This window comes from Lissotriton helveticus, chromosome 5_1 (assembly GCF_964261635.1).
Source record: "Lissotriton helveticus chromosome 5_1, aLisHel1.1, whole genome shotgun sequence".
NCBI lineage: Eukaryota > Metazoa > Chordata > Amphibia > Caudata > Salamandridae > Lissotriton > Lissotriton helveticus.
Window position 1 is genome coordinate 1,360,339,743 of NC_136065.1, and position 72,089 is coordinate 1,360,411,831.

Genomic DNA, 72,089 nt, shown 5'->3' on the forward strand with positions numbered 1-72,089 from the left:
GGTTTAATCCATCACCATTCTTTAGCCCACTCAGCCACCCCATTTCAGAGCATGTCTTCCATTTCACCATCAATCAATATCTTCACATCCTCTCTTGCTTCAATTTCCTGCTAGGTACGAGGAAATGGGAATCCTATTTCTAAAAATGCCCATACCTCTTTACCCTCATAAAGTCCTCTACAATTACTTTTAGGTCACATTCTCTTCTCATCCCAGTATGAATCTTGAACAGTGCATCTCAAGTCAATCACAAAAGCCAATTTGCTTGCATCCATTTCCTTTCTCCTCATTCATTCCTTGTTCAAACAAGTCCCCACTACCCTGCTGCTTATTAAAATGAAAGAGGACATCCCTGTATTGGCATGGGGAGAGGTTGTGAACCCCCAGATGATGTATCTTTCAGTCTTATTCCATTGTATTGCACTAACCAAACACATTTCTAGTTGATCCTTGATCACATGGTTGAGGAACTCACCAAGACCATGTTTCCAGGGGTGGCATAATGACTAGTCCAGGGCACAATTTAAATTACGCCAGAGTAATTTTCGGAATCCCGGGCGACTCTTTGACAAGGAAATATATGATGACTCCCACTCATGTAATTAAGAGCAATTTGGGGAAAAAATACCTACTGCAAGAGCACATTTAGTGAGCAAGAGTGGGCACTCGTGCTCACTATTCATGTTCTGCTGCATTTAGCATTATTTCTTAGCGCATAATGCATCCTCTCGTCCATTTTGGACAAGAGGGTGTATTGATGCTAAGAAAATAGCAATAAATGATGGCAGCAAGTTTGGGGAAATCTACCCCAAGAGCACATTTAGCGAGCGCAAGCAGCTGCTTGAACTCACTATTCGTGTTCTGTTGCATGTAGCGCTATTTCTTAGTGCAAAATGCATCCCATTTTTGTGCTAAGAAATAGTGCTAAATGCAGAATTACTATTTTTGTGTAATTCAAGCACAATCGTGAGGAATTCTTAGGTAATTCCTTGTGATTATGCTACGCAGATTTACGTGATGTACGCCTACCACAAATTATGATGTCTACACATGCTTGATACAACTAAATTGAGATACCTAACCATCTCCATCAAGTCCAGCTGACAGACATTAGCTTGTACTCGTTGATCAGCATAGACCTCTCAAATAACTACATAATTCATACATTATTTTTTGTAATTCTTTTTATTAACAACTTAGTCAATAAATTCATACGGAGATAGTTACATCGCATCACAGTACATCACATTACAAGCAAATGAATACAGATACATTTACTGTTTGAACCGCAATCCTTACCTATACTGTTTCCCTCCCACCCTGCTTATAGACGTCTGTAGATCTTCCAGGCCCCCCATATCTTTTCCCACTTCTTCGGACACCCCCTGCTTTTATATATTGTCTGTTCCACCTGTCTACACCAGTCTAGATCGGTTTTCCATTCTTTTATTTTTGGCAGCTCTGTCGCTCTCCATTTCCTTGCTACATTCCTCCTAGCTACCCCTAACGCTAGTGTCACCCATTGTCTTGTGTGTCTAGGCCAGTCTTCCTCTCCGGCTATCATAAGTAGCACCCATTTTGGTGATAGGTAAACCTCCACTCCTATAACCGCTGTTAGGTCCTCCCCAATTTTCTTCCAGAATACTTGCAATTTTGGATAAGATGGTAGAGTGCGCCCTCTATTTCACACCCCCTCTGACATTTTGGATCATCAAATCTCTTCATACGGTGTAGCGCTGTTCTGGGGTAATACACTCGGTGTAGCACCTTCAACTGTATTAATCTAAATCTTGCCTTGATCGCCTCCTCCCTGGGGCCTTGTAATGCATCTGTCCATTCTTCGTCCTCAAGCTGGCCCAAGTATGCCTCCCAGGCTGCCCTCAGCGAAGTCAATGTCTCGGAAGCATTAATGATAATATTTATGTATATCAGGGAGGGGGTGTTCTGTAGCGCATATAACAGCCGCGGGAGACTCATCATCTTAAACAGCGCTGCTCACCCCATCAAAGTTAGGTCTAGGGTCAGCCAATGTTTAACCTCCATTATTAATCTATCTAGTTTTGTGCCAAGATTACGTTGATAGAATTCCTGTTTGTTTCGTGTTACGTATATCCCTAGATATTTAAACCCTCCCGTCTGTACCGGGACTACACATCTAGATGTTAACTCTGGGGCAAGCCCTGCCAGGGGGAAGAGCAGTGATTTATGCCTATTAATTTTGTATCCTGAGTATTCCACATATATCCTAAGGATCTGTAATATTCCATTAACCGATTGGCGAGGCCTCCTAATGTGCATTAGGACATCATCAGCGGATAAGGAAATGCATTCCTCCCAGATCGGTATCCCCCATATCAAGGGGTCTTGGCGTATCCATGCTGCCAGGGGTTCCACAGCCAAGGCAAATAACAAGGGAGACATGGGGCACCCCTGTCTCGTGCCTTTCTGAAGAGGAAACACTCTCAACACTGTGGCATTCACTTGAACCCTAGATAGCGGGTGTTGATAAAGTAGTCTCACCCATCCTATAAAAGCCGGTCCCACACCCAGTTTCTGTAACACTGCGAAAAGATAGCTCCACTCCACACTATCAAAGGCCAATCTGATCATCCAATGCTGTCTCTGTAAGATGTAGCACCCCAAACAGCATACGCAAATTGAGTCTGGTCCCTCTTTGCTGCATAAACCCTTATTGGTCCTATTGCACTAGTGAGGTAATCACCTTGCCCAGCCGCATGGCCAAGAGTTTCGCTAGAACTTTAACTTTGAAGTTGAGTAGGGAGTTGGGTCTGTACGAACCACACTCAAACACTCCATGGGCGGTTTCCCCCCCTTGGGATTACGACTATTACTACCGTCCGCTGATCTGCAGGAAATATAAATTCTATTTTGGCCTCCTCTAGCATTGCTACCAGATGATCCGCTGAGCTCTTTACTAGGCATTCATACATTTCAACCGGTAGCCTGTTCAGCCTGGTTGTGTTGCCCGAAAGTGGCAAAAGGGTGGCTGCTTTAATTTAGTCGGTTGTGACATCTTCCTCCAACATATCCCTGTCCTCCCTGACAGTCGCGAGAGCTTAATATCCCGCAGGAAGTCACTGCAATCGTGTTCCGTTTTCGTGGAGGAGGAGGCATATACCTGCTCATAATAGTTGTGAATCCCTCCACTACTTCCATCCCCGTGACCAGGTTCTGTCCCTTTTGGTTTACCAAGCCCGGTACCCATTTACTCTCCGCCCAACGTTTGTCTAACCATGCTAACAGTTTATTTGCTTTGTCTCGCACATCGTATAATCTATGTTGTGTGGCTAATGCTTGAGCTTTGGCGCTCTCCTCCAAAACATCTCCTAATTCTTTTGATGAAGCCTAAGGCGCTGTTGCCCGCCTGTCGGGATCCGCCCTTCCTGTACTACCTGGAATTCTAGTGCCATTATTTCATCCTCCAGGGTTTGGCCCTGAAGACCTTTCTCTTTTTTCTCGGCCCCTGCCCTTGCCTGGATCCTCCCATGGACCACAGTCTAAAAGGCCTCCCATAGAGTCACCCTAGAGTCCACAGAGCCCACGTTCTCGGCAAAAAAGAGATCTGCTCCCTCTATGGTATCTTCCCTGAATTCTTCGTCTTTAAACAGCCATGAGTTTACCCTTGGTGGAAGTGTGAAGTCTCTCCTAGGGCCGATTAGGCCCACTTCCACTGGGGAGTGGTCTAACACTCCTTGCACTTTGTGTACTGCCCCTGTAAATTCTCCCTGACCTGCGAGTTGTGTTACCATGTGGTCTAGCCTTGTCAGGCTCCCACTCACTGCCGCAAGGTGTGTGTATTGTTTCTCCTGGCGATGTTGGTGTTGCCATATGTCCCCCAGTCCCATTGCCTGAAGGAAGCCCCCCAGTTGACCCACTCTTCTGCCTGTTGCCGCCTGTCTGGCCACATCCATATCTACATCCAGATATCGTTCATATTGCCTCCCAGGATCAGACTAGGGCCTAGTTTTCACAGCGTGGTGGCCTGTAACCCCGGGGGAACGTAGAGCGAACAAAGTTTTTGCCTTTTCCCTTCCCATGTACCGCTAATCGCTACGTATCTACCTAGAGTGTCCTCCCAAACCCGTCCTTGGATGAATGGGAGCGATTTTTTAATAAGCACCCCCAATCCCCTGGAGCCTGTGGTGTACCCTGCGTGTGCCACTAGAGTATAGCCAAACCTATTCAGAGAGTTACATTGATTACCCTTTAGGTGTGTTTCCTGTATCAGGACAATGTCCTGCGAGTGTCGCTTGATGTATTGCAGAACTACTGAGCATTTTAATTTACATTTCCTGTGTTATTATCATGTACAAAAAGAACAATTGTTGGACAGATTGCAGAACAATGTCTTTCATTTACCCCATTACAGAGATCTGGGCCTAAATCCATCGTTTTTGATGGACAGAATGCAGAACAATGTCATATATTCACCCCAATACAGCGATGGCTGGGTTCAAACTGGAATGGCATAGTGAGCAAAAAAACAATGGATTTAGGCCCTGATCTCTGTGCTGGGGTGAATGTATAACAGTGTTCTGCATTCTGTCCATCAATTGTTATTTTTGCATTTGTGACCCCGAGTGAAGAAATTCGACAGAAATCTGTCTGGATAGTTTGTTATTTATTTTCTTGCTGATGTATATATGCACACTACTGTCCTTTCTCACAATCCCTCCCATGCACCTATCACTTCACCCTATGTGCACCTGTTTTTCCAATATCCAAATATGAAATGCATTGTACTTTATGTCTTGATTCATCTCAATGTTCTGATGAAATAAAATCACATCCATTGGTGGAAAGACTTTATGGTGGTGGTTGACTTTAATTAGACATAATAGACTAATTCTTGCCTCTTTTTTATGTGTTTTGATTGTCCTCCAATGTGACATTATCTTACTGTACAACTATTTACCCTGGTCCAGTGGGCTTTCGGGTTGCCCCATTGTCACATAACTCTTTACCAAGAACAGGCCAGCAGAAGTCTTAATGTTTCTTCTTTTTATTGCACGCATAGCAATGTGATATACATGTGACAACTCCAGTATTCTCTTACGTAATCTGTGCAGCGCTAATAGGATTCTTACTGCTAGCCATCTTGCAAATCCCTTCTGAAAAGTCAATTCATCAGCTACCTGACTATATTCACCAAACTCATCCCTGAGGTATTTAACAGTGGGAGAAATATTTATAGTATGTCCCCCCGTGACCGGCTTACAGCCTCATCCTCCTTCTATTTCTCTCTCCATTCCTCTTCCATTGACAGAGTGCGAGTGGTGTCCAGAGGCGGAAAGCCGGGACGTGAGAGTGTGTGTGCATTGCAATTACTTATTTTACACTTCACTGCGCCTGTATTTTTTCTACTTCACTTACTGTTTTTTAAATTGTGGTATTGTACTCTTGTGCGGATAAGGAACCACTCACGCCCTTGATTAGCCTCTCTGACCTGTTGCTGCCCCATTGTAGCCGATTAGGCGCTGCTTGGGGTACAGCCTTTAGGCGACGCCATCTTGGGTGAGGAGCAGGCGAGTGGTCTAGTGCTTGGCCCCTCCCGCCCTCGTAGGTACAAAATGGCCCCCCCATTTGGGGAGCGCAGCGGACGAGGCGCAGCGGCGCGCCGAAGGTGGGCCAAAGGCAAGCCTGTCTGCGCCCGTCCGCGCACGAGCCGGGCAGAGGGCCAGAAAAACTGCCGGATTAGCCAAAACTAAGAAATTCAGTAGGGAGGAGCTCCTATCACTAAAGTCTGGCCCCCACATCTGCAGGCACCAACTTAATGTATCATTTAGGAAGGGTCCGGTGAGTTGCCGAGGATGTCAGAAAACCTACCCTGGTCGCAAATTGCCGCTCTTACAGCTAGGAAAAATGTCTTAATGGGGGGGTTAATTAATGCTAGATCCCAGCCCAAACATGCACTATATATATATGATTTACTAATTGAGGAAAACTTAGATTGTCTTTTTGTCACGGAAACGTGGCTTAAATCATGGTGCACCCCTGACATCGTGCAAGCCCTACCACCTGGATATTGTATACAAAGAGCAGACAGAGGGGAAAAACAGGGGGGAGGAGTGGCCATTATTTATAGGGATTCATTCAACTGCACTGTGGTGGAACTACCAGATCTTAAGGAGGCCGAAGGTATGGGCTTTCTCATCAAGATCACTGACACTTTCACGTTTGCGGGTGCCTTGATATATCGCCCCCCAGGCCCATGTAAGGGCTTCCTGGAGAGCATTGGGGAGGCTTTGAGCACCCTGGCACTCCGGATCTCTAATTTCACGATACTCGGGGATGTTAACATCCATCTGGAGTCCCCCACAGATGCGTCAGCAATCTCTTTTAGGGAAACCATGGACGTCCTAGGGCTAGATATTCGTACCACACAGCCCACTCATGAGGCAGGCCACACTATTGACTGCATTTCTACCAATCTAACTGCACTTAAGGCCAAACACCCTATGGCCCAAACATGGACAGATCATGCGCTGATACCCTTCACTCTATCACTAGAAGGATCTAGGAAAGGCAAGCTGTATGGAAAAAACATTCAGGTAAGGCAGGAGGAATGGAACGCCATTATAGGACACCCGGAACTGGCTGAGTTGGCCAGGGATTGTAGGCCTAAGCTGATAGGAGGTCCAGACGCAGATAATAACACTTTTAGGGAATGGATGTTCGAACTTAAAGACAAAGCAGGCCCGGCAAGATATAGAAATAGGACTGGTCAAAAGAGACAATCAGCTCCGTGGTTTGACCGGCCGCTTAAAGCAAAACAAGGGGAGGTACGGAAAGCTGAGCGTAGATGGCGGAAAAGCTACTGCGATCAGGAGCGCGGGAAATATAAAACAGCTAGGAGCACATATCATGCACTGATCAAACAAGCCAAAATGAAGTTTTATACTGCAGCGATAGAGACTGCCAGTAACAAACAAAAAGCTATCTTTAAGATTGTAAATTGCTTTAATAAGCCCAAAATATTAGAGAGTCTCTGTAATACCATTGCAGATTTCTTCAAGGAGAAAGTACAGGGACTTACGAAGGAGTTCGCAGTCCCTGTCCTAGAGTCAGGAGATGGTAGCCGTGAGGGGAACCATGAAGCGGACCAGCTGGCGAACTTTCGGCCAATCAGTTTGGAGGAGACTCATCGGGCAATACTGGCGGCCAAGTCCGGTTCACCATTTGACCCATGCCCCCCTATGCTCCTACACTTGATTGTGGAGGTAGCTAACCCAGTGATCAATGAAATTGTAAACATTTCGTTGGCCACAGCCAACATACCTCCAGAATGGAAACTAGCGGCGGTTAAACCGCTGCAGAAAAAACAACTGCCCGACCCCACCACATTATCCAACCTCCGACCAATCTCATTACTCCCTATAATGTGTAAGATCACAGAGTCTTTTGCTAACAAACAGATTACCAAGTTTCTGGAGGATAGCGAGGCGTGGCACCCCAATCAATCAGGTTTTAGAGCACAGCACTCTACCGAGTCAGCTCTCCTGTTCACCACCGATATCATCCGCATGGCTCTGGACCAGGGTAAGAAGGCCATCCTCATCTTATTGGATCTGTCGGCGGCCTTCAACACGGTCTCACATGCCATCCTGATTGACCGGCTAATAACATCTGGCATTACTGGCACAGTCCTGGAATGGATTAAGAACTTCTTGAGTGGCAGAAGACAAGGGGTCACTTTGGGTGAATTTTGCTCAAAGGAGAAACTCCTAACGACGGGAGTGCCGCAAGGGTCCAGTCTGAGCCCGACATTGTTTAATATCTATACTACCCCTCTGATCAGGCTGATATCATCATTTGGCATCGATGTGGTGGCATATGCTGATGATACCCAACTGATCCTGGTCCTTGATAAAGAGACTCAGGACTGGGAAGAAAATCTCAAATGCTGCCTGACGGCTACATTCGATTGGATGAGGACAAACCACCTGAAATGTAATACGGGCAAGACTGAGATCATGCCAATGGGCCCACAAAATGAGTTTGTGCCCAAACTATGGTGGCCAGAGAAGGCAGAAATACCGCCTCACACCACTGACTCGGCCCGGAACTTGGGAATACATTTTGATACCGCCCTGTCTTTTAAGCAACAGGCACTGAAAGTAGCTGGGACATGTTTCCGCATTATCAAAGGACTAAGGAAGTTTTTCGATCCGCTTCCATTGGAGGCTAGAAAAACGGTCACAGTTGCCCTTGTAACATCAAGGATAGACTACTGTAATAGTCTATATGCAGGGACTAACAAAGTGGTTACCCATAAACTCCAGATGGTGCAAAATGTAGCAGTCAGGTTAGTGCTGAAATGGTGAAGAAATGTAGTCTTCATTCTCAGGGAATACTTACTAATAAAAAAGGAACTTGGCACAGAAGCTGAAAATATGAAAAGACATCTTTATTAAATTTAATAAGTGAGGCCACGTCACACAGAAGCCGTAGCAACTGAATGAGGTAGTCTGAGGAATACAGAAAACAGAGGCCTTTTATATGCTTAGGGTTACAAACTTCAGCATACAAGTAAGGGGCAGTCCTAGCTTTTGCAAGCATGCAAAAAATGCCTAACATGGACATGCAAGTTGAACAAACCCAACATTCTTCTTTAGACAAGCCGGACAAACCCATAATAAAAAGGACCACAACCCATATCATAAACAGACCATAAAAGAAGGAACAGAAAACAGATAAGAAGCAGGATAAGGGGTGTGTGTCTACAATGTCCTGTGCTTTGATCCTCAATCTTGATCAGCTAAAGGGCAGGAACTGGTTTAACAAGGTCAGCTTCAGGCAACAGGGTCAGTTCACTCAGGTCAAACAGGAGTCAGCATGAACTCGAGCTAAGGTGTACATGTCCTTAAAAGACTAGTTCAGCCACAATCATTGGCCTATGTGAGGGCAACCAAAAAATGGCTGCCATACACAAAATGGAACCCACGGGTTCAGAATTCACAGAACCTCAGACCCTCCTTACATATGCAATCACTCAGTCTGTATCTGAATCGATGTCAATATTATCCGTTATTCCCTTCACTAAGGCATTATTACTCGAGTTATCTTTCATGGAACGCAAGGGATAGACTTCGTTGGCATAAATAAAGATCGTCTGATATACCCATACAGACCCATTGTAACCAAATGACAGAACCAAATAGGGAATACCTCTATCTGTAGTATGTGGCATAAGACCACACACCCAACAATTAGTGGTGTTCATTACTAACTGGTGTTGATGCAGAAGCTGTATAAAGGAATTATTAGTAAACTCTGACCTCCTAACCAGTTCATGTTCAGATAAAGTATGGAAAGAATGCGAAGAAGTGGTAGTAGGAAGAGACATAGGTTGGGAGGTGGGTACAGATGTCAATTGGGTAGTAAAAACAATCCAACCCAGAAAAGACAATGTCATTCTTAAAAAATACTAGAAAACATGTTATTAAGAACATATGGACAACAGGAGAAAATAATGACCACTATTACAAATAAAATTATCATTTTTCACAACTCTAAGCAGAAAGCAAATCCTAAAATGATCTAGTAACATGTTTTATGGCTCCTATGCATTTCAGTAACTTATTATATGTTCAGGTGAAACAATGGTGATCATTATTAATGCTCTCAGATGAAAAGGGATACTCTTCCACAGAGAATGGACTTTATTCTGCTTTTACTAAACAGAATACTACTTTAAAACAATGCCAGCAAAACAGCAAAAATTAGTCTCCTAACACCCACTTTATGTAATCGTACGGGAAATAACCAGAGTCCGTCCAAGCCTCTCCGGCAGGCTTCTATTGTTCATCAAGTCCTCTTGTGTTGTTTTCTTCCGCATGGGCCTCTTCATTCAGGTCTTTCATGAAAATGGTCCTTCTCAGTATCCGTTGGAGTGCCCTCCTGGCAAATATTCGCAGCTTATTTGAAAGTCTCAATGTCTCAAGGCAGTGCACCAATATCTCTCCTCTGCGGCAGGCACTACAGATAGTGTGCTCTCCATTGATAATGGGCACAGAACATCTCATGCAGACCCAAGTACTATTAATCAGGAAAGAGCAACAGGCTTTCATACCGAGCAACACTTTCAGACTCCAACACTCGCTTTTCAGTGTCAGAGGATGCTCGGGCTGCTCTTCCATTTAATCATAGGTACCACAATGTAGTGCCTTTTTCCAATCCTGGATCCTCTGGTGCACTGCCTTTCCGTTGGAGCAAAGGAAAGGGGGATGTGTGGCCAAAACTCAGGCCAAGGGGCTCAATGGACTGCCTACTGTCAGAGGTTACCAGCACATGACAGGTGAAAAACTAAAGCCTCGACGCAACAAGGATCCTTCTCTTTTGCTCTTTTGCACTGAAAACTGGTTCTGTGATGTCCAATGCCGTCTGATGGAGCAAGTACGATGCTTTGGAGATATCATGGATGGTGCTCTGGCGATCACTGTCCAGCCTTGCTGCTTTTCTGGGTGCTGAGACTGTCACTGATGGGAATTAGCTTTTCATCAAAGGTCCGCAGGTTATTATGACTTAATCCCGCAGAACCTAGTGACGTAGGAAATGGGACACATTTGTTATTTTCTTTCAATTTAGTACAAAACTGTTTGTTTTTAACAAGAGGATTGCAAGCAGGTGGCCTGCAATCTGCGAGGGAGTGGCCATACGCCATGAGACAATTCTGGTCTAGAACACACTGTCATTCTCATAGAATACAAAGGTAAAGGCAATAAGCAAAACAGTGCCTCTAATTTCTTCAATTGGGTTTCCATGTGAGAGCATATCCTCTACCATCTAAGGGTAGATAACTATATGAGAATTTTATCTAAATGGATGTCCTCACACATAGTGACTTCGTCTAATGGGGTAAACACATTTTTTTCTCTCAATGATTAAGTCTAGGTATTCCTAAATTCCTTATCTAGAACATCTCAAAAGAAAAATCGCATAATACAGATTATCAGGGACATGAAGTAGGCCTAAAGAAAATTCTTTAAAAAACTAGTCTGGTCATACAAAAGGGAATTATACATAATATAGGGGTTTCTGGTACATTACTGTCATCTGGAAGTGTGAACCTAATACAATAATAATAATAAAAGAAGGCTAACTGGTGAAAGGAATATGGAAAAGGGAAAATGGGACTAGGACACAGCTAAAATCCCCAATTACTAGGCATGATGCAACATCAATCAGGGGAGAAGTGACGAAAGAAAAATCAATAGGAAGAACAAGAAATTACTTGGGTGAAAGTCAGGCATGTGACACAACACCAAGAGTGGGGGTGATACCTAAAAATCAAAATAGTTCACGAACGTTAGCTCTACCGCTGGCCGTTAAACCATATACGGTAATCTCAGCTAATGTTCCAGTTCCTTTTTCAGGGAAAAAAAATAAACCTTGTTTCCTTTATGGTACAAGGCCATACACTATTCAGGAAGCAGAACAAAACTGACTAAAGTAATATAAAAATTAGGTCACCATGCACGAAAGTCACAGATCTATAATTTATCCTTACGTCCAATTCAGGATACATAAATTTAGGGCTGCCTGTTCCTTAAGGGGAGGGGCAGTACGTGACTAACAGCATGTGACACACTTTGATTCTGTATATATCTTTTTTATTTTCCTTCAAATACCATTAAAGCCAAATTTGACATACACTGATGAAGTGTTGTCTGTCTTTCTGTGAAATTTAGTGTCAAAGCAAATCTACCCAACTGTTTGCAGGATACACATCGTCATGTATATCCCTTCACAACACAGGTAAACTTGTAATAGTATCATAAGCAGCAACATAAAACAAAAAACATGCAAAAAACCGCACAAAACGGACATGTCAAGCCATCAGATATACTTGCTGTATATCAAGCACAAAAAGCATAGACAAAACAATAGTATATATAAATGAGCGGTGACGCATAGCACTGTGTCAGGTTTAAAATCCTTACCCTCCTTTTTGACAGTAGATCACCAATTAGTGGATATCTGCTGTCAAATACAACTTTCAGACACACAAAACCAGCAAGAACAATTCATGATAGACCCAAATACACAAACATGAAAAACGCATGGACATTTCTTTCCAAAGGAGTTACGCAAATACACATCTCATTTCACCCAACCAAACTCACGTGTCTTGTCAGCCTTAAAATCACCCAGAACAATCCATGGATGATCTGTGGGCAGAAGCAAAAAAAAAAAATACACAACACACAAAAGAGAGACATTTCTCATAACAAACAGACATCAATTATAACTTTTAATCAGAAGACAAAACATAATACACATGAACAGACACAAAAATAAATCTCCATTACTTAACTGTTACCATCTTGTCAGTCAGCTTGCAACATTAAGCCATTTTAACTTTCCAAAAGTAAAATTCTTTCACTGACACTCCATGTTATCTTTGGGCCACAATTTCCACTGTAAAAAATACTTCTTAATTGGAAAATCGTTCTCACTTAGGCACTTAGCCTTCAAAATTTCAATAAAAAGCTTTGTCTTATTTTCTATCTAAGACTTATTGCAATGCTTCATTTTCGGTCAAATAAAAGCAACTAGCAGACATTATTTTTTAGAGGCAGAGATACAAATATATCATTTCTGCAGAGCATTTAGCATGTGTTGGGACTTTCAAAGAAACCTTTTTCAAATTTTCCCTTTGGAATTAAGTTCTTTAATTTTGTGGAGAAACCAGAAACCCTTCCTTTTAGAGGCCTGTTTAGCAAGGTCATTCTGCATTTCACAGAGACAAGGCCCTAATTTAAAGGTCACAAATGTCAACATGACAGCCTCCTTCCATTGTTTACAGGGAAACTAAAGATAACAACTCAGCGCAACTCGAGCCAGCCTCTGCAGCTGTCCTAACCCCCAGCTTCTGCTCACTAAGAAGTTTATCAAAGACAAAAGGCCTTCCGGATTCCTCCTAACCTGCAATAATTCACTCTATTTAAAACACATGTTATATATATTACTCCTGTTAGGGGCTATAATTTATTTCTATACTTATATTATTAAAACATTTACTGTGAATATTTCGCAGAACATAATAACACACATACCAGTTTTTAGAACAAATGTTTGTTTGCAATGGTACTCATTTCATCAACCTTAAATAGATGAAGGTCTCAGTTAGGTCCAGCCAAAGTTAAAAACCTTCAACCCTGATATTAAACTCAAACCTCTGCACCAGGCACATTGGCTCACTGAGCCATTGAAGGCAAACCCCAAATGGGAACAACCTGCAAATTTGTGTTTTATACCTAAATGTATGCATTTACTGAAGCCTAAGGCACTTTAAAGCTATTTTAAATGGCAAAAATACCCAAATTCGGCTTTGATATTTGGGGCACTTAAAAATAAATATCCTATAAGTATGTTACATATTAATCATCCTCAGAATGTTCTTTACACATTACACATATTAGACATTAGACATATCTCATGTAAATCCTTAGAAAAATGAGTTTTTTACGCCTGCGCTAAGTGAGATGTCATATGCTAATGTCCTCATTATGCAGTGCAACACAACTCAAATTAAATTATAATGCTAGGAGGTCACAGTATGAGCATTAAGCTTCATGAATAGTAAAAAACGAATTTTGTAGCACTTATTTTTAAAAATTATTTTTCATAATGTAATAATTATTTTTAATAAACCCAATCATTTTTGATAATACCACACATAAAAGAAAGCTGCATCCCTTATTTCAGACATAAACAGAAAGGGGTGAAACACTCAGGACACACAATACGGTGCGCTTTAGCCATGCATTTCATAAATAGCGCCAACGCTATTCACTTACAGAAATTGCACTAATGGGAAAACCACATAGACATTTAAACACACATTTAACCCACAAACCAATACTCAGAACAAAAACAAAGGACAGCCCACAGACTGTACTTAAACCAAACCATTTGTAAATACTAGTTGTAAGTCATATTTACAAGAAACGCTTCTCAATAGTGTTCCAAAAGACTGCAAAAACAGACTGCTGCATATCCAAGAAGCCAAAACACTCTTAATTCACTAGCTGTGGCTGGCAGAACACCAAAGAATCACTCTGCATAGCTTCATTTATAAAATTGCGCAGAACAAAGGATCCTTTTTTTGTATTATGTCATATTTTAATTCCCTGGGGATACAAAATCACCAAGGAAGAAATATGTTTGTATACTTAAACCTATTTAAGTATTCCTTCTAGGAGAGCCGGCTAATTAATTTCACATCACACTATGGTACCTTCCAAATAAAGCCACACATTCTTCTATGTGAGCTTTTAAACAGGCATGCCAAAAATATTGCAAAATATACAATATTATAATCAATGTAGTGCTTAATGTACTTTTCGTACGTGCACCGTTCAACTAAACCAAATAGAGAAAATTCTCCTCATTACCTGTTCTACACAAATTGCAATTCGCATATACAAACCTATACAAATCCAAAGTTGGCCAACACAAATTCCAAAGTTCCAAAGTTACAGTCCTAAATTTGCTAAGACCGGGCATCTTATAGCTCACTAATCTAGCTTCAAACTTCAAGGGGTTATCAAAAACGATATACTCGCAAATATACGAGCCCCTCGGCTTTGGTAATTGCAATAACCAAATCAAAACCAAGAAACCAAACAAAGTCGTGGGAGCGACCCACTTGTACTTCTTATTTTTACTAATCAAAAGGTTATCCAAATTCTAACCGTCAAGTTCTACATGACCTAACGGTCTTTTTTAGAATACTCACGCCAAAAAAAAGGTTCTCAGTCAGGAGTGACATCATGTGGAGGATCAAAATCAGGAAGAGCAGAAATATACTGGGCTGCAAAGACGAAGAATCTCCAGAATTCCTGTGCACAGAGTAGTAGAGTCCCATCCTGTCCTTCTCAGTAGATTTCAATCTTCTGACAAAATCACTCCCACAGAAAGTCACTTCTCTGATGAAGCCCTACGTTGGGCGCCATTTGAAGAAATGTAGTCTTCATTCTCAGGGAATACTTACTAATAAAAAAAGAACTTGGCACAGAAGCTGAAAATATGAAAAGACATCTTTATTAAATTTAATAAGTGAGGCCACGTCACACAGAAGCCGTAGCAACTGAATGAGGTAGTCTGAGGAATACAGAAAACAGAGGCCTTTTATATGCTTAGGGTTACAAACTTCAGCATACAAGTATGGGGCAGTCCTAGCTTTTGCAAACATGCAAAAAAGGCCTAACATGGACATGCAAGTTGAACAAACCCAACATTCTTCTTTATACAAGCCGGACAAACCCATAATAAAAAGGACCACAACCCATATCATAAACAGACCATAAAAGAAGGAACAGAAAACAGATAAGAAGCAGGATAAGGCGTGTGTGTGTGCATATCAAACTCTACAATGTCCTGTGCTCTGATCCTCAATCTTGATCAGCTAAAGGGCAGGAACTGGTTTAACAAGGTCAGCTTCAGGCAACAGGGTCAGTTCACTCAGGTCAAACAGGAGTCAGCATGAACTCGAGCTAAGGTGTGCATGTCCTTAAAAGACTAGTTCAGCCACAATCATTGGCCTATGTGAGGGCAACCACAAAATGGCTGCCATACACAAAATGGAACCCACGGGTTCAGAATTCACAGAACCTCAATGGCCGAAGAGATCTTCAGCATCTGCCGCATTAAACACCTTGCACTGGTTACCTATAATCAAAAGGGTCATTTTTAAGATATTTATCATCACCTTCAGAGCCATCCACTCCTTAGGGCCAAAGTACCTACGGAAGAAGTTTTCTAGGTATCACTCAACACGTACCCTATGTTCCTCAAATGCTAATCTTCTGTCTGTTCCAGCCTTCAGACTCCGCACGAGAGGGGGTAAATCTTTACCAGTACTAGGATCAAAAGCCTGGATTACCCTTCCCCCACACCTTCGTGCAATAGAGAGGGAAAAGGAATTTAGATAGGAATTGAAAACCTGGATCTTTAAGCTACAGGACACCAGCGCTAGAGCACTAGTGTGATAGTTGGACTAGTTAACTTAAGTAGTCTGACCGTCTCATACATCTTTGGGTCACTCATGGGCGCCTAGATGCTCCTTGGAGCGACAGGAGCGCGGTATAAAAGACGCATTACATTACATTTACATTACATTCCTGAAAAGCACCTTTTTAATGCAGCACTGATCTGACTCACCATTACACCTCCTCATTGTCATTCTCCGCTATGACCTCAACATCAGGTAACAGCACACAGGGCAAAAAAGGGCAAAATTCTTCACCATGGGGGACATATTCTGGATCAAAGTGATGTTCCTGTTATCTATATTATCACTTAGCAAATCGTGTCTAAGCCGCCTTCCACTCTGTGTGTTAAAGGGATCCATCATAGGTTTGTGACCCGGACGTAAACTAAACTTGGTGCCCTAAATATTCTTTTTTAAATGGTGCATGCCCCATCACATATCCAACATCTCCCTTCCTATCACAGAATCTCCTCTTGTCATTTCAGTCATCATACTGTAGTCATTACATATGTCAACCATTTCAATGGTGGAGCACCCTCTATACTGCACTTGACTTGTTCAAAGGCTGCCTCACTTTCTTCATTTCACACACACCTCGCATTTTGCAAGGGTCATTGATGTTTTAATGGCAAATTAGGAAAAATACTCCACTACATCTCACTTTATCTTTGTTGGTTACCTACAGACCATCTTTGATTACAATGAAAAGTGTCTGCTTAGGTACCATACCTTTGCATGATACCTGGTGTCCTAAATAGTCTGTGGTATCTTCAGCTAATTTGCATTTTTTTCTTCAGAGTCACACCACAGCCTTTCAGAAAATCCAAAACGACTGTCAACTTTCTGTCATGCTGTTCCATATTTTCTCTGTACATCAGAGTGTCATCCTGGAAGTACACCACCCCAGGCACGTTCACTCTTTGAAACACTGCAGACACTGTCATGCGTGAAAACCTTGTTAATTCAACGCACGCTGCATAACTAACTCCTAGGTGATTTCTTTGTGGTGATCATTCCAATGTGTCAGAGTTAGGAATCACCCTTTACCACACAGTCGGACCCACACAGTGCCTTTATAACAAGGGCACTACAACGAATGTGTCATTACCACACGTTCCTTTAGTATGCAAGCCATTAAACAACTTCCTTTGGGAAATGCGTTGTTGGACTGGTGTTGGACTTTCAGTCCAACACCGTCCCTACTGTTACACAGACTGGAGTTGGAATAGTAAATTATACGTTTGTTGTATTGCCTGCATTTTAAAGGCATGTGTGGTTCCGTCATACAACCGTCCAAGATAGTCCCGGGTGTGATGTCTGATGGTGTGATATATGATGCATGCTGCGTGATGAACACCAAAATGGCTGTCCAATTCAAACCTACTTGATTGGCACATCAATGTCTGTCCAATCTCCTCCATGCCACAGTCGTGACTGGCAGCAGCAAGAACATACTACCTCTGTGTGCCCACACTAGACACCAGAAAACCACACAACCTCCACAGGCCCCACCAGAAGAGCTTCTAGCGAGTCCAGGAGATAGTTTGGCACCCATGTGGCAACTAAACTAGTTGTTAAAATTCTGTGGATCTGCCAGCAGCATCCTTTTAATGGACCATCCTCATCATCACTGTAGACATGTGGCATACTCAAGAGTTATGGTAGGTAGGTTTTAATAGCAAAATTTCAAGAAACAACCACCGTGCTCCAGCCCAGGCAGAAAGTGTCGGAACAAGGAACCTTAGATTTAAAGATAGCCCACCCAGTGTTCAGCTCTCAAGGCACCAGCTGCAGCCATTATGAGCTTGCAAGCACACATTCCTACAGGGAAGATGGCTCAACTGTGTCACAGTGTCAAGACAGCTAGATAGCAAAGACAGGAAACATGTGAGGTAATGTGTGTTTAACTGCAGGATATGCTTTATAATTTGCATTTCCTTTGCCACATAATTTAGTCAGCCATTCGCGTAATCTGGTCGAGCTTTCCTGTAGAATTTAAGTGGCCCTGAATACCATACTGTATTATTCTAAGCGTTATGCTGTCAGGTTCTATAAAGTAATTGTAGGACTTTGCCTTTTTGGCTAAAGTTCCCTAAACCTTTTTCTTTTCCCCTATACCGTTTTCCTGATATAGAGTTGCCAATTTAGATGCTTTGAGTACTTTGCCACTGTTGATCAGTGTCAAAGTACAAGAGTTCCCTATGTAAAGTGTAATGGTAATTGGTTGGCCATGATTGGTATGTCAGTCAGTCATAAGCTTTTATTCGATACACAGAGATATCTTATAAGCACATACATAATACAATCAATACAGTATACAAAAAAGTTTATGCCATAAGAAGTCAGTAAGAAATATTGGAATATTAAAAGTGATAAAAGGATATAAAGTCCGTTAATAAATTAGCTAAAACAAGGATTAAACAGCTACTGACAATCTCTTACATCGAATATGCCAAAACTGCTTTAAAAATTTTGCTATTCCACAGACTATGGGGGGGGAAGTGTCCGTGCTTAGGATACGCAAGGCTACTAAATGACTACGTGTGCCCATGTTACGGCAGAGTGGTTTCAGCCAAGAGCTCCTAGGCCTTGCATAATCCGGACATTCAAATAAGACGTGTGCAATAGACTCAATCTTACTCGGGCAACATGCACAGTTGGGAGAGGTGCGATCCGCAGATGACCATTTCGATACCAATGCACCTAACGGGAGGGAGCCAACTCTAAATTTAAAATAAAGAGCACGGTCAAAGGGGAGAGTGATCAAGTCCAAGTAAGGTTCGATGGCCACAATGTCTTTAATTTGTAAAAAGGTGGCAGTGGACCTGCAGTGATTTGGGCTAGAGATTAGACGCTCAGCAGTCCATTTCCAAAAAAGCGCCTTGACAACTTCTTTTGGAGGGGCTGAGCGGCATGACCAACAATCCCCTAGTCCTATATTCTCCAACAGCTTTTTGGTGTCCTTTAACCATTTTATCTTGGCCCAACCCCCCTGGCTCATTATGTCTCTCAGGGCATCAGCATAGGATTTTAATTCTTCGCACCTCCAGATCCGTGTCCACAACAAGAGCGGGCGAAGCTGGGCCTGATCTTTAATGTTTTTACATCCCGTGTCCATCCTCACAGGTACTGATGGTGTGCTCAGAGGAACAGCGATGAGGGATTTTAATAGCTTGCTCTCAGCAGTAACTAGGGCATCCAGACGGCAGTGACCCCACAGTTCTGCCCCATACAAGGCTGATGTCGCTACTTTGGCCTTGTAGATGTCAAGTACTGGGGTAAGTGATCTCCTAGTTGAGGCCCTGTATTCCCTCATGAGAGCTCCTCCTACTCTCCTGTGGTTAAGGACCATTTTTTCAATGTGGTTTGCCCAAGTCATCCTTTCCGTAATCCGAATGCCAAGGTAGTCGAATTCGGCTACTTTCTCCAGGGGAATAGAGTTAAGTGTAGGTAGGCGACCCAATTTTTTAGGTGGGTTAACAACTAGGTATTTGGTTTTGTCCACATTTATTGTTAGCCCTTTTGCAACACAGAACTCCTGGAATCGTGTTAGAAGTTTCTGTAGACCTTGTGGGGTCTTCGAAATCAGGAGCGTGTCGTCCGCAAAAAGCAGGGTTGGGATACGGACACCTCCAAGACAGGGGGCGTCAGCTGGTTCTTGTTGAAGGTGTTTTACCACCCCATTCAGATATAACGAGAATAGGGTGGGTGCCAGGACGCAACCCTGTCTTACGCCCCTAGACACTGGTATTTTTTCCGTAAGCTCTCCGTTATTACCCCAGCGGACCTGTGCAAAAGTGTGGGCATGAAGGCTTATAAGAAGGGACAAGATGTAAGGTGGTAGCCCCAACTCACAAAGGACCCTCCAGAGCTCTTCCCGGGGAACTAGATCAAAGGCAGTCTTCAAGTCTATAAAGGCTAAGTAAAGACTACCCTTGCCTAGTTCCACCACCTTCCACCCCAAGAGGGACAACCTAAACACCTGCTCTATAGTCCCCATACCAGCCCGGAAACCTGCCTGAAAGTCTGATAGGATTTTATTCTCCTCCACCCAATGGAGGATCCTACCAAGGATAGCTTTGCCAGCTATCTTTTGGGTGGAGTCTATCAGACTTATTGGTATGTTTGCCTTACTAGTAAAGTCCCTAGTGATGTGCACTGTGTGTGCCAGGGCTAGTAATGCAAAGGCGTGCGGAGAAGGGAACTCAGGCCTGCAGTGTAGGGCCTGTACGCAGTTTGCTAAGTTAGCATGTTGTCCCGACAAGTTCAACCACTTGTCAGGCCTTACTTTCCCTTTTGCATACACATTGTGCACCCCTATGGTAGGTCCCAGGTAACCCCTTGGCAGGGCGCAGTGTAAGTAAAAAACAGGACATATACTAAGGTGTGTTATGTCCTGACAGTGAAAAACACTCCATTTTATTTTTCACTGCTGAAAGGCCATCCTGCCAATAGGACAGAATGGGGGAGGCTGGGTGTTGTGTTTGTTAGCCTAGTTTCCTGTAAGTTTATAATGGAGAGGTGAAGTTTAGTATGTATGAACTCACAGTGTCATAACACATCTTTCTGTGAAGGTGGTTTTGTTACTGTGTGTTCAGAAACCACTCTTTGAGAAAGTGGCTGAGTTTTGTGCGTTAGGCATTTCTGTGGGTCTCTGCTGAAATGTGGATTGACTGTCTGGATCTGAGAGGTGAGAAGAGCTGGGAGAGGTCTTGACCCAGGCAAGGGTGAGATGACACCAGGCTGCCCTGCATATGGAGAGTAGTGGGAGGAGAAGCCCAGGAGGTGAAAAGGCCTGGGCTGGTGCTATAAACCAATTGACCCATCTCCTGCTGAGTGATTAAGGATCCAGACCCCAGTATCAAAGGGAGAAAGGTGACACTGGGAGGGAGACACCCAGAACTGATTTAGGGAGGGGTCAAGAACCCCTGAGCACAAACGAACTTCAAAAACATTAAGGGGTATAACTATGAGATCTGAAACCCCTGAACGTTGGAATGAAACAGAAATAGATTGAGACTGAAAAGGCTTGGACCCATTCTGTGGTCAAGAGGAACCTCTGCTAAAGAAGGAGCAACTGAAAAGACTGCTGTGGAAAGACCAATCCTTGTATTCACTGAGAGTGCCGGAATGAGGGCCAGGCCATTGGGCCCTCGGAGTAATACAGCAGCGGCCCGGACTGACTGCCCAGGAGGAGCTGAGCCCTCGGTCCGAGCTCACCGTACCCATTGATGGAGTTCTGGATCAAGGCCCAAGTCACTGAAGGAGTGTGGGGTCGCACCCCCCCAGGTAACGTGGCTTGGAGGGACACTCTCTCTGCCTCTCGCTTCTGTCAGCTGCACGAGCCTGCTGCTGCGGCTCGGATCTAGCTAGGAGGGGCCGGAGAGGGAAGCGGTACTAGCAATATTGCTGCTAACGAACTATTGAACTGTCCTATGATGCCTGACCTCATTTGTGCCTGACAAACTACAGGCTTGGTGCGCTACGCACTGCGTTATTTTTTGCCTTGCAGAGTACATGATTGTAACGTGGCACATTGCACTATTTTTTCATCGCACAGTACCTGATTATTACGTGGCGCAGTGCATTATTTCTACATTGCACAGTACATGATTGTAGCGTGACGCATTGCAATGTTCTTCCCGGTACGGGGCATGCTGGTAGTGATACGCATTGCATTATTATTTCTATAGCAAAGTACATGACTGTGGCGTTACGTATGGCATTGTTTCTCTGTACAAGAGAATATCGTTACGCATTGTAGTATTTCTTTCCTTTTGCATCGTTGTGTGGTTCTAGCTATATGACTTGCCTAACCTTTTGGAAACTGTTAGAAGTGAGCATAACTGTTGGTTAGAAGCGGTGGTTTGGATTATAACCTACCAACCCACCGGAAAGAATACTACCCATTCTTATATGTTGATTTTGTATTGTGTGGTCATATCGTATAACTTCCTATATAAAGATTATACTAATTTTATAAAAACTCGTGTGGAGTCTATTTGTGGTGACATCATTGGGTTGCTGTGAGTGTGGTTGCACATATTGTACACTCGTGCCTTGGAGATAAGATTGTTCCTGACAGGACACACACAATTTCTAGCAAACATGTTTAACACCGAGCTGATGCCCATTTGACCACCAATGAATGTGGGCTTTGGCGCGTCTGCTTTCATACCAAATATACATACGCAGCCTCTTGTTATCTGTTGCTAGTTATAAATAACTTCTTCATTGATCCATATATATCTAACCACGTACCTACAACATCTCATGTGTTGTGCTTTAATCTCTTTTTAACTTAAACTACAAACCCTCACAGTACATAGAGAAATGCCTTATGTGAGACCTGCGGGTATTGATGAAGCCTAATGAGAAACCCAATTGGTGTGAGTTCATCATTTCTTTCTGCAACCATGGTGGAGCTCCACGATACATGCCTGTGTGATTTTCACGATAAAAGTTTGTGAGAGTCACCCACACGGCGCTCACGTTGTGTATGTTTTTAGCCATTACCACTCTGTGTTGTGAACTTGTCACACAGGGACCACGAGAATTTTGTTTATACTGTATTCTCAGATCTTAATTATTGTTTTTATTCCTTCACTAGGTTGGTCATGTTCCATCAGGTTCTACATATAGTATGTGTTAGGTTGGTTTAAAGAGGTAGATGACACCATATAACCACCCGTGTGTAGATAGATTTGATTAAATAAGGTCCTGAAGAATCGCCACCAGATTGACTGACTACTAGGCGAGAAACATGTTGACCCTACAATAGAGCGCCCTACCTAAGACATAACCTCAGACATGCGCCTTTGTTTCTTTTAATCAGGTTGGGAGACCGATTAATTAAAATTATTTTCATCAGTACTTCTACACCTGTTTTAAACTTCCTTCAGGTTACACACCTCCACTCACTCATCTACACTGGTTAGGCCCCTCACCCAACTGCATTGTGGAATAAAAGATCTCTGCCAAAGAGCCCCTCAAAGGGAGCCCGTCAGGTATTGCAGCGCCGACCTGACGAGGAGCAGCCCTATGATGAAGCATGACACCCAGCCGGATGTGTGAGGGCCCTAAATTCCAAGAGGAGTAATCCCCGTCTTCCTGCATCTCATGACCACACATAACCGGTTCCCCTAGTACACTTCTGTCTCTTAATTAGGAACAGCATACCCTCTGTATCTCTACTGTATATGCAGTGCAAGAACCTTGTCAATGTATCACCATACACATAAGAACACATCAGAGCATGAATGTGAGGCCATTAGCGTGAGGCATGTCCTCTAAGAATTACCAGCACCTCATGGTGCCTTCACAGCACACAATGATGTGCCTAGATCACGCTGCCAAGTAGGCAGGCGCAGCTTCCAATACCACAGGGGAGGGACCAACTGTGCCCCATCTCCTGGTACACCAGCAATCTTCAGCCCCCCCCACTGGCAACGGTGGGCCCAAGTGGGCTCACTACAAGGGAGACCTTCCCCGGTTTCACCGACCTGGCAGCCCCATCTTGCTTTTCGGTAACTGGTCCCAAGTTGGCAGAAACACCCAATTCGGAATGGGCACTCACTTGTACCCCATTCAGGTCCCTTGGGGTGCACCTCTGACAAGCTGCCTAGGTCACGGACCGCAAGGGTTTCTTTCTCTTCTGACTAGGATCTTGAACCTGGGTCCTGAAACAGCGACTGCCCGCAACCACACGGTACAGACACTCCAGCCTGCAGAATGGGAAGCGGACAGCAGAGCATGGAGACAAGTCTCAGTTGGCTCTGCAGTCATTGGCCCTGCCCACAGCCAGGCTTTACCATGCGGGTTGGTGCCTCCGCCTGTCTTCCAGCGACTGCGGCAACGAGCCGTGACTCCTTCTTGGAACAGAATTTGGGTAGGCTCCTGCCCCGCCTTGGGATCGTCGGCGTCTCTGTCAGGCACCCCCACGTTGCACAGCAACATCAAGCGCCCTGGCCTCACTCCTTGGACTAGGGCCACACTGTTCCACAGTGCTCACCATGCTCTGTAGGAACCCTTCAGGCGCTCTTCACAAGCAGGTCAAAAGTTACAGGGTGAGAAGTGCAGCGCCCACCACACACTGTTTGAGACCCAAGCCACGAAAGAAGCCAATCCTGTGTCTTTCACGGATCACTGACATAATATCGACCTGGCAAAATATCGATGAAAAATATAGAATGCCAGAATATCTTCTTCCTATCTACAAACAGGTAAGTACAAAAAATATTGAATCCAAAATATCGTTGTAAATAATATAGTTTGTAAAAATATCGAATTTTTTAAATATCTTAAAAGTAATGTAAAATAATAAAACATACTTTAAAATACTTAAATAACCTTAAAATAAATAATTAATGTAATTTAAAGAAAAAACATGCATTTTTATTTTTTAATACATACATATATTAACTTAATGATATTAAAAACTATTCAATCTTTTTAGCGTTGGATAGCGGGAGGGTAAAATTACTATCCCCACTCCAGTAAGTGCAACAGTAGGGAAAGCATTGGATAGCGGGAGGGTAAAATTACTATCCCCACTCCAGTAAGTGCAACAGTAGGGAAAGCATTGGATAGCGTAGGGGTAAAAATTACTATTCCAACTCCAGCGAGTGCAACAGTAGGGAAAGCGTTGGATAGCGTAGGGGTAAAAATTACTATTCTAACTCCAGCAAGTGCAACAGTAGGGAAAGCGTTGGATAGCGTAGGGGTAAAAATTACTATTCCCACACCAAAGAGTGCAACAGTAGGGAAAGCGTTGGATAGCGTAGGGGTAAAAATTACTATTCCCACTCCAAAGAGTGCAACAGTAGGGAAAGCGTTGGATAGGGTAGGGGTAAAAATTACTATTCCAACTCCAGCGAGTGCAACAGTAGTAAAAGAGATGGATAGCGTAGCGGTAAAAATTACTATTTCCACTCCAAACAGTGCAACAGTAGGGAAAGCGTTGGATAGCGTAGGGTTAAAAATTACTATTCCCACTCCAAAGAGTGCAACAGTAGGGAAAGCGTTGGATACCGTAGGGGGAAAAATTACTATTCCAACTCCAGCGAGTGCAACAGTAGGGAAAGCATTGGATAGCGTAGGGGTAAAAATTACTATTCCCACTCCAGCGAGTGCAACAGTAGGGAAACCGTTGGATAGCGTATGGGTAAAAATTACTATTCCCACTCCAAAGAGTGCAACAGTAGGGAAAGCGTTGGATAGCGTAGGGGTAAAAATTACTATTCCCACTCCAGTGAGTGCAACAGTAGGGAAAGCGTTGGATCCCGTAGGGGTAAAAATTACTATTCTAACTCCAGCAAGTGCAACAGTAGGGAAAGTGTTGGATAGCGTAGGGGTAAAAATTACTATTCCCACTCAAAAGAGTGCAACAGTAGGGAAAGCGTTGGATAGCGTAGGGGTAAAAATTACTATTCCCACTCCAGTGAGTGCAACAGTAGGGAAAGCGTTGGATCCCGTAGGGGTAAAAATTACTATTCTAACTCCAGCAAGTGCAACAGTAGGGAAAGTGTTGGATAGCGCAGGGGTTAAAATTACTATTCCCACACCAAAGAGTGCAACAGTAGGGAAAGCGTTAGATAGCGTAGGGGTAAAAATTACTATTCCCACTCCAAAGAGTGCAACAGTAGGGAAAGCGTTGGATAGGGTAGGGGTAAAAATTACTATTCCAACTCCAGCGAGTGCAACAGTAGTAAAAGAGATGTATAGCGTAGCGGTAAAAATTACTATTCCCACTCCAAACAGTGCAACAGTAGGGAAAGCGTTGGTTAGCGTAGGGGTAAACATTACTATTCCAACTCCAGCGAGTGCAACAGTAGGGAAAGCATTGGATAGCGTAGGGGTAAAAATTACTATTCCCACACCAAAGAGAGCAACAGTAGGGAAAGCGCTGGATAGCGTAGGGGTAAAAATTACTATTCCCACTCCAAAGAGTGCAACAGTAGGGAAAGCGTTGGATAGGGTAGGGGTAAAAATTACTATTCCAACTCCAGCGAGTGCAACAGTAGTAAAAGAGATGGATAGCGTAGCGGTAAAAATTACTATTCCCACTCCAAACAGTGCAACAGTAGGGAAAGCGTTGGATAGCGTAGGGTTAAAAATTACTATTCCCACTCCAAAGAGTGCAACAGTAGGGAAAGCGTTGGATACCGTAGGGGTAAAAATTACTATTCCAACTCCAGCGAGTGCAACAGTAGGGAAAGCGTTGGATAGCGTAGGGGTAAAAATTACTATTCCCACTCCAGCGAGTGCAACAGTAGGGAAAGCGTTGGATAGCGTATGGGTAAAAATTACTATTCCCACTCCAAAGAGTGCAACAGTAGGGAAAGCGTTGGATAGCGTAGGGGTAAAAATTACTATTCCCACTCCAGTGAGTGCAACAGTAGGGAAAGCGTTGGATCCCGTAGGGGTAAAAATTACTATTCTAACTCCAGCAAGTGCAACAGTAGGGAAAGTGTTGGATAGCGTAGGGGTAAAAAATACTATACCCACACCAAAGAGTGCAACAGTAGGGAAAGCGTTGGATAGCGTAGGGGTACAAATTACTATTCCCACTCCAAAGAGTGCAACAGTAGGGAAAGCGTTGGATAGGGTAGGGGTAAAAATTACTATTCCAACTCCAGCGAGTGCAACAGTAGTAAAAGAGATGGATAGCGTAGCGGTAAAAATTACTATTCCCACTCCAAACAGTGCAACAGTAGGGAAAGCGTTGGTTAGCGTAGGGGTAAAAATTACTATTCCAACTCCAGCGAGTGCAACAGTAGGGAAAGCATTGGATAGCGTAGGGGGAAAAATTACTATTCCAACTCCAGCGAGTGCAACAGTATGGAAAGCATTGGATAGCGTAGGGGTAAAAATTACTATTCCCACTCCAGCGAGTGCAACAGTAGGGAAACCGTTGGATAGCGTATGGGTAAAAATTACTATTCCCACTCCAAAGAGTGCAACAGTAGGGAAAGCGTTGGATAGCGTAGGGGTAAAAATTACTATTCCCACTCCAGTGAGTGCAACAGTAGGGAAAGCGTTGGATCCCGTAGGGGTAAAAATTACTATTCTAACTCCAGCAAGTGCAACAGTAGGGAAAGTGTTGGATAGCTTAGGGGTAAAAATTACTATTCCCACTCAAAAGAGTGCAACAGTAGGGAAAGCGTTGGATAGCGCAGGGGTAAAAATTACTATTCCCACTCCAGTGAGTGCAACAGTAGGGAAAGCGTTGGATCCCGTAGGGGTAAAAATTACTATTCTAACTCCAGCAAGTGCAACAGTAGGGAAAGTGTTGGATAGCGCAGGGGTTAAAATTACTATTCCCACACCAAAGAGTGCAACAGTAGGGAAAGCGTTAGATAGCGTAGGGGTAAAAATTACTATTCCCACTCCAAAGAGTGCAACAGTAGGGAAAGCGTTGGATAGGGTAGGGGTAAAAATTACTATTCCAACTCCAGCGAGTGCAACAGTAGTAAAAGAGATGTATAGCGTAGCGGTAAAAATTACTATTCCCACTCCAAACAGTGCAACAGTAGGGAAAGCGTTGGTTAGCGTAGGGGTAAACATTACTATTCCAACTCCAGCGAGTGCAACAGTAGGGAAAGCATTGGATAGCGTAGGGGTAAAAATTACTATTCCCACACCAAAGAGAGCAACAGTAGGGAAAGCGCTGGATAGCGTAGGGGTAAAAATTACTATTCCCACTCCAAAGAGTGCAACAGTAGGGAAAGCGTTGGATAGGGTAGGGGTAAAAATTACTATTCCAACTCCAGCGAGTGCAACAGTAGTAAAAGAGATGGATAGCGTAGCGGTAAAAATTACTATTCCCACTCCAAACAGTGCAACAGTAGGGAAAGCGTTGGATAGCGTAGGGTTAAAAATTACTATTCCCACTCCAAAGAGTGCAACAGTAGGGAAAGCGTTGGATACCGTAGGGGTAAAAATTACTATTCCAACTCCAGCGAGTGCAACAGTAGGGAAAGCGTTGGATAGCGTAGGGGTAAAAATTACTATTCCCACTCCAGCGAGTGCAACAGTAGGGAAACCGTTGGATAGCGTATGGGTAAAAATTACTATTCCCACTCCAAAGAGTGCAACAGTAGGGAAAGCGTTGGATAGCGTAGGGGTAAAAATTACTATTCCCACTCCAGTGAGTGCAACAGTAGGGAAAGCGTTGGATCCCGTAGGGGTAAAAATTACTATTCTAACTCCAGCAAGTGCAACAGTAGGGAAAGTGTTGGATAGCTTAGGGGTAAAAATTACTATTCCCACTCAAAAGAGTGCAACAGTAGGGAAAGCGTTGGATAGCGCAGGGGTAAAAATTACTATTCCCACTCCAGTGAGTGCAACAGTAGGGAAAGCGTTGGATCCCGTAGGGGTAAAAATTACTATTCTAACTCCAGCAAGTGCAACAGTAGGGAAAGTGTTGGATAGCGCAGGGGTTAAAATTACTATTCCCACACCAAAGAGTGCAACAGTAGGGAAAGCGTTAGATAGCGTAGGGGTAAAAATTACTATTCCCACTCCAAAGAGTGCAACAGTAGGGAAAGCGTTGGATAGGGTAGGGGTAAAAATTACTATTCCAACTCCAGCGAGTGCAACAGTAGTAAAAGAGATGTATAGCGTAGCGGTAAAAATTACTATTCCCACTCCAAACAGTGCAACAGTAGGGAAAGCGTTGGTTAGCGTAGGGGTAAACATTACTATTCCAACTCCAGCGAGTGCAACAGTAGGGAAAGCATTGGATAGCGTAGGGGTAAAAATTACTATTCCCACACCAAAGAGAGCAACAGTAGGGAAAGCGCTGGATAGCGTAGGGGTAAAAATTACTATTCCCACTCCAAAGAGTGCAACAGTAGGGAAAGCGTTGGATAGGGTAGGGGTAAAAATTACTATTCCAACTCCAGCGAGTGCAACAGTAGTAAAAGAGATGGATAGCGTAGCGGTAAAAATTACTATTCCCACTCCAAACAGTGCAACAGTAGGGAAAGCGTTGGATAGCGTAGGGTTAAAAATTACTATTCCCACTCCAAAGAGTGCAACAGTAGGGAAAGCGTTGGATACCGTAGGGGTAAAAATTACTATTCCAACTCCAGCGAGTGCAACAGTAGGGAAAGCGTTGGATAGCGTAGGGGTAAAAATTACTATTCCCACTCCAGCGAGTGCAACAGTAGGGAAAGCGTTGGATAGCGTATGGGTAAAAATTACTATTCCCACTCCAAAGAGTGCAACAGTAGGGAAAGCGTTGGATAGCGTAGGGGTAAAAATTACTATTCCCACTCCAGTGAGTGCAACAGTAGGGAAAGCGTTGGATCCCGTAGGGGTAAAAATTACTATTCTAACTCCAGCAAGTGCAACAGTAGGGAAAGTGTTGGATAGCGTAGGGGTAAAAAATACTATACCCACACCAAAGAGTGCAACAGTAGGGAAAGCGTTGGATAGCGTAGGGGTACAAATTACTATTCCCACTCCAAAGAGTGCAACAGTAGGGAAAGCGTTGGATAGGGTAGGGGTAAAAATTACTATTCCAACTCCAGCGAGTGCAACAGTAGTAAAAGAGATGGATAGCGTAGCGGTAAAAATTACTATTCCCACTCCAAACAGTGCAACAGTAGGGAAAGCGTTGGTTAGCGTAGGGGTAAAAATTACTATTCCAACTCCAGCGAGTGCAACAGTAGGGAAAGCATTGGATAGCGTAGGGGTAAAAATTACTATTCCCACTCCAGCGAGTGCAACAGTAGGGAAAGCGTTGGATAGCATAGGGGTAAAAATTACTATTCACACTCCAGAGAGTGCAACAGTAGGGAAGGAGTTGGATAGCGTAGGGGTAAAAATTACTATTCCCACTCCAGAGAGTGCAACAGTAGGGAAAGCGTTGGATAGCGTAGGGGTAAAAATTACTATTCCCACTCCAGAGAGTGCAACAGTAGGGAAGGCGTTGGATAGCGTAGGGTTAAAAATTACTATTCCCACTCCAAAGAGTGCAACAGTAGGGAAAGCGTTGGATAGGGTAGGGGTAAAAATTACTATTCCAACTCCAGCGAGTGCAACAGTAGTAAAAGAGATGGATAGCGTAGCGGTAAAAATTACTATTCCCACTCCAAACAGTGCAACAGTAGGGAAAGCGTTGGATAGCGTAGGGTTAAAAATTACTATTCCCACTCCAAAGAGTGCAACAGTAGGGAAAGCATTGGATAGCGTAGGGGTAAAAATTACTATTCCCACACCAAAGAGAGCAACAGTAGGGAAAGCGCTGGATAGCGTAGGGGTAAAAATTACTATTCCCACTCCAAAGAGTGCAACAGTAGGGAAAGCGTTGGATAGGGTAGGGGTAAAAATTACTATTCCAACTCCAGCGAGTGCAACAGTAGTAAAAGAGATGGATAGCGTAGCGGTAAAAATTACTATTCCCACTCCAAACAGTGCAACAGTAGGGAAAGCGTTGGATAGCGTAGGGTTAAAAATTACTATTCCCACTCCAAAGAGTGCAACAGTAGGGAAAGCGTTGGATACCGTAGGGGTAAAAATTACTATTCCAACTCCAGCGAGTGCAACAGTAGGGAAAGCGTTGGATAGCGTAGGGGTAAAAATTACTATTCCCACTCCAGCGAGTGCAACAGTAGGGAAAGCGTTGGATAGCGTATGGGTAAAAATTACTATTCCCACTCCAAAGAGTGCAACAGTAGGGAAAGCGTTGGATAGCGTAGGGGTAAAAATTACTATTCCCACTCCAGTGAGTGCAACAGTAGGGAAAGCGTTGGATCCCGTAGGGGTAAAAATTACTATTCTAACTCCAGCAAGTGCAACAGTAGGGAAAGTGTTGGATAGCGTAGGGGTAAAAAATACTATACCCACACCAAAGAGTGCAACAGTAGGGAAAGCGTTGGATAGCGTAGGGGTACAAATTACTATTCCCACTCCAAAGAGTGCAACAGTAGGGAAAGCGTTGGATAGGGTAGGGGTAAAAATTACTATTCCAACTCCAGCGAGTGCAACAGTAGTAAAAGAGATGGATAGCGTAGCGGTAAAAATTACTATTCCCACTCCAAACAGTGCAACAGTAGGGAAAGCGTTGGTTAGCGTAGGGGTAAAAATTACTATTCCAACTCCAGCGAGTGCAACAGTAGGGAAAGCATTGGATAGCGTAGGGGTAAAAATTACTATTCCCACTCCAGCGAGTGCAACAGTAGGGAAAGCGTTGGATAGCATAGGGGTAAAAATTACTATTCACACTCCAGAGAGTGCAACAGTAGGGAAGGAGTTGGATAGCGTAGGGGTAAAAATTACTATTCCCACTCCAGAGAGTGCAACAGTAGGGAAAGCGTTGGATAGCGTAGGGGTAAAAATTACTATTCCCACTCCAGAGAGTGCAACAGTAGGGAAGGCGTTGGATAGCGTAGGGTTAAAAATTACTATTCCCACTCCAAAGAGTGCAACAGTAGGGAAAGCATTGGATACCGTAGGGGTAAAAATTACTATTCCAACTCCAGCGAGTGCAACAGTAGGGAAAGCGTTGGATAGCGTAGGGGTAAAAATTACTATTCCCACTCCAGCGAGTGCAACAGTAGGGAAAGCGTTGGATAGCGTATGGGTAAAAATTACTATTCCCACTCCAAAGAGTGCAACAGTAGGGAAAGCGTTGGATAGCGTAGGGGTAAAAATTACTATTCCCACTCCAGTGAGTGCAACAGTAGGGAAAGCGTTGGATCCCGTAGGGGTAAAAATTACTATTCTAACTCCAGCAAGTGCAACAGTAGGGAAAGTGTTGGATAGCGTAGGGGTAAAAATTACTATTCCCACACCAAAGAGTGCAACAGTAGGGAAAGCGTTGGATAGCGTAGGGGTAAAAATTACTATTCCCACTCCAAAGAGTGCAACAGTAGGGAAAGCGTTGGATAGGGTAGGGGTAAAAATTACTATTCCAACTCCAGCGAGTGCAACAGTAGTAAAAGAGATGGATAGCGTAGCGGTAAAAATTACTATTCCCACTCCAAACAGTGCAACAGTAGGGAAAGCGTTGGATAGCGTAGGGTTAAAAATTACTATTCCCACTCCAAAGAGTGCAACAGTAGGGAAAGCGTTGGATACCGTAGGGGTAAAAATTACTATTCCAACTCCAGCGAGTGCAACAGTAGGGAAAGCGTTGGATAGCGTAGGGGTAAAAATTACTATTCCAACTCCAGCGAGTGCAACAGTAGTAAAAGAGATGGATAGCGTAGCGGTAAAAATTACTATTCCCACTCCAAAGAGTGCAACAGTAGGGAAAGCATTGGATACCGTAGGGGTAAAAATTACTATTCCAACTCCAGCGAGTGCAACAGTAGGGAAAGCGTTGGATAGCGTAGGGGTAAAAATTACTATTCCCACTCCAGCGAGTGCAACAGTAGGGAAAGCGTTGGATAGCGTATGGGTAAAAATTACTATTCCCACTCCAAAGAGTGCAACAGTAGGGAAAGCGTTGGATAGCGTAGGGGTAAAAATTACTGTTCCCACTCCAGTGAGTGCAACAGTAGGGAAAGCGTTGGATCCCGTAGGGGTAAAAATTACTATTCTAACTCCAGCAAGTGCAACAGTAGGGAAAGTGTTGGATAGCGTAGGGGTAAAAATTACTATTCCCACACCAAAGAGTGCAACAGTAGGGAAAGCGTTGGATAGCGTAGGGGTAAAAATTACTATTCCCACTCCAAAGAGTGCAACAGTAGGGAAAGCGTTGGATAGGGTAGGGGTAAAAATTACTATTCCAACTCCAGCGAGTGCAACAGTAGTAAAAGAGATGGATAGCGTAGCGGTAAAAATTACTATTCCCACTCCAAACAGTGCAACAGTAGGGAAAGCGTTGGATAGCGTAGGGTTAAAAATTACTATTCCCACTCCAAAGAGTGCAACAGTAGGGAAAGCGTTGGATACCGTAGGGGTAAAAATTACTATTCCAACTCCAGCGAGTGCAACAGTAGGGAAAGCGTTGGATAGCGTAGGGGTAAAAATTACTATTCCCACTCCAGCGAGTGCAACAGTAGGGAAAGCGTTGGATAGCGTATGGGTAAAAATTACTATTCCCACTCCAAAGAGTGCAACAGTAGGGAAAGCGTTGGATAGCGTAGGGGTAAAAATTACTATTCCCACTCCAGTGAGTGCAACAGTAGGGAAAGCGTTGGATCCCGTAGGGGTAAAAATTACTATTCTAACTCCAGCAAGTGCAACAGTAGGGAAAGTGTTGGATAGCGTAGGGGTAAAAATTACTATTCCCACACCAAAGAGTGCAACAGTAGGGAAAGCGTTGGATAGCGTAGGGGTAAAAATTACTATTCCCACTCCAAACAGTGCAACAGTAGGGAAAGCGTTGGTTAGCGTAGGGGTAAAAATTACTATTCCAACTCCAGCGAGTGCAACAGTAGGGAAAGCATTGGATAGCGTAGGGGTAAAAATTACTATTCCCACTCCAGTGAGTGCAACAGTAGGGAAAGCGTTGGATAGCATACGGGTAAAAATTACTATTCACACTCCAGAGAGTGCAACAGTAGGGAAGGAGTTGGATAGCGTAGGGGTAAAAATTACTATTCCCACTCCAGAGAGTGCAACAGTAGGGAAAGCGTTGGATAGCGTAGGGGTAAAAATTACTATTCCCACTCCAGAGAGTGCAACAGTAGGGAAGGCGTTGGATAGCGTAGGGGTAAAAATTACTATTCCCACTCCAGAGAGTGCAACAGTAGGGAAGGCGTTGGATAGCGTAGGGGTAAAAATTACTATTCCCACTCCAGAGAGTGCAACAGTAGAGAAAGCGTTGGATAGCGTAGGGGTAAAAATTACTATTCCCACTCCAGAGAGTGCAACAGTAGGGAAGGCGTTGGATAGCGTAGGGGTAAAAATTACTATTCCCACTCCAGAGAGTGCAACAGTAGGGAAAGCGTTGGATAGCGTAGGGTTAAAAATTACTATTCCCACCCCAGAGAGTGCAACAGTAGGGAAAACGTTGGATAGCATAAGGGCAAATTTTAATATCCCCACTCTAGTGAATATAAATTAATATAAATCACATAATTATAAATTAATCAATTAATACATTTTAATTAACAATTAAGAATTAATTAATTACCAAATAAAAATTATTTAACAATTTATTTAAAATAAATACCAATTAATTAATTATCATGTTTAATTAATTATATTAAATTACTTCCCACCCTATTCCCCTATAAACCAACAACCCACTACTAAAAATACAATAATATTATTCACATAATTATCAATTAATCAATTAATACAAATTAATTTTCAATTAACAATTAATTATTTTCCAATTTAAAATTAATTGCCTATTTATTCAAAATAAATACCAATCTAATAATTAATTACCATATTTAATTAATTATAATTAAATTACTTACCACCCTATTCCCCTATAAACCCACAACCCGCTACAAAAAAAAAAATATTATTCACATAATTGTCCATTAAACAATTGATTAAAATTAATGATCAATTAACAATTAATTAATTATCAATTAAAAATTATTTACCAATTAATTCAAAATAAATACCAATTAATTAATTAACATATTTAATTAATTATAATTAAATTACTTCCCACCCTATTCCCCTATAAACCCACAACCCGCTACAGAAAATAAATTACTAAAATTAAAATATTTATAAATTAATCAATTAAAATTAATTACCAATTATATTTTAATTAATTACCAATTAATAATTAATTAACAATTAATTCTAAATATATAACAATAAATAAAATACATATTTAATTAATTATAATTAAATTACTTCCCACTCTATTCCCCTATAAACCCACAACCCGCTACAGAATTATATTACACAAATAATAAAAATTAATATTAACTTACCTAAAATTCGATATTTTTGTTGTCTATAATATGTCTAGTCGATATTATGTCCATTCTATATTTTTGATTCGATATTATATCCATTCTATTCAATATTAAAATTTTCTAGTCAATATTTTGGTAGTCTATATTATGTCTAGTCGATATTATGTCTATTCTATATTTTTGACTCGATATTATGTCAAGTCAATAAAAAAAACTCGATATTTTGTCTCTACACCGCTTTTCACGCATTTCCTGGAGGTCAGCACCATGGGCTCTACTTGCAGGGACCAGGGGCAGCTACCATTACTCCTCCTGTACAAGGCCTCCTGGGAAAACACTGACAGCACCAGCCCAGGGTGCAGGCAGGCCAGCACAAAGGCTTTTGGTAGTAGAAGTTGCAGTCATTCCCTCAGCAATAAGGTCCAATGGCAGTTCCTCATGGTGCACGGCTGTCCACGCTGTATTTTCTTTTTCCAAGTAACAGCAAGCTCAACAGACATGGGGTCACAGCCCCAGTACTTATAATACTACCAGTCTTTGTTCTGCCCTGTTAAAGGGCCTTGATCCCAGTTTAAACCAGTTCTGGGGGCACTTTACCAATATTATTACAGTGCACAACTCTCCCCATTGACAGTGTAAGGCTTTGCTCCAGACACACCACAGGAGGCTGGAGCCATCAGTGTGGAAGGTCTATTCAGCCTAGTGCCGAGTCACCCAGGCAGGGTAGGACACACCTCAACCCGCCCCAGGGACTGGCTGGAGTGAATGCACATCCCCTCTCCCCCTGTCAGTCAGAACCAGATGGTCAATACACAACAGGCAGGCATAAAGACACAGAAATGCCTACTTCTAAAAGTGGAATTTAGTAATAGTAATTATAAATCTGCTCTCACCAACAAGCAGGATTTATCACTACTAATCCAAACATATCTAACTTGATCATGCTACCCCTCTAAGATCAGGAATAACCACTGAAGCACATATCAGGGAATCCCTAATGCATTCCTATGAGAGGGCAGCCTCATAGCAGTGAGAAACCAAATAGGCTGTTTGTCACTGCAACTACATGCCACACAGTTAAGGACATGTCTTAACCTTTTACCTACACCACACCCTGCCCATAGGGCTTGCTCTGGCCTACCTTAGGGGTGACTGATATGTAGTAAAGGGAAGTCTAAGACGTGGTAACCACTTTATGTGCCACATCACAGCTGCAGTAAACTGCGGGCGCAGGCCCTGCAGTGGCAGAGGCCTGAGACAGGTTTGAAAGGCTACTTTAGTGGGTGCCGCAAGCAGCGCTGCAAGCCCACCAGCAGAATTTAATTTACTGGCCCTTGATATATGGGATACCACTGTTCCAGGGACCGAGAGGTAAATTAAATATGCAAACAGGTATAGACCAATCTTACCATGTTTACCATAAAGATCACATTAACTTTATCACTAAACAGCAGTGATAAAGTGCCCAGAGACATAAAACCACCAAAGACAGGTCTGAAAAAATCCAGGAGGAAGGCAAAAAGTTCTGGGATGACCCTGCAAAAAGGGCCAAGTCGAACGGGCTATATTTAAACATGTACTACCGCCTGCTCTCAAAGAAGGTGAGGAAGTTGATGAGTATATGGATGGAAACAGTAAAAAAAACATGAACTTAGGTTTGATGTTCAGCCGAGTCTGATAGTACTCAGACATAATGTTTTTAAACTGGAACAAAGAAGTGGCGAAGATGTTGACACTTAGATTTCAGTTTTGAGGAGGTTAATTGCTGATTGCCAATTTGAGATGTTTGCTGCCCAGTCAGGTATCAATTTATTTGTAAGTTCATGAACAGGTCTATTCAACAGAATCGACTCTCTATGGGTAAACTGCTACTTGATGAAACCATTTGAACAGTGAAACACATAACAGGGTCGATTCCGATTCGGGAAAAAAAACGTCCGTACGATTTGTAGCCGGAGCCCTCTCCGTACGAATCGTACCCGTCCGTCCGAGTCACGAAGTACGATCTGTATTCCGTGAATCCGTCCGAATCGTCGCGATCCGTACGTATTGCAAGGCTGAAACCGTGAACCGTACGACTCGTACACATACCGTACGACTCGTACACATGCCGTACGACCCGACGAGTACGATCCGGACCGGGGTATGAGGACGCGATTCGTACGGTCCACGTCAGGTAAGGGCGAGTCGTACGGAAAAGCACACAAACACATACACACGTATGGTCCGTACCCCCCATGATCGCAGGGGTACGTACCATACCCCTGCGATCATGGGGTGTACGAGCTGTACCCCCATTGTACGATCGGTGTACGAGCCGTACGCCCATTGTACGATCGGTGTACGAGCCGTACCCCATGTACGATGGGTGTACGAGCCGTACCCACATCGTACAATGGGGGTACGGCTCGTACACCCATCGTACATGGGGTACGGCTCATACACCCATCGTACAATAGGGGTACGGCTCGTACACCCATCGTACAATGGGAGTACGGCTCGTACACCCATCGTACAATGGGAGTACGGCTCGTACACCCATCGTACATGGGGTACGGCTCCTACACCCATCGTACAATTGGGGTACAGCTCGTACACCGATCGTACAATGGGGGTATGGCTCGTACACCGATCGTACAATGGGGGTACGGCTCGTACACCCATCGTACATAAGGGTACGGCTCGTACACCCATCGTACAATGGGGGTAAGGCTCGTACACCCATCGTACAATGGGGGTACGGCTCGTACACCGATCGTACAATGGGGGTACGGCTCGTACACCCATCGTACAATTGGGGTACGGCTTGTACACTGATCGCACAATGGGGGTACGGCTCGTACACCCATCGTACATGGGGTACGGCTCGTACACCCATCGTGCAATGGTGGTACGGCTCGAACACCCATCGTACAATGGGGGTACGGCTCGTACACCCCATGATCGCAGGGGTACAGTGCGTACCCCTGCGATCATGGAGGGTACGCACCGTACCCGGGGGGGGCGTTCCGTACCTGTTTCGGCACAAACTCTGCTTTTATGGCTGTTTTCAGCTCCCGTAGAAAAAGGGTCGTACGGTGCGTACTCGACACGTATCGTACTTGCTGGGTCGTAAAAACCAGCCGCGAACCGTACAGATGTCGCGTACAGCGGGTTCCGAGGGAGAATCGTACAGAGATTAGAGTCGTAGAGTGTCTTGTACGACTCGTACGGAATACGGCTCCTAGTACGAATCGTACTTCGCCGTACGTACGGGGGACGTTGAAGGGTACGATTCGTATGGGAAAAACTTTCCGAACGGCTATTCGGAGCGTTTTTTCCCGAATCGGAATCGACCCCAGAGTGTCTATAAAGGAACTGAAGATAGGTCTTCAGAAATCATTGGGGTAGGTAAAACGAAACAAGACAAACTGGCCAGAGCAGCAAGTGGTGACAGTAGGCATTTTTCAAACAGTCAAATATGTGTTTTAGGTGCAGCAATAATGCATGTACAAGGGGGAAAAAAGTGTGCCCTGCTGAAAATGTGATGTGCAGAGTGTGTAACAAAATTGGTCATTTTGCCACGGTGTTTCAAAGTGGTAAACGTAGTAGTGGTACCTTGCATGGCAATCGTGTCAATGGTGTTGGTGTGGCCAATGTGCCAGAGCCTGAATATGATGAAGTTGACAAAATCCAAGATAATCTCTAAAACATGGTAATGGTGGTCAGAAAAGATGCGGTGGTGAGTGGAGATCCTTCTACTTGTGTTCACCCTTATATTAATATTGGTGTAGGAGACAAGAAACTTAAATAATTCTTTGATTCTGGTGCTACGATCACTATTAACTAAGAAATGTTTAGAGAAACCTGGGATAACAGACCACTGGAATCACCTGATAGGTCACTTGTTTCTTATGAAAGGCACAAAATTGAGCTAGCTGGCTATTTTGAGGACATACTGGAGTTCAGAGGGATGAAAAGTTATGAAAATATTTATGTGGTGATCAAGGCACTGTCTTTCTGGGAGTGGTTTCACCATGGTTTGTTCCAAATGGTGTTGATGCCAGGTACCAAAGACCAGGTGTTAGTTCTAGGCAAATGATTTCACAGTCGGCCTCATCAAACAATATAATTCAGTATTGGAAAAATTGGAAAAGGAACCGATGTGTCTGTGTGAAAAGGGTATTATCAGATCTATTGAATCTTCTTTATGGTTTTCTCTTGTTGAGGCGTGAAAGAAGAACGGTGAACTGAGAGTGTTTGCGGATCATGGCAGTTCAAATAAGCATATTTGGGTGAATTTGCACCCTCTGCCAAAGATTCTGGAATTGTTGATTATGATAGGAGGTTCTAAATGGTTTTCTAAACTAGATCGAGCTGCAGGTTACCACCAGGTTGCACGTGATCCATCATTTAGACATATTACTGAGTTTATCTCTCCGATTGGCACTCTTCAGTACTGACTAATGCCATTTTGGTTGGCATCAGCAGCTGCAGTGTTTCAAAAAATTATGTTTCAAATTTTTAAAGGTATTGATGGGGTGTTGGTTTTCCAAGACGATGTTTTGATTTATGCTACCACTAGAGAAGAACATGATTCTATCCTGCCAAGGGTTTTAAGCAATATGCAGGAGAATAGTGTCACTTTAAAGGTAGAAACTTGTCTGTTCCTCAGAGAAAATGTAGAGTATTTTGGACTTGTTTGTTTTAAACATGGAGCTGAACCGATGCCTGGGCTGGTCAAAGCCATCACTGATGCTCTTCCATCCTTCTGATAAGACTGGGCTTAAGACTTTCATTGGTCTGCGTGAATTTTTTTCAAGATCTTTTGCTGATTATGTGTCTATGGTGAAACCTTTGGCTGCTATACTGAAGACATTTTTTGTTTTTATGTGAGTCAAATCTTGTCAGGAGGCTTTTGAATGGATTAAGTCCTAGTTCATTGAAACCTTTTGATCCAAGTGTGCAATGTACAATTACAGTAGACACAAGCCATTTTGGGCTAGGTGCAGTTCTTACACAAGTCAAAGATGGTGTTGAAAACATGCTACGGTATGCTTTTTGAGTTTTGAGAGGTTCTGGGATTCATTTTTCTGTCATTGAAAAGGAGTTACTTGCATGTTGGTGGGCTATTGGATAGTTTCACCCATATATTTGGCGCTTGTCTTAAGAACTGATCATAGTCCGTTAGTCTCCATTCTGTCATGTGATTGAATTCAAGACCACACACCATGCATAGCTAGATTCTCAACAAAATTGGTGCGGTATAATTTTGATATATGGTATCTGCTTGGAAATAAAAATGTTACGCTGATTATGTGTCTAGGATCCCAGTTGAGGAAGTAGATGTGGATGTTGTAGAGGAATCTGAACAAGAACGTTTTTTCATTGCAGCCATTGATTTAGAAAATATGTGTGCTATTAATAAATCTGAACAAAGATGTGTTACTCTACCATTATATGAATTTTGTTACGACAGGCTGGCCTAAAGAGAAAGATATGCCTTACAATTTTCAGACTTTTGTTAAAATTTCAACTGAGCTTTTGGTGGAATATAGTGTCCTTATGTGGGGAGAGACATTTGTGCCTCCAGAGAGTCTACAAAAAACTGAATTATATGTGGTGTGGATGAAGATCATTTAGGAAGAACACTCACTAAATGCAGGGTGTGTGAAATATTCTGGTGGCCTAGTATGGATCTTCATATTGATGAACCTGTGAGTGATTATGTTGTTTGCAATAGTTGTGATAAGGGTCTGAAAGCAATAAACCAGCCCTTTTAACCTATTGAATTGCTTTTGAAACCAGAGGGAAAGGTTGGCATTGACTTAGTTGAGTCTTTCAATTCCTTACCATACAATTCAAGATTTGCTTTAGACCTTATTCACTACTACTCAAAGTGGGCTGAAGTTCGTTTTCTTGGGTAGCCAATTCAGGAAATGTTATTGATTTTTTTAAAGATTTGTTTTTGGGAAGGGCTTCCATCTGTTTTGGATTCTGACAGTGGTGTCCAGTTTGTTAGTGAGGAGTTATAAATATTTCTTCAAAAATGTGGTTTCAAACATCTTAAAATCTCAGTTTATCACCCACAAACCAAAGGATTAGCTGAACGTATGAATCACATTTTGGAAGAATGTGTTCAATGGGCAATAGTGAACAAGTGTGTTGCAACAAATACTATACAGTCCATGCTATAGGCTTATGGTTCTACTCTGCATTCATCTATCAACATTTTGCCTTTTGAATTTTTAAGAGGGTGAAAATCATCTTCTAAAAGCTGCCTAAGGTTGATGTCCAAATGGGTAAAACATGATGTGGTAGAGGACGTTGACACTTTGTTTAGGGAGAATGTGCTGGAAGTACAATTTAAACACAATAAACATTTTGAAGCAAGAAAGAGATTACATTCACATTGTCTTATGGTGGGTGTTGTTGTACGAGTTAAAGTGCCTGTTCACAAAAGAAAATGGGAAATGAAATCTACCAAACCATTGGTTATTGATACAGTGTGTGGTTATGCTGTTAGAGTTAACAGGCGGAATTGATGGGATGTTGATAAAGTGTTGGAGGTCAAGGATCCTGTTTCAGATCACATTAAGGATTCTGTGATGGATTTAAGAAGACCAGTGTTGGAAGAAGGTAGTGTGTCTAAAAGAGTTGCACAAGAGGGTGACAATGATATTTCTGTTTTCAGAAGTAATCAACATAGAAATCTGCCTATCAGGTTTCGCTGAGGCTTAATGTATATCCTTTGGAAAAAGGAGTTTACCATTAAGTTCAGTTGAAGATCGTTATGTATGGTTTTTGAAAAAGTAATTTGCCATGAAGTTCAGATGAAGATTATTGTTTATTCTTTTAACACTATGTATACTTTTGTGTTTGTTTTTACTTTTATTCCAGTCTAGTCTATATTCTATTTTCTCTTGTGTTATGTTTTGTTATGTCTTTTTATTTTCTCATGGGAAAACGTAATGTAGTATTCTAAGTGTTATGATGTCAGGTCCTATAATTGAACATGGAAGGTCATTTGGCTGTGAGCTGTTAGAAGGAAAGGCTGCACCACTATTGCAGTCTCTATTAAACTCACCTTCATACAATGTAAGACTCTAGTAATTATTACACATACCTTCAAGAATAGGATGACCACCCATCCGTAATTTACCCAGAGTACCTGTAAATTAACCCTAATGTCTAGTGTCCATGCCTGATGCTTCTACACGCGTCATTTCTCCATAATGTTAGCCACAATTTTAGCCTTTGGGCTAAAGTCTAAAAATTCTGCAAATGTTGGTTCAGAAAGTTGAGATGTATCATCTGAAGTGAATGGGAGTGTGTCTTCTGTGCTGTGATCCAGAGGAAGGGGCATTCAGTTAAGCAGGAAGCAAGCTTTCTTAACAGGGTGCCTGCTGCCTCAAAGATATGTAAATGAGTGCAATTAGTTTATCTGCAAATGAAAAGGTTGCTTGAAAGCCGGTATAAGTGTTAATTGATGGATTTAGTTTAAGCTTTCTGATGACAAAGATTTATTTTTAGAGTGGTATTTTAAGGGTGCTCCAAGCTGAGCTGTAAAGGGATTGGTTTTTAATGACAGTTACAAAAAAATGTTTGCACTAGGTACAATCTGTGTATTACTAAAATCCATACTGTGGAATCACTGTTTTATCTATAACCTACATTTATTTACACATTTTGATGTAGCCTATCTTATACTGTGTGAAAAGCAAGGTGGAAATAATGTCTTACATGCTCACAGTGCTTTCTGTAACAGGAAATGACCTCCTAGCCTTACAAATGCACAAGTCACTATTCCCTGCTGCACCAAACAGAATTACATTCTATAAACCTTTGGTTGAACGTACAGGCATCTGCAGTGATTGCATTATCCCAGAGAGGTTTTGTAAAATTAAATAGTGAATGTCCCACTGATTAGTTTAACTTGCATTTGTTTTTAATTTAAGGTGTGCATTATTTTATATGCAGCTACATGATGGTGAAAAATCAACAAAATAGTTTCAGAACATTTTGTTCTTTTTAGCCACACTTTGAGTTAATCTCCGCACTCACTGTCTCCTTTGCACCCAGGATCACAGTATCCATACCTTTTTAATGCACTTCAACCACTGCATTGAATACCTATGTAAAGTCTGAGAAAGCCAGTGATATATGTACATGGTGTCCTGCCTTCCCTGACCTTCACTGTGAACCTTTTTTAGATAGGTTGACAGATTAGGCTGTGACACTATCCTCTGACAGAATTGTACAAAAACAGTGTCCTCTGGTTTTACAGGGGATTGAGAAAAATAAATTCATCTAGTAATTGCACTGTGTGTGACCAGGATACCTGGGTTCACATCCCACCCTCCCTTCATAACTAAATTGTGTGATCTTAGTGAAATAAATGTAGTTCATGTGTCTAATTTCTTTGATAGTGATATTTGAGAGCATTTTCAGGGAATTCAGTTCAAGGTGGATCCTGTACAAAAACCTCACTTGTATTTGCTTTAATGGCCTGTAATGGTCCACCATTCATAAAAAATAATATTGGACATGATATAAGGCACAGTGGACAATTGGTTGTCTATGTTCACTCATGGCGGTATCATGAGGAGAGTTAATAAATGTATTAAAGTTCATGTGTAGAAACCTTCCCAGCAAATGAATGCCATTGCAATGTTGTGATCTAATGTACTAATGGAAACATTTCCATATGTAAAAGAAACGTTTTCTACATTTTAATGTCTTTATCATGTTGTTACATTTTGTTTGTTGTGCAATTTACATTCCAAATATTTTGAAGTTTCTGCATTTTCTTTGGCATTTGGGGATTAGCCACACCACTGCTTCAGCGTGGACTGTAGACATGGACAGAGTGGCAATGGCCCAGGGCTTGTCCTTACAAGGGGCTGAGCCCCTGTCTCCTCTCCACCGGCACAACTAAAGGACCATTGCACCAGCAGAGTTTGCCAGGGTAGGTGGGTGTTGTTTGTTCAACCACTTGACAGTGCCTCTTCTGTTTCTTGTTCTTCTCTATGTTATTTGCCCCTTATTAGCAATGACCCTTTGAGTCAGTTGCTGCTGATCTACCATCTGATCTCAACTTCATCCTGCTCTTTTATCGTCTTTAATCGTCTTTGTCTGGTGGTCCGGGCTCCCAGTTCTGAGATAAATGTAGAGTCCCTGACACATACTGCAACGCAACAGCCTGGCCTTTTTGGTCCCGAGACTAAAGACAAGTTGTGGGTACCTCAAATCCTGACATTAGGTGTGAGGCTATCATCTAAGACTATCATCTGCTCTGCCTCAATATTTTGTTTAGGTTTGACGTCTAGTGGATAATGAGGTGACCCAGATGTTGTTCTTCAACCCATCTAAATTAGCAGAAGGTGAAAAAGTAAGTTGCCTTAATGTTTACTAAACTGTTTGCCATGGGTTTTAAAATGTTTAAAAATGTAATCAAAAAGATTCTGTTGCTTTCTCTCCAAGAAAAATTGAGTAGATTTGGGTAGTGGTGATGCCCTTGACACCATACTCCAGGGCATCAATTTACCATTGAACAAAGACATAATGTGCAAATTGAATGTATCATACCTAGTGGCAATCACATGCGGGGCATAGTCAGGGCCACTGGAATTATGCAACACTGCGGACGCAGAGTTTTGCGCATAATTATGGATTTGCCGCTTGTGCCACATAATCCATCATCTTCTGCTAAGTGTGCAGATTTTATCTAAAAGTTTATTTCTAGCTCAAACAGATCAAAAGCTACTAAAAACTTTCTGATGTGTTCCTGCTTAGTGTGCACATTGCAAAAGCTAACTGGTCATCTTTCAGTTGCGTATTGCTGTATTTGGTTGTTAAACTGGTGCTAAAGGCATGAAATCTTTGTCCAGACAGTATTACCATAAGTAAAAACGGCAATAAAGCAGAAATACTATCATAAAATGTGCTGCACTATGCTGCATAATTTGCCTTTTCGTGTTGCATTATTTGGTTGGACGCTGCCACATAATTCCAGTGGCATTGAGCATAGTGAATAAAAAGTGCAATGAAAAAAATAAGTAGTGCAAAATAAAATATAAAAGTTCATAAATGCACTGATGAAGTAGCAGGGTATAACCTCTCCTCAGATGTGTCTGTAAAACTGACCTTTTGATCTGAATTTTTGTTCAACATTGTGACCTTACTAACCAGAATGTGCTTGCCCGCCCTAATTAAGAATGATCAGTGACAGCGGGTATTAGCATGTGTGAGCTTGGCCTACGCCCAGGTAACTTATCTTTAGAGCAGCAGTCTTCTAAGGATGTGGGTGCACAGAAAATTGCATTCACACACCGTTTATAGACGCTGCTGGTGCCTGTGTCTGCGTTTTGACTGCTTTGCTTCTCATTGCTCTCCTTTCTCTTGCTCCCCCAATCACCCCCCCCCCCCCCGTATTTTTTCAACATACATACAATTAAATAGGACGAATGGGAGGGGGTGCTAAATTTGGTTTCGCCCAGGGCAGTCTCTGAGCAAAGGCCAGCTCTGCGAGAAAGAGTTCTTAGCGCATGCACATCACAGGAGCCCCAGGTACCCAGAGAGTGTCCCAGTTGTCCCAGTTACTGAGGACAGTCCTGGTTCGGCCCCACCTCCTTGAGACCGCTCTCGCTGAACGCGAATATGGCGCCCTCGAGCCGTCCCACAGGACAGCAGGAGCGACTGTCGCGCTGTTGTCCCTTCGGCTTCTTTTTCCTTTCCAGCTGTTCTATAATTCATGCCCATGCTCGCAATGAGAAAAAGGAAAAACGTCTATGATATTAAATATTCATGTTTTAATAGTTTATAACAAAATCGTAGATCAGGCCATACGTCAGCTACATGCCGGTCGTCAGCTCTTATCTGCGAGTCGCTGGCGCGCCCCCTGTTGCTTCGGGGTTACAGGGAGCGAGAACAACATTTCCTTCAGGCAAAGAATATCCGTCTTCTCTGCTTCAGCATCCCACGTGCGTGCCCTCCTCTCCCTCACATCTCTGTCGCCCCCACCACCACCGTCCAATGAAATACCAGTCTTTCTAGGTTGACCAGATTTTGAAAAGCAAAAACCGGGACAGCCCAGAAATAAAGGTAGGATTAAAGCCTTTAATCTTACTTCTACGTCTGGCCTGTCTCTGTTATGTGTAGCCTTATACATGAGTACCTACACATTATATATATATATATATATATATATATATATATATATATATATATATATATATATTACCTACTGGCGGTCGCCAGTAGGTATATATAGTTAGGATTTTTTCTCTATGGGTTTTTTGAAAATTCTATGTCTAATAACTTTGGCGTTTGTGGACGGAATTGGCTGAAATTTTCAGGAAAATGGCACATTTTGTTTCTGAGCAGCCCCTGAAAATTGGGGGGGGGTTCGTCCAGGGGGGGTCGAGAAAAAAGGGGGGTCCCAAAACGTGTTTTTAACATTGAGTTTTCCATAGGGCGGTTGGCCTCACTTTTAGCCCGAACGGCTGAATGGATTTGCACGAAACTTGGCAAAATTGTAGAGACTGGTAGCCCGATGTGCCTTTTTTAGGTCTCAATATATGTGCTCCAGTGGATTTTGAGAAATTAACGTTTAAAAAAAGATATATATTTGTAACAGCGGACCGGGCAGCGCTCCAGTTCGCGTACTTTTCGCGCAACAGAGCTTTGTGAAGCGAAGCTGATTGGTTCTCCGGCGTCTGTAAACATTCCAAACAGTCCGTAGCGGCCGCCATCTTGTCTCTCGGTAGGATCGAGAGACAAGCGGAGGCCAAACCGAAGGAGCAAATGACCATAAGGGGGCATAGTAGATCCTCCCTGACCGTTTAGGTTTGATGTGGAGGTTTTAAAAGGGCCCCGCGGGGCAAAAAAAAAAATAATAATAATAATCGAACAGCTGAATAGATTTGCACGAAACTTGGCAAAATTGTAGGGACTGGTAGCCCGATGTGCCTTTGCTAGATCTCAATATATGTGCTCCAGTGGATTTTGAGAAATTAACGTTCAAAAAAAGATATATATCTGTAACAGCGCACCGCTTCGCGTACTTTTCGCGTTACGGAGCTTTGCGAAGCGAAGCTGATTGGCTCTCCGGTGTCTGTAAACATTCCAAACAGTCCGTAGCGGCCGCCATCTTGTCTCTCGGTAGGATCGAGAGACAAGAGGAGGCCAAAGCGAAGGGGCAAATGACCATAAGGGGGCATAGTAGATCCTCGCTGACCCCCTAGGTTTGATGTGGAGGTTTTAAAAGGGCCCCGCGGGGCAAAAAAAAATAATAATAATAATAATCGAACGGCTGAATGGATTTGCACGAAACTTGGTAAAATATTAGGGACTGGTAGCCCGATGTGCCTTTGCTAGGTCTCAATACATGTGCTTCAGTGCATTTTGAGAAATTAACGTTCAAAAACAAGATATATATCTGTAACAGCGCTCCGCTTCGCGGAGATAAAATTATATCTGTATTACCTAGCTGTTGCTAACACCAGTTAGCGACGGCTAGTAGGAGATAGCGGCCATCTTGGGTCCCACTTTGCATGTGAGTGATATTTATCACTAATGACATGCAAAGTGGGCATGCCAAGATGTTAGCGACTGGAAACAGTCGCTAACATCGCTATCTCCTATTATCAACTTTTGGAAATATTCGAGATAAGTGCAGTTCTTAGCCATGTTATCCAATGGGAGGTGGATAACATGGCTAAGAGCATTAGCTCGGTAATGCATGAATATCGCTGAGTTTTCAGCGATATTAATGCATTGCGGTCGTTTTTTATCGTATTTGCGGTAAACCTTGATAATAGCAAGGTTTATCTGCGATAATTTCTGACGGTAAAAAAATCGTTGCTAAGCATCGTTAGGGATCAATATCGCTTAACTTTGGTAATATGCCCCAACGTCTGTTAACGTTCGATTCGAAGGAAATCAGGAAGTGTTGAAAAACATTGTCTGCGCCATCTTGTCTTTTTTCAAATGCCACACTTTTGTCGTGCACGGCAGCCATTTTAGATGCCTTGACCAGACCCACTCTGTGCACGCTGTCGATCCTTAGCATGGCTCCCCACCCTCGCAAGCATCTCCCCCAGGCAGTGGTCACCCCCGCTCTCTGTCTTATGCATGGGTAATAAACCTCCCCCCATCTGCGCTGCTCTTCCCTGAGAATCACACCCTGTGCCCGCCCGACACCTCCCTTTCGCCCTATTCACTACCGCACCCTCTGACACTCCTTTTCCTCTGTGTCCGATTGTCCAGGCTGGTCCTAGGGTATCAGCTAGCCCTGCAGATGTAGTTTATGGCCACAGCTGTAAAGAATCACCCCTCTTCAAAGGAGTTATAGTAGATCAAGGCCCACACTCGATGAGATCCGTCACAGCAGAAGCGTTGCTATTATCTGAAAACCATCCTGTATTGTGATTGGGGAGGGGACCGAGCCAGAAGCGGAAGATTCCAGGGATGACTCTTTGTACATCAAAGTTTTTACAATTATGTGTCACATTAAAAATATATAGCACTCCGACAAAGTAGTAAGATTATAAAACTTTAATAATTTATAAATATATACAAGAAAACAAAAATAGTAATAACATATAAACATTTTTAGGGAAAAACAACGAAGTAGCGGTCGGCTGTGCGAATAGTCCCAACGCAGCACAACGTCCAGATTTCCGGCGTGGGGCGTCGCGGGGGGTGGGTCATCAGTAGCAAACTGTTGTGCGAATAGTTCCAAGGCAGCAGAACTCGCTGAAATCTAGATGACACGAAAGTGATGTCTAGTAAGTTGCCACCCAGCAAATAACGGCGTGGGGCGTCGCGGGGGGTGGGTCATCAGTAGCAAACTGTTGTGCGAATAGTTCCAAGGCAGCAGAACGATGGCACCAAGGTGATGTCCAGTAAGTTGCCGCACTGGTTTTGGTATCCTACAATGCTGCTCCGAATAACGGCGTGGGGCGCCCCGGGGGAGGCGGCGTGAACGGGCCTCTCCAGGTGGAGTGTCATCTGTTGTAGTGGGGCGCCCCTTTACCGTTTTAGTTGCCATTCCGTCCGTTTTTGGTCCACTGTGTCAAAAGCCGCAATTCAGCTGAGTTGCGCCCACTCTTGCGGTGCAGCGATAGGCGGCTGTCACAGGACTCTCAAAATGGCGGCAGGCTCTTTCCTTTTTGGGCCTGGTCCACTGAAATGGCCCTGGGACACCTTGGAAATCGGACGCTTGTCTGCTAGGTCTTGGACCCCATTCTCGAAAGCGTCCCCTCCGCCTTGAGAATTCATCAAAAGTTTTGGGGGCCCCGACTCCTGCAGGCTTCTGGTGGGGAGCGGCTGCCATGATTGCTCGCGGAATGACCACGACGGAGCTACGAGATGGTGGTGCTCTCATGCTGACGCCAGCTTCGGTCTGAAACATCCAGAAACAAGGTGGGGCTTTCATCGTTTGGGAAAAAAAAAAAGTTTTCATCCAATGAAAAGTGTTGTTTTTAGGTCATATGATCAAGCCTTCCATCATTAGGAAACCAAAAGTAAAATGAACCAATGAAAAGTTTTATAAACAAGTCACATGACCTGTTATGCGGCATAGGGTATAAAATGCGGAGAAAATACGTTGGCACGTGAGGCGGCGTCAGTAGCGGACCGATGTGCGAATAGGCCGAAGGCAATACAACGCGCCAAGATCCGGATGGCACCGAGGTGGTGTCCAGCAAGTTGCAGCACTGGTGTGGCCATCCTACAATGCTGAAAGTCGGCGTGGGGCGCCCCGTTGGCCTGTGAGTTTGCGTCAGTAGCGGACCGATGTGCGAATAGGCCGAAGGCAGCACAACGCGCCAAGATCCGGATGGCACCGAGGTGGTGTCTAGTAAGTTGCCGCACTGGTGTGGCCATCCTACAATGCTGAAAGTCAGCGTGGGGCGCCCCGTTGGCCTGTGAGATGGCGTCAGTAGCGGACCGATGTGTGAATGGGGCCGAAGGCAGCGCAACAATATTTTCGGAATAGAAGACACCACTAGGCGCTGAGATGCCAAGATCCGGATGGCACCGAGGTGGTGTGTAGCAAGTTGCCGCACTGGTGTGGCCATCCTACAATGCTGAAAGTCGGCGTGGGGCGCCCCGTTGGCCTGTGAGTTTGCGTCAGTAGCGGACCGATGTGCGAATAGGCCGAAGGCAGCACAACGCGCCAAGATCCGGATGGCACCGAGGTGGTGTCTAGTAAGTTGTCGCACTTCTGTGGCCATGCTACAATGTTGAAAGTCGGCGTGGGGCGCCCCGTTGGCCTGTGAGATGGCGTCAGTAGCGGACCGATGTGCGAATGGGGCCAAAGGCAGCGCAACAATATTTTCTGATTTGAAGACACCACAAGGCGCTGAGATGCCAAGATCCGGATGGCACCGAGGTGGTGTCTAGCAAGTTGTGGCACTGGTGTGGCCATCGTACAATGGTAAAAGTCGGCGTGGGGCGCCCTGTTGGCCTGTGAGATGGTGTCAGTAGCGGACTGATGTGCGAATGGGGCCAAAGGCAGCGCAACAATATTTTCTGACTGACACCACAAGGCGCTGAGATGCCAAGATCCGGATGGCACCGAGGTGATGTCTAAGTTGCGGACTGATGTGCGAATGGGGCCAAAGGCAGCGTAACAATATTTTCTGTATGGAAGATACCACTAGGCGTTGAGATGCCAAGATTCGGATGGCACCGAGGTGATGTCTAGCAAGTTGCTGTACTGGTGTGGTCATCCTACAATGCTGAAACTCGGCGTGGGTCGCCCCATTAGCCTGTGAGATGGCGTCAGTAGCGGACCGATGTGCGAATAGGCCGAAGGCAGCACAACGCGCCAAGATTCGGATGTCACCGTGGTGGTTTCATAGTTGAGAGGCACTTCATCTGCAGTGGGGCGCCGAGATCCGGATGGCACCGAGGTGATGTCTAGCAAGTTGCTGTACTGGTGTGGTCATCCTACAATGCTGAAAGTCGGCGTGGGGCGCCCCATTAGCCTGTGAGATGGCGTCAGTAGCGGACTGATGTGCGAATGGGGCCAAAGGCAGCGCAACAATATTTTCTGAAGAGAAGACACCAAAAGGCGCTGACATTCCAAGATCCGGATGGCACCGAGGTGGTGTCTAGCAAGCTATGCAGTTGAGTTGTGTGCGCACTTGCGGCGAATAGGTCGAAGGCAGCATAACAATGTTTTCTGAATAGAAGACACCACAAGGCGTTGAGATTCGGTTACCACCGAGGTGATGTCTAGCAAGTTGCCGCACTGGTGTGGCCATCCTACAATACTGCTCCGAATAACGGCGTGGGGTGCCCAAAGGGGGGGGGGGGAGGCGGCGTGAATGGGCCTTCCTAGGTGGAGGCTCGTCTGCTGTAGTGGGGCGCCCCTTTACCGTTTCAGTTGCCATTCAGCTGAGTTTCGGCTGCTCTTGATGCTACAGCGACAGGCGGCTGCAAGAGGACTCTCAAAATGGCGGCCTGTTCTTTGGATTTGGGCCTGGTCCACTAAAATGGCCCTGGGACACCTTAGAACTCGGACGCTCGATTTTTTTTTCCTTTCCTGTACATGCAAAAAAAGGTAAATGCCCGGTACGTTACACGCTTCATCTGCCACGATGAACTCTCCAGAGGAACCGAAAAAAAATATAGTTGTGGTAACTATACCATGCATCGTCATATGGAGAGGTGGCACCAATTAATTATAGTGCTGCATAAAAGAGAGATTTGGAGGAGAACCCCTGACCTGCTAGTACATTCATCAAAGAAGTGGCACTGAGAGCTTCAGAGGCAAGGGAAACGGTCCCAAATATTTAGAAGAACTTTGGAAAGATTAAAATGACATGTTTAGATTGTGGCAAATTAATTTCATGTGGACAGATGAGTGTTACTCTAATAAATACAGCATATGAACATCATCATAGTCGATGGTTGGTAGAGACATTTTGACTATATCCTGGACCTGCCCGTCCTCGCCCAAAATGGCGCCGGAATAAATGGGACTCGTAACTCCTTGTTGTGTACTGGTTGCAGAACCTTGAAATCACGAGATACGTATGCAGTTTTGAAGCACATGGCGGGCGGGGACGAGAATTGATTGAATATTTCGACATCCCTATTGATATTAAGTTCTGATGTGTTATTGATTACTGTACTGTTGAAAGTTCGAATTAACGTCACCCATGGTACTTGCCCGCAAATGTATATCTAGATAATTTTATTGTAACTGGCCCTGTCGTATTTTAATTATAAAATGTACCTCCACCGATTCCGTAACTGTTAGACACCTTAGTTCTTGCAACCTAATGGCCCGCCCGTTACGTTCCTCTACAGTGTAAATGTCTATTCATCATATACGATTACAGTTTGCTCCGTGGCAGGCCCACGTGGTTATAGGCTCGTATTTGTATAATGACATTTTCACAATAAAGGTTTTTAAAAGAAAACATGGTAGTAGTATATACATTGGTAAAGTTTTTAATAATAGTCACTGTTTTAGAATCATTAAAAGGCAAGTGAAATAAAGCAGACCAATTACATGAAGGGTAAAAGGTATAATACGAAGGAACGCAGTAAAGATAAATGGTCAAGGGCTGTTGTGTTTTCTATTCCTGCAACATAAAGTGATCGATAAGAATCTCATATTCAGGCGTATCGGCGACTAAGACAGCAGGTCGACCCTCTTTTGCTCAACGGCTCCGTCATGGGACGAAGAAACGCTCTTTTTCTCGAAAAAAGAATATATTTTACTTGCAGGACAGTTGTAAAATTTCCGGGAAAGTACATTAGCCTGGAACATTATAACATATATTTAAGAAAAAATAATGTTCGGAAGTAATGAAAAGCGTAATTTTTAGGTCATATGACCAAGCCTTTCATCATTACAATAAGAAAAGTAAAATGAACCAATGAAAAGTTTTATTAACAAGTCACATGACTTGTTATGCTTACGTTACGCGCTGCGCGCCCCGGATGACTTCCGGATGCGCTAACGCGGCGCGTCATATGACACATTACGCGACAACGCAGGTCCAGAATATAGTCAAAATGTCTCCACCAACCAGCGGTCGGAACACAACCCCTTTCAGCAGGCTAAATAGTTCTGTTAAATGACAACAGAAGGGACAGGCAACAAGAACCATCAGTCAAAGAGGGGAGGGCTAGTTCTTCTCTACCGGGTTACATTGGGGCGCTACCGGAACTGATCAAATTGGTAGTCTACAGTGTTTCTGGATGTTTCAGACTGAAGCTGGGGTTAGCATGAGAGCAGCACCATTTCGTAGCTCCGTCGTGGCCATTCCGCAACCAATCATGGCAGCCGCTCTTTATCGTTATTTTGGGCGGGGTGGGTGGCGGAGCCGAGCTGTTTTGCAGCCATCATTGTGTGGAGTTCAGTTCATCTCACTAGTTTTGTATTTGTCATGAGGGGTTGTTCCTAATGTTTCTATTTTAGCGAGGTCAAAAAGAGATCCCATTAGTGGCCTACTGATTTTGCTCGATTCCTTTTCTTTTTTTTTACACGATTTTTCGTTATCTGCAAAGACTAAACAGAGTATTGCGACTCTGTGTTTGTTTGTAAATAGAGAATGAACCAAAGAGAACTAATTCTAAAACAGTAAATACTTGGATAACAATCAATCAAATGGAGAGAGAAGCAGGCACGACGGATTACAACGGGGGCAAAGGCCTGCGTTAACTACCTTTCACTATCTGCAAAGAGAGAGTACTCCTAATAGAAATGAGGGGGGGGGGCACCATTCAAAGCAGATCAGTGTGCATAAACACGAAAATGTTTTCACTTACCACGTACTTGACATTCGACAGCTTATGATATTTGCTATTAAAAAACCATTGAAATTCACTGAAAAAACCATAGGTTATAGACCATATATAGTTAGGAATTAGCATTTACAAAACCTTGAAAATTCACTGAAAAAACCATAGGTTATAGACCATATATAGTTAGGAATTAGCATTTAAAAAACCTTATTTTACTCACACAAAACCATTGAAATTCCATACATAGTTAGTTGCACTAACTATATATCGCGCACCCGCAATCCACTGCTGATCATGTCACATATTACATCATTCATGACATGGTCAGTGACATCACTGATGACATCACTGATGACATCTCAAATGACATCACTGATGACATCACTGATGACATCTCAAATGACATCACTGATGACATCACTGATGACATCTCAAATGACATCACTGATGACATCTCATTTGACATTACTGATCACATCACTGATGACATCATTCATGTGATAATACGATGAACCTCTTCAGACTCTAATATAACCTTAGATACACTCAGTGTAAACAGACACTCATAGACTGTCACTCATCCATGGAGTTACTCAGACACTTAGTCAGTCATGCAAAGAATCAATCACACCTCCATTTCCTCAACTATACAGTTATACACACCTTACTTATTCAAACATATACTAAAACATATTTACTCACTTATACAATCCTGGATACAAGTTCACAATGATCCATACAGCCACTCACACATTCACTGGCTCTTATGCACAGTTATTTATATATGTCAACTCTCACATGTACTGTGTTTTACATATGTACTTACTTTGACATGTAGCACTGAGATATCCATTCACTCACCAATACACTCATGCACACAGTCAACCGCCCATACAGCTGTTTCCACATGCACTTTTGAACCCATACATCTAGTCAATCAACTGCTCACACATCTATGCAGAGAGTCATACACCTCCCAGCCACCCACACACACACTCAGTCTCCCATACAAATGCTTGGGCAACCAATCAATAACCCATACAGTTAATCATATAGCTAATGATCAACACATGCAGCAGTTTACAGAACAACAGACATAATGATGCACAAATTAAGACAGTTTAGTCACTAACCCATGCACTCAGTGAGACACATTTAATCAGTCACTCATACAGTCAGCCATGCCCCTACTAAATCCTTCATCAAGACACTTATACATCCACTCATTCTTCAATATGTAAGACATATTTTAACTTTACAGAATTATACAGTCACTGGATGTAGTCATCAGTGATGTCATTTGAGATGTCATCAGTGATGTCATCAGTGATGTCATTTGAGATGTCATCAGTGATGTCATTTGAGATGTCATCAGTGATGTCATCAGTGATGTCACTGACCATGTCATGAATGATGTAATATGTGACATGATCAGCAGTGGATTGCGGGTGCGCGATATATAGTTAGTGCAACTAACTATATATGGAATTTCAATGGTTTTGTGTGAGTAAAATAAGGTTTTTTAAATGCTAATTCCTAACTATATATGGTCTATAACCCATGGTTTTTTCAGTGAATATATATATATATATATATATATATATATATATATATATATATATATATTACCTACTGGCGGTCGCCAGTAGGTATATATAGTTAGGATTTTTTCTCTATGGGATTTTTGAAAATTCTATGTGAAATAACTTTGGCGTTTGTGGTCGGAATTGGCTGAAATTTTCAGGAAAATGGCACATTTTGTTTCTGAGCAGCCCCTGAAAATTGGGGGGGGGGGGTTCGTCCAGGGGGGGTCGAGAAAAAAGGGGGGTCCCAAAACGTGTTTTTAACATTGAGTTTTCCATAGGGCGGTTGGCCTCACTTTTAGCCCGAACGGCTGAATGGATTTGCACGAAACTTGGCAAAATTGTAGGGACTGGTAGCCCGATGTGCCTTTTGTAGGTCTCAATATATGTGCTACAGTGGATTTTGAGAAATTAACGTTTAAAAAAAGATATATATCTGTAACAGCGGACCGGGCAGCGCTCCGGTTCGCGGACTTTTCGCGCAACGGAGCTTTGTGAAGCGAAGCTGATTGGTTCTCCGGCGTCTGTAAACATTCCAAACAGTCCGTAGCGGCCGCCATCTTGTCTCTCGGTAGGATCGAGAGACAAGAGGAGGCCAAAGCGAAGGGGCAAATGACCATAAGGGGGCATAGTAGATCCTCGCTGACCCCCTAGGTTTGATGTGGAGGTTTTAAAAGGGCCCCGCGGGGCAAAAAAAAAAAAAAAATAATAATAATCGAACGGCTGAATGGATTTGCACGAAACTTGGTAAAATATTAGGGACTGGTAGCCCGATGTGCCTTTGCTAGGTCTCAATATATGTGCTCCAGTGGATTTTGAGAAATTAACGTTCAAAAAAAGATATATATCTGTAACAGCGCTCCGCTTCGCGTGACGGAGGTTTGCGAAGCTGATTGGTCATTCTGTCACTGGGCTATAGTTGGGCTACATCTGGCTGATATTTGGGCTACATTTGTTTTTTTTGTCTCTGGCGGCCATCTTTGGGCTACATTGGGCTACATTGGGCTTCATTGGGCTTCATTGGGCTACATTGGGCTACATTTGGGCTCCAACATATATATAGGCCAATGTAGCCCAATATATATGTTTCAAAGTTAATTTTCGTAAAAACCACTGGAGCATATATCTTGAGACATAGCAAAGGCACATCGGGCTACCAGTCCCTACAATTTTGCCAAGTTTCGTGGAAATCCATTCAGCCGTTCGAGCTAAAAGTGAGTCCAACCGCCCTATGGAAATGAAGGAAATGAATGGGTAATTTGTAATTAGCAAATAGCTCATCGCAAACTAGGAATGGTAAAGAATCGCTATTTGTTCCTTAAAGTTCGCTATTTAGGAAATGCAAAAAACTTTGATGATACATATGGCGGTTCATCTCTAACAAGATAAGAAGCATAGGGATAGATTTATGATGACTGGCGCATCACCAGGGATGTGTTAGTCATTCTGTGCCGCTGTTCCGTCACCTATGGTGTGCTGCATTTACAATGCGGCGCATCATGGGGCAAAAACAGCACAGATGCGTGATGTATCTGTGCCGTAAAGGTGGCGCATTGCTGGAGTTGTATCGCAAGTGTGATGAAGCTCCAGCAAGAGTCGGGGGTGCCCCTGTCGCAGGGTTTCTGTTCTCACACAGAACTGTGGACAGAGGATTGGAACCTCGGCGAATTAGGGTGCCCCAAAACTCACCTTAGTAATCAAAAACCCCTTAGCAAGCTAGGTACAGTGTCACATTGGATATAACAAACTCTCAATGTTTAGACAATCCAGAATATGAACTTATAGTACCTCAGGATACGTGGAACTCATGAACAGTCGGTCGTTATATATTTCTTAGAAACCAGAACATGGAGTTAAGAAGAACACATGTGTATTTGAAATGTTTATTTACTAATGCCGTCTTCTCAGGCGTAGTATCTTAGATAATACAAGTACACATATTATCAGTAGCAAAATTACCAGCATAGTTACTAGTACATAAAAAGCGAATGGTGACAGTATGTTAACATGCTGTAAATGAATAAGGGTTAGCAACACTTATAAGCAGCCACGGGCCGTGGAGGGAGTTACGGTGGGGCAGGGAGGCGGGGAGGGGGAGGGGCAGGGTGGAGAGGGCTCCACCCTGCCCCTCCCCCTCCCCGCCTCCCTGCCCCACCGTAACTCCCTCCACGGCCCGCGGCTGCTTATATCTCACCCTCCCTAATACACATATTATATTATTTGCTAAGAAGGTCTGTTTGTGTTGGTTTAGGGTGTGCCCATACTTTAGTGTCTTAGATTTGAAGGAATCACATCAGCATACACCAGCTCTCTCTTCATGTGAACCGCATCAACTGTTGTGTATGTGTGTTCGGCAAAGCAATATAAAACCCGCCTCATGCCCAGAATTGGCAGAAGCTGCACTTATGTTATGAGTATGAAGTCGTGGAGATCAGACCTCATAACAATTCTGTATCGTGTTGTTCTTGAAACTTCAGCACTCGCTGTACAGATATAGTTTAACAAGCAAAGCAGATAGTAGAGGAATAACATATTATTCTCATGTAAACCACGATGAACTACTAGGTTGAAAGCTAAAGCAACAACTAAGTGTCGTGTGCAGAAGTTGCAAAAAAGGAAAAATGGCGTTTAAACCGGTAATGAGCCCATGCTAACTTAACACGGTGTAAAGATATCCAGGACCTAGATGACACCTCCCCATGATCCGGAAACGAACTGAATAAGATAATAGAAGTGCCATCTCATGAGAGCAGATTGCAACTTTATATGTGGACGGTCCGCAAGGTAAAACATTAAAAACTAGGAAAATTTAATGCTAAAGAAAAATAAAACAGCCAAGTACTTTATCGAGTCTTAAGCCAATAGGCAAGCTAAATAATAAAAACTTGACAAATAAGTCAATGAATTGTCAATGAAATGCTAGTACTCAGCATATCAAACATGAAAAAGGTCTATGACATAACTGTGTATGCAAAATAAGCTGCAACAGCCTCCAATAGGAAGTCACCGTCTTCATCCGAAAAAGTTCAGCCATCCAATTTAAAAGCGGAAAAGAACATACGTGCTCTCCCAGCACCGGATCCTCTATCACCATCAGAGGACAGCTCGGTGGGTTTTCAAGAAAGCTCTGTTCCAAGAAAGACTGTGTTGCCGCCAGTAAATTCCAGGGACCAATTAGTCCATGCATCAATGCCACAGCCATAATCCTTTCGCCAGGACAAACCAACTCGTGAGTAATGATAGGAGTCATCAGCTGATTAAAGTCGACGTCAGGAGAAACCGGTCCGCGGAGACACAAATCAATGGCCCAATCGAAATCACAGGTCAGGCAGTGAAATACAGGCTGGACACAGGTGAAGTAGGAGAATTGAAAAGATAATCCATATGCCGTGCTTAATATCGCCAACGGCATTGTGCCATAACATTCTAGCATGCGATTGCGGAACAGTGTCAGCAGCTGCAGGGCGGGAGCTTGCACAGGAGGGACATCCATATTTAAAAATGTAAAAAAGCACAAGAGCGTCCGCTGGTAATGCAAGTAAAAATGGGAATCCACGAAGCACAGTGGAAAAAAATAGAATGAAAGAAAGCAGGGATGACTCCAAAGATTTTCTCAAATGAAGTCACGAGACCACTGGTAACAACTTTAAAAAAGTGCGCCAGGCCCTTTGTGGAGGACGCGTTAAAGATAGTCCGAACCATCTTGCTGAAATGGAAAGGCGAATCTGTATTGAAAAGGGTCTGCACCTCTGTACGGGTGTTCGCTATGTGAAGCACGAAAGTTTCACGGGCCGAACTCAAGGCCACCTCTCTCTGAGACAAAAGAGCTCTTATTCTTGCCTTGCCGTTGAAATCTGCTCCCAAGGTTGGTATTTGTGGCCAGATTGAAAACTCCCTATGTTCATGTGTGGGAGGAAATAGAACATTTCTGCAGCAAATAACCCGTTCACTTACTGTTACGATAAAAGGAATACTTTTAATTAACCCAGAACAATCTTCATTATTGAGCATCAAATAACTACCATTTTCCAACAACTTGAACGTGGGGATGATAGCAGGAACTGGCGTGCCTTGCAACACGCAAGCCATATTTGGTCGGTGTTTGTTGCATGAACCGTGTAACTGTATGTGCCTACACATTAGTGAATGATCTGGCGTCTCAGTGCATTCCTCTCCATTCAGATAAACTTCTTGATCATCTTTGAAACATCTGTATGTGTATGGAAGCGACCAGACCTCATGAAGAAAAGCACTACCTAAAGGTTCATAACGACCTATTGGTATATATTTCATACAATTTGAAAACTTATATAAAGCAAAAGGCAGCGTTATTAAACCGTGGATAAGGCACGTTGCCAAAAAACCCGCAATCCTCTGCTGATGATGTCACTGAGCATGTCATGAATGATGTAATATGTGACATCATCAGAAGTGGATTACGGGTAATAGTATCTCTAGTTTACTCCCCTATAGCTGTCTTTCTTTTAACATAAGTGTCTGTTTCCTTCCCTTATACTTACTGTTCTTTTTAAAAAAAAAAAAATTTTGGTTCACTTCCGGTTCGCGTACCGGCGAGCGAACTGGGAAGCGAACTACGAGAAATAGAGGTTGGCACAGTTCCAAATATTGTACCAATTTTTTAATAACGGGGAGGTAGTTCTGAAAAGAACTTTTTTTTTAATTGTTTTTGTTGTTTTATATTTTTTTTATTATTTTTCTGAACATTTTTTTACTTTTTTTGAATTTTTCTGAACAGTTTTATATTTTTTTGGGTTTTTCTTGCAGGGGGCAATGAAAACGATTCATTGTAAAGGGCTCAACAGGAGCAACAAAACAAAAAAAAAGTATTTATTATTTGGGGCGTTTCGTACAAACTTGCATATGATAGTCAATAGCTCTGTTGATCAGAGTGATGCTTCTTTCTCCGTAGCAAATGAATCCATTGCAATGTACGCAGACGTGTTTTACTTCATGAAATCTCGTTTGAATATTTGGCACCATCTCCCTGCCCTCTGGTCCCGTTACTTCCGGTACAACAGATCTTCTGGCCATAATAGGGAGATTATCTAGGTCGTTACGAAACTGTGCAGCACTGTAGTTGTTAGGATGCCACCTAGTCATATGGCGATGCATTGTGTAGTTTCCGAAACTGTATTTTTTGTCAGTCCCTCTGGACAGTCTATCTTGACATATAAGGCAAGTTACGTATCTTGCATTTACTTTTTTCTGACCTTTGGGAATTTAAAAAAATTGCCAAATGAAGTTTTCTTTCCGGTGAGACGTCCTGGGCTCCTCAGGCAAAAAGTGCCTCTCTTCGTGCTCGTCGTCCTGTTCCTCTTCTTCCTCTTCTTGCTGAATTATAACTTGAGCAGGTGGTCCACTCTTCCTTGGATGTGGTGGAGGTGGTGGGGAAGCACCAGCTGAAGCTACTAAAGAAGCCATTGCTCACTGGTAACAAAGGGTCTTTCTCTCACAATGATGAAAGTCAGAGTGAGGAAAGAAGGAGGGATTTTCATCATTTGGGAAAAACAATAGTTCTCAACCAATGAAAAGTGTTCATTTTAGATTATATGACCTAGTCTTACATCATTAGGAAACCAAAAGTGAAATGAACCAATGAAAAGTGTTATTACCAAGTCACATGACCTGCTGTGTTTACGTTAAGCGCTGTGCAGGGCCTCCCGGTTTGCTTCCAGAAACCTGTGCTTTGCGACTCGGTAAGCGTACCAGTTCGCTAACGTAGCACGTCATATGACGTATCACGCGACAACGCGAAACGTCATGCGGACGGGAGGCGTCACGATGTTGTTTTCTAACGCGGCAGTTGCGGTAAAGAAACGTTTACCGGCTCGCGGTCTATTTCGCGGCATCAAGGTCAGCTAACGGGAAGCTTCCCGATTCGCGAAGCGGGAACGAAGAAAAAAAAATATTTTAAAAAAAAATTATTAATAAACATATAAAATATATTTTTGGGATTTAAAGAAGAATACATTTTACAGCTACAGATATTAGCTGTTAAAAAACCAATGAAATTCACTGAAAAAACCATAGGTTATAGACCATATATAGTTAGGAATTAGCATTTACAAAACCTTGAAAATTCACTGAAAAAACCATAGGTTATAGACCATATATAGTTAGGAATTAGCATTTAGAAAACCTTATTTTACTCACACAAAACCATTGAAATTCCATATATAGTTAGTTGCACTAACTATATATCGCGCACCCGCAATCCACTGCTGATGATGTCACATATTACATCATTCATGACATGGTCAGTGACATCACTGATGACATCACTGATGACATCTTAAATGACATCACTGATGACATCACTGATGACATCTCAAATGACATCACTGATGACATCATGACACACCAATACCAGTTACTACATACGCACTCACTGATTCCTACGTCTACACACACATTCACTCATTCACCCATACAATCACTCATACATACAGTCACTCATTATTACAACACTATCATATGCACTCATACACCTATGCAGACAGTCACACACTGCCACTCATCCATGGAGTTACTCACACACCAAGTCAGTCCTGTAAAGAATCAATCACACTTCCATTTCTTCATCTATACAGTTAAACACAGAACACCATACTTCAGTGACATCACTGATGACATCACTAATGACATCTGAAATGACATCACTGATGACATCTCAAATGACATCACTGATGACATCATGACACACCAATACCAGTTACTACATACGCACTCACTGATTCGTACGTCTACACACACATTCACTCATTCACCCATACAATTACTCATACATACAGTCAGTTATTATTAGAACACTATCATATGCACTCATACACCTAGTCACCTTTTTCAGTGAATTTTCAAGGTTTTGTAAATGCTAATTCCTAACTATATATGGTCTATAACCTATGGTTATATATATATATATATTCACTGAAAAAACCATAGGTTAGAGACCATATATAGTTAGGAATTAGCATTTAAAAAACCTTGAAAATTCACTGAAAAAACCATAGGTTATAGACCATATATAGTTAGGGATTAGCATTTAAAAAACCTTATTTTACTCACACAAAACCATTGAAATTCCATATATAGTTAGTTGCACAAACTATATATCGCGCACCCGCAATCCACTGCTGATGATGTCACATATTACATCATTCATGACATGGTCAGTGACATCACTGATGACATCACTGATGACATCTCAAATGACATCACTGATGACATCATCCAGTGACTGTGTGTTTCTGTAAAGTTTAAATATGTTTTACATATTGAAGAATGAGTAGATGTAGAAGTGTCTGGATGAAGGATTTAGTAGGTGCGTGACTGACTGTATGAGTGAGTGATTAAATGTGTCTCACTGAGTGCATGGGTTAGTGACTAAACTGTCTTAATTTGTGCATCATTATGTCTGTTGTTCTGTAAACTGCTGCATGTGTTGGTCAGTAGCTATATGAGTAACTATATGGGTTATTGATTGATTGCCCAAGTATTTGTATGGGAGACTGAGTGTGTGTGTGCCTGGCTGGGAGGTGTGTGCAGATCAATGTGTACTTGTATCAATGATTGTATAAGAGAGTAAGTATGTGTTAGTATATGTTTCAAAATGTAAGGTGCTCTATGTTTAACTGTATAGATTAGAAAATGGAAGTGTGATTGATTATTTACAGGACTGACTAGGTGTGTGAGTAACTCCATGGATGAGTGACAGAGTGTGAGAGTCTGTATAGGTGTATGAGTGCATATGATAGTGTTGTAAAGATGAGTGATTGTATGTATGAATGATTGTATGGGTAAATGAGTGAATGTGTGTGTAAACATAGGAATCACTGAGTGCGTATGTAGTAACTAGTATTGGTGTGTCAATGGTTTCAAAAATTATACTCTGTATTTAACACTGGGTGTAACAGAGGTTATATTAAAGTGTGAGGAGATGCATTGTATTGTCACATGAATGATATAATCAGTGATGTGGTCCTTGATGTCAAATGAGATGTCATCAGTGATGTCATCAGTGATGTCATTTGAGATGTCATCAGTGATGTCATTTGAGATGTTATCAGTGATGTCATTTGAGATGTCATCAGTGATGTCATCAGTGATGTCATTTGAGATGTCATCAGTGATGTCATCAGTGATGTCACTGACCATGTCATGAATGATGTAATATGTGACATCATCAGCAGTGGATTGCGGGTGCGCGATATATAGTTTGTGCAACTAACTATATATGGAATTTCAATGGCTTTGTGTGAGTAAAATAAGGTTTTTTAAATGCTAATCCCTAACTATATATGGTCTATAACCTATGGTTTTTTCAGTGAATTTTCAAGGTTTTTTAAATGCTAATTCCTAACTATATATGGTCTCTAACCTATGGTTTTTTCAGTGAATTTCAATGGTTTTTTAATAGCAAATATCATAAGCTGTCGAATGTCAAGTACGTGGTAAGTAAAAACATTTTCGTGTTTATGCACACTGATCTGCTTTGAATGCTGCCCCCCCCCCCCCTCATTTCTATTAGGAGTACTCTCTCTTTGCAGATAGTGAAGGGTAGTTAACGCAGGCCTTTGCCCCCGTTGTAATCCGTCGTGCCTGCTTCTCTCTCCATTTGATTGATTGTTATCCAAGCATTTACTGTTTTAGAATTGGTTCTCTTTGGTTCATTCTCTATTTACAAACAAGCACAGAGTCGCAATACTCTGTTTAGTCTTTGCAGATAGCGAAAAATCGTGTAAAAAAACAAAAGGAATCGAGCAAAATCAGTAGGCCACTAATGGGATCTCTTTTTGACCTCGCTAAAATAGAAACATTAGGAACAACCCCTCATGACAAACACGAAACTATTGAGATGAACTGAACTCCACACCATGATGGCTGCAATACAGCTCGGCTCCGCCACCCACCCCGCCCAAAATAACGATAAACTCTATGCAAATTTTACAAATATATACAACACAACAGCAAAGTAACAGGGTAAAACATTTTATTAAACAACTATTTACATAACTATTTTATACTTTTTGTTGCCCGATCCGGCTAGCTCAATCGATCGAGCATGAAACTCATGCACTCTGATGGTTCAAAGTTTTGAGGAGTGCTTGTAACACTGTCTGAAGCCTATTTGCACTTGCTTCACCTTCACTATTCTCAAAGTAAAGTGGGGGCTGTTTGAGGACGTGACTGCATTTGTGAACAATGTAATGCGGTGCCACCCTGAACCGCTTGACGGAGGCCCCCGAGGGACGGTGTGATGGCGCGGACTCGGAGGGGGCGCTTGGCTCCGGCTCCCTCCCCAAGTCGTGTTCTCCTGGTGTAGCCTGAGATCGCCCCCGACATAGGTGGCCGGCTCCCGGGATCAAGCGGAACTTTTTGCCTTTTGGTAACTCTTCCATTCTTGACCTTGTCCCACAATCCGTTTCACCTAAAGACACGCTGTAGTGGGGCGCCCCTTTACCATTTCAGTTGCCATTCCGCCCGCTTTTGCTACACTGTGCCTCTTCCGCTATTCAGCTGTTTACCGCCCGCCCTTTCGACTACAGCGTCTCGCTCACCAGGTAGTTGAGTTGCTCCCGCTCTTGCGGTGCAGCGATAGCCGGCTGCCACAGTACTCTCAAAATGGCGGCCGGCTCTTCAGATTTGGGCGTGGTCCACTAAAATTGCCCTGCGACACCTTGGAACTCGGACGCTTGTCTGCTAGAGATTGGGCTCCATTCTCGAAAGTGTCCCCTCAGCCTTGAAGATTCTACAAAAGTCTTGGGGGCCCCCGACTCCCGCAGGCTTCTGGTGGGGAGCGGCTAGCATTATTGCTCGTCGAATGGCCACGACGGAGCTAGGAAATGGTGGTGCTCTCATGCTAACGCCAGCTTCAGTCTGAAACATCCAGAAACACTGTAGACTACCAATTCGATCAGTTCCGGTAGCGCCCCAACGTGACCCGGTAGAGAAGAACTAGCCCTCCCCTCTTTGACTGATGGTTCTTGTTGCCTGTCCCTTCTGTTGTCATTTAACAGAACTATTTAGCCTGCTGAAAGGGGTTGTGTTCCGACCGCTGGTTGGTGGAGACATTTTGACTATATTCTGGACCTGCGTTGTCGCGCAATGCGTCATATGACGCCCCGCGTTAGCGCATCCGGAAGTGATCCGGGGCGCGACGCGCAGCGCGTAACGTAAGCATAACAGGTCATGTGACTTGTTAATAAAACTTTTCATTGGTTCATTTTACTTTTCTTATTCTAATGATGAAAGGCTTGGTCATATGACCTAAAAATTACGCTTTTTATTACTTTCGAACATTATTTTTTCTTAAATATATGTTATAATGTTCCAGGCTAATGTACTTTCCCGGAAAATTTACAACTGTCCTGCAAGTAAAATATATTCCTTTTTCGAGAAAAAGGGCGTTTCTTCGTCCCATGACGGAGCCGTTGAGCAAAAGAGGGTCGGCCTGCTGTCTTAGTCGCCGATACGCCTGAATATGAGATTCTTATCGATCACTTTATGTTGCAGGAGTAGAAAACACAACAGCCCTTGACCATTTATCTTTACTGCGTTCCTGCGTATTATACCTTTTACCCTTCATGTAATTGGTCTGCTTTATTTCACTTGCCTTTTACTGATTCTAAAACAGTGACTATTATTAAAAACTTTACCAATGTATATACTACTACCATGTTTTCTTTTAAAAACCTTTATTGTGAAAATGTCATTATACAAATACGGGCCTATAACCACGTGGGCCGGCCACGGAGCAAACTGTAATCGTATATGATGAGTAGACATTTACACTGTAGAGGAACGTAACAGGCGGGCCATTAGGTTGCAAGAACTAAAGTGTCTAACAGTTGCGGAATCGGTGGACGTACATTTTATAATTAAAATACGACAGGGCCAGTTACAATAAAATTATCTAGATATACATTTGCGGGCAAGTACCATGGGTGACGTTAATTCGAACTTTCAATAGTACAGTAATCAATAACACATCAGAACTTAATATCAATAGGGATATCGAAATATTCAATCTATTCTCGTCCCCGCCCGCCATGTGCTTCAAAACTGCATACGTATCTCGTGATATCAAGGTTGTGCAACCAGTACACAACAAGGAGTTACGAGTCCCATTTATTCCGGCGCCATTTTGGGCGAGGACGGGCAGGTCCAGGATATAGTCAAAATGTCTCTACCAACCATCGACTATGATGATGTTCATATGCTGTATTTATTAGAGTAACACTCATCTGTCCACATGAAATTAATTTGCCACAATCTAAACATGTCATTTTAATCTTTCCAAAGTTCTTCTAAATATTTGGGACCGTTTCCCTTGCCTCTGATGCTGTCAGTGCCACTTCTTTGATGAATGTACTGGCAGGTCGGGGGTTCTCCTCCAAATCTCTCTTTTATGCAGCACTATAATTAATCGGTGCCACCTCTCCATATGACGATGCATGGTATAGTTACCATAACTATATATTTTTTCGGTTCCTATGGAGAGTACATCGTGGCAGATGAAGCGTGTAACGTACCGGGCATTTACCTTTTTTTGCATGTACAGGAAAGGAAAAAAAATTTGAGCGTCCGAGTTCTAAGGTGTCCCAGGGCCATTTTAGTGGACCAGGCCCAAATCCAAAGAACAGGCCGCCATTTTGAGAGTCCTGTTGCAGCCGCCTGTCGCTGTAGCATCAAGAGCGGCCGAAACTCAGCTGAATGGCAACTGAAACGGTAAAGGGGCGCCCCACTACAGCAGACGAGCCTCCACCTAGGAAGGCCCGTTCACGCCGCCTCCCCCCCCCTTCGGGCACCCCACGCCGTTATTCGGAGCAGGATTGTAGGATGGCCACACCAGTACGGCAACTTGCTAGACACCACCTCGGTGCCTACCGAATCTCAGCGCCTTGTGGTGTCTTCTATTCAGAAAACATTGTTGTGTTGCCTTCGACCTATTCGCCGCAAGTGCGCACGCAACTCAGCTGCATAGCTTGCTAGACACCACCTCGGTGCTAACCGAATCTCAGCGCCTTGTGGTGTCTTCTATTCCGAAAATATTGTTGCGCTGCCTTTGGCCCCATTCGCACATCGGTCCGCTACTGACGCCATCTCACAGGCCAACGGGGCGCCCCAGGCCGACTTTCAGCATTGTAGGATGGCCACACCAGTGCGGCAACTTGCTAGACACCACCTCGGTGCCATCCGGATCTTGGCATCTCAGCGCCTTGTGGTGTCTTCTATTCAGAAAATATTGTTGCGCTGCCTTTGGCCCCATTCGCACATCGGTCCGCTACTGCCGCCATCTCACAGGCCAACGGGGCGCCCCACGCCGACTTTCAGCATTGTTGGATGGCCACACCAGTGCGACAACTTGCTAGACACCACCTCGGTGCCATCCGGATCTTGGCATCTCAGCGCCTTATGGTGTCTTCTATTCAGAAAATATTGTTGCGCTGCCTTTGGCCCCATTCGCACATCGGTCCGCTACTGCCGCCATCTCACAGGCCAACGGGGCGCCCCACGCCGACTTTCAGCATTGTAGGATGGCCACACCAGTGCGACAACTTGCTGGACACCACCTCGGTGCCATCCGGATCTTGGCGCATTGTGCTGCCTTCGGCCTATTCGCACATCGGTCCGCTACTGACGCCGCCTCACGTGCCAACGGATTTTCTACGCTTTTTATACCCTATGCCGCATAACAGGTCATGTGACTTGTTTATAAAACTTTTCATTGGTTCATTTTACTTTTGGTTTCCTAATGATGGAAGGCTTGATCATATGACCTAAAAATAACACTTTTCATTGGATGAAAACTATTTTTTTTTCCCAAACGATGGAAGCCCCACCTTGTTTCTGGATGTTTCAGACTGAAGCTGGCGTCAGCATGAAAGCACCACCATCTCGTGGCTCCGTCGTGGTCATTCCGTGAGCAATCATGGCAGCCGCTCCCCACCGGAAGCCTGCAGGAGTCGGGGGCCCCCAAGACTTTTGTAGAATCCTCAAGGCGGAGGGGACACTTTCGAGAATGGGGTCCAAGACCTAGCAGACAAGCGTCCGATTTCCAAGGTGTCCCAGGGCCATTTCAGTGGACCAGGCCCAAAAAGGAAAGAGCCTGCCGCCATTTTGAGAGTCCTGTGACAGCCGCCTATCGCTGCACCGCAAGAGTGGGCGCAACTCAGCTGAATTCCGGATTTTGACACAGTGGACCAAAAGCGGACGGAATGGCAACTGAAACGGTAAAGGGGCGCCCCACTACAGCAGACGAGGCTCCACCTGGGGAGGCCCGTTCACGCCGCCTCCCCCCCCCCCCCCGGGGCGCCCCACGCCGTTATTCGGAGGGCGGCAACTTACTGGACATCACCTTGGTGCCATCCACATTTCAGCGCGTTCTGCTGCCTTGGAACTATTCGCACAACAGACCGCTACTGACGACCCACCCCCCGGGACGCCCCACGCCGGATACCCAAATCAGTGCGGCACCCAGGCAACATCACCTGGGTGCCGTCCAGAAATCTGGACGTTGTGCTGCCTTGGGACTATTCGCACAACCGACCGCTACTGACCATTGTTCCTTCATTTTCCCTAAAAATGTTTAAATGTTTTTACTGTTTTTGTTTTGTTGTATATATTTATAAGTTATTAAAGTTTTATAATCCTACTACTTTGTTGGAGTGCTATATATTTTTAATGTGACACATAATTGTAAAAACTTTGATGTACAAAGAGTCATCCCTGGAATCTTCCGCTTCAGGCTCGGTCCCCTCTCCAATCACAATACAGGATGGTTTTCAGATAGTAGGAACGCGTGTGGTGTGACGGATCTCATCGGGTGTGGGCCTTGATCTACTATAACTCCTTTGAAGAGGGGTGATTCTTTACAGCTGGGGCCATAAACTACATCTGCAAGGCTAGCTGATAGCCTGGGACCGGCCTGGACAATCGGACACAGAGGAAGAGGAGTGTCAGAGGGTGCGGTAGTGAATAGGGCGAAAGGGAGGTGTCGGGCGGGCACAGGGTGTGATTCTCAGGGAAGAGCAGCGCAGATGGGGGGAGGTTTATTGCCCATGCATAAGACAGAGAGCGGGGGTGACCAGTGCCTGGGGGAGATGCTTGCGAGGGTGGGGAGCCATGCTAAGGATCGACAGCGTGCAGAGAGTGGGTCTGGTCAAGTCATCTAAAATGGCTGCCGTGCACGACAAAAGTGTGGCATTTGAAAAAAGGCAAGATGACGCAGACAATGTTTTTCAACACTTCCTGATTTCCTTCGAATCGAACGTTAACAGACGTTGGGGCATATTACCAAAGTTAAGCGATATTTATCCCTAACGATGCTTAGCAACGAATTTTTTACCGCTAAGCATCGTCAGAAATTATCGCAGATAAACCTTGCTATTATCAAGGTTTATCGCAAATGCGATAAAAAACGGCCGCAATGCATTAATATCGTTGAAAAGTCAGCGATATTCATGCATTACCGAGCTAATGCTCTTAGCCATGTTATCCACCTCCCATTGGATAACATGGCTAAGAACTGCTCAGGGCAGGTGTTACTTTTTGGAGATATTCGCGCTTAGCGCGAATATCTCCAAAAGTTGGTCATAGGAGATAGCGATGTTAGCGACTGTTTCCAGTCGCTAACATCTTGGCATGCCCACTTTGCATGTCATTAGTGCTAAATATCACTGACATGCAAAGTGGGGCCCAAGATGGTCGCTATCTCCTACTAGCGGTCGCTAACTGGTGTTAGCGACAGCTAGGTAATACGGAGATAATTTTATCTCCGCTTTCTTGGCTTTTTAAAGCCAAAAAAGCGGAGATAAACCCCCTTGATAATATGCCCCGTTATCTCTCCCACACTACCGGTCCCCCTGGGCTTAAACGCCGAGATGGTAGGGACTGCATCCCGTGAAGATAGGCCGAGACGTCACTCAGCAGAAAAAAAAGTTTTAAAAAAGTCTATAAACATACAATAAGTTAAAAGTCAATCATTCTTCATTCCTTGTAGTACGCTCCCCAGTCCGCTTCCCGTTACGCTAACCGGGCGCACCCCACCAAAAAAACGATTTTTTTTTTTTTTTTTTGCCCCGCGGAGCCCTTTTAAAGCCTCCACATCAAACCTATGGGGTCAGGGAGCATCTACTATGCCCCCTTATGGTCATTTGCCCCTTCGCTTTGGCCTCCTCTTGTCTCTCGATCCTACCGAGAGACAAGATGGCGGCCGCTACGGACTGTTTGGAATGTTTACAGACGCCGGAGAACCAATCAGCTTCGCTTCACAAAGCTCCGTAACGCGAAAAGTACGCGAAGTGGAGCACTGCCCGGAGCGCTGTTACAGATATATATCTTTTTTTGAACGTTAATTTCTCAAAATCCACTGGAGCACATATATTGAGACCTAGCAAAGGCACATCGGGCTACCAGTCCCTACAATTTTGCCAAGTTTCGTGCAAATCCATTCAGCCGTTCGATTATTATTATTTTTATTTTTTTTTGCCCCGCGGGGCCCTTTTACAACCTCCACATCAAACCTAGGGGGTCAGGGAGGATCTACTATGCCCCCTTATGGTCATTTTCCCCTTCGCTTTGGCCTCCTCTTGTCTCTCGATCCTACCGAGAGACAAGATGGCGGCCGCTATGGACTGTTTGGAATGTTTACAGACGCCGGAGAACCAATCAGCTTCGCTTCACAAAGCTCCATAACGCGAAAAGTACGCGAACTGGAGCGCTGCCCGGTCCGCTGTTACAGATATATATCTTTTTTTGAACGTTAATTTCTCAAAATCCACTGGAGCACATATATTGAGACCTAGCAAAGGCACATCGGGCTACCAGTCCCTACAATTTTGCCAAGTTTCGTGCAAATCCGTTCAGCCGTTCGGGCTAAAAGTGAGGCCAACCGCCCTATGGAAAACTCAATGTTAAAAACAAGTTTTGGGACCCCCCTTTTTTCTCGGCCCCCCCTTGACGAAACCCCCCCAAATTTTCAGGGGCTGCTCAGAAACAAAATGTTCCATTTTCCTGAAAATTTCAGCCAATTCCGTCCACAAACGCCAAAGTTATTAGACATAGAATTTTCAAAAAACCCATAGAGAAAAAATCCTAACTATATATACCTACTGGCGACCGCCAGTAGGTAATATATATATATATATATATACATTTAGATAGATAATGGTACAGGAGCACTCACGGGGTAAAATTCACTCCATTTATTTGCGAGTAGATGCGTTTCTGCGTTGGCATTCCTAAATTCCTCAATTCTCGCTTTATCTGAAATAACATGGCCACCTTGGCTTTTAAAACTCAGGTGATAAACTACCACTGGAGGATTACTGGTGGTAGGTGAAAGCGGACTATCACCATCCAGTTCGTAAGGCAATATCTGTGGCTGTCATGACTGTGTGGTTCTGAGTTTTTAAAGCCAAAGTGGCCATGCTATTTCAGATAAAGTAAGAATTGAGGAAGTCAAAGCCAAAACTTATCTACTTAAAAAAACAGTGGAGTGAATGTTACCCCGAGTGTGTTCCTGTGCCGTTCTTTGGGCCTTTTTTTGTGTATACAACGTGGGTCCACCCCCGCGATATGGATGCACCAGTACTGTGTTTGGTAAGCTACTGAAGGGACTTGAATAGATGGATGTATAGATGGATGTTTAAATACACGTGTGTATAACTACACATGCTTGTATACGTATGTGTGTGCATTACGCTTACTTTCTAAGAGGGCCGGTTGAAATGTGAGCCTCCACAACACTATGATCAATTTGCAGGTTCACACGACCCTCATTTAAAAACTGGGACATTTCTTTGTTTTAGACTAAAGTGTCAGGACACCGGGAAGTCCTTCAAAAACCAGGATGTCTGGTCACTGAAAGTGAAG